This window comes from Urocitellus parryii, chromosome 7 (assembly GCF_045843805.1).
Source record: "Urocitellus parryii isolate mUroPar1 chromosome 7, mUroPar1.hap1, whole genome shotgun sequence".
In the NCBI taxonomy this organism is placed as follows: domain Eukaryota; kingdom Metazoa; phylum Chordata; class Mammalia; order Rodentia; family Sciuridae; genus Urocitellus; species Urocitellus parryii.
In genome coordinates, this window is record NC_135537.1 from 159,397,467 (window position 1) to 159,469,151 (window position 71,685).

Consider the following 71,685-nt stretch of genomic DNA (forward strand, 5'->3'; position numbering starts at 1 on the left):
AGGGCCTTGTGCATGTGAGGCAAGCACTCTACCAACTGAGCTATATCCCCAGCCCCCATCTGTCTTCTTTCTACCTATATTTTTAATTTTCTCTATCCTATATCAGATATCTGAGCTTCTGACCAACACAGAAACAAATTCTGGCATTCCTGTGCCCTCTCAGGCTCAATAATTTGCTACCATGTCTCACATGGATAGAACTCAGGATACTCTATTATTAAAACACTTAGGATTGCCGGGTGCAATGATACCTGCAATCCCAGCATCTCAGGAGGCTGAGGCAGGAGGATCACAAGTTCAAAGTCAGCCTCAGCAATTTAGCCAGACCCTAAGAACTCAGGGAGACCCTGTCTCAAAATAAAAAGTAAAATACATCTCAGTGGTTAAACACCCCTGGGTTCAATGCCCAGAATTTAAAAAAAAAAAAAAAAAAGAAAATCCTAGTTTTATTATAAAAGATACAAATCAGGATGAAGCAAATGAAGTGATATATAGGGTAAGACCTTGTCTTAAATGCAAAGCTTCTGGATCCTCTCCCCATGGAATCAGGACACGTCACCCTTTCAGCACCTTGAAAGTGTGCACCAGCTGAGCTGAAGATAGAGCTTGCTGCTAGAGCATTTGCTCTGTATACAGAGGTCCAGCTCTCAGCTTCCACTAACCAGGAAGTTCATCAAAGTGTCCAGAGTTTTTATTAGGTTTTTATGACATGGGCAAGGTTAATTGAATCATTAATTATATGATCAAAATAAATCTCTGCCCAACTTCTCCCTAGAGGTCAGCCCTTGTCTCAAAATCCAGCTCTACTCACAAGGTTGTCCCATTCACCACCCGACCCCCAGCATGGTCAGCATAAACTCAGGTGTGGTCCCAATACTCATAATAAGTACATCCCTTATAAAATTCTAAGGATTTAGATGTTGCCTCCACAAACCAAGGACAGAGTGGCCAATTCTTTCATTATACCAGGCTTGCCTGCTTAATACAATTGACTGCTTGACATACCTTTTCGTGTGAGGATTGAGACAGAGGAAATTTCACACGTCAGTTGAAACTGATTTGCTTGGGGATTATGGCCATTGATTTCTTAGAAGTTCAGATAAACAGCTCAGTTTAATCATAACCCTGTACTAACCTGGGTTTGTAATCACATTGCCAGGTCCACATTATCCTATCCTCTGAACCTTCAATTGCTTTATTCTTTTCCCTTTTAGCCTAAAGATATCGTCTCCTGGATTTCATTTTCCCTGACAGTCTGGTGGTGCCAATCAACAGCCCACCCAATCTGACCCTAGGTGACTCTCTCAACATCTGGGCATTAATGTGTTCCATTAGAAATTCAAACCAGGGGCTGGGGTTGTAGCTCAGTGGTAGAGGATTTGCTAAGCATGCTTGAGGCACTGGGTTTGATCCTGAGCGTTGCATAAAAAGAAAATAATTAAATAAAGGTATTGTGTCCATCTACAACTAAAATAAAACAAAACAAAAAAGAAATCCAAGCCAGGATTACAGTTTCCCTAAGGGAAGGGAGCACTTCCCCCACTGTGGCCCCTGGATATCATCAGACAACGGAACCTCTTCTAGGGAAGGCTGCTCTTCTATTTTGTACATGTACAGACCTGTTGACTGCAATAAGCCCTGAGCAGTTGTTATGTTCTTCTCTCTGATCATGTCATCAGCAAAGAAGATGTGGCCAGGCTGGCTCAGAACAGGGGTCAGTCATTCAGGCAGATGAGCAATTTCCACTCCTTCTCATATTACATAGCTGGTGTACTGAGGAGCCGATCTCCCTGGACCCATTGGGTTTTTGCTCTAGTTTCCCTCCTTTCCCACTTGTTGCATGAGTGGAACTCAATACGTCTCTGAGTAACTAACTGCCCTTGATGACTAGGAAATATCTCATTTGTGGTCATGGCTACAGGCTACTGCTTTCCCATGAGAGTGAATGACCACCATAGGATGCTTTTTTTATAGTGGTCATTTTCCTTTGTCTCTAATTCTATCCACTAACACAAACCATTAGGGGAAAAATGTATATACATATATATATTTTAGAAATGGTGTTCAAACCCAGTGCCTCCAGCATACTAGGCAAGTGCTCTACCACTAAGCTATAAGCTACATACACCCCTTTTATAGCAAGAGGAATAGGCCAGCCGGCCCTATGGTGCAGGCCTGTAATCCCAGTGACTTGGGAGGTGAGTCATGAGAATCATGAATTCAAACTCAGCCTCAGCAACTTAGCAAGGCGCTAAGAAACTCTATAACATCCTGCCTCTATTAAAATATAAAAAGGGGCTGGAGATGTAGCTCAGTGGCTAAGTGCCCCTGAGTTTAATCCCTGGTGCAAAAAAAAAGAGGGGCTGGGGATGTGGCTCAAGTGGTAATGCGCTCCCTGGTATGCGCGGGGCGCTGGGTTCGATCCTCAGCACCACATAAAAATAAAATAAAGATGTTGGGTCCACCAAAAACTGAAAAATAAATATTAAAAAAAAGAGGAATAGGTCAGCTTTGGCCAACTTTTTAAATTTTTTTAATATTTATTTTTTAGTTGTAGTTGGACACTATACCTTTATTTTATTTATTTATGTTTTTATGTGGTGCTGAGGATTGAACCAAGGGCTTCACAAGTGCTAGGCAAGTGCTCTACCACTGAGCCACAACCCAGCCCTCAAGGAAAATCTTTTAAAAGAAATAAACTCTGTGTTCCTGATACAAAAGTTGCCAAAGTTGGGAAGATATATATATATACAATAGTTGGACACAATACCTTTATTTTTAGAAGGTCAGATAAACAGCTCAGTTTCATCATAACCCATATATATATATATATATATATATATATATATATATATATATTTATCTGAAAATATATATATATATATTTATATTTAAATAAGATAGATAACAAAGATTTTTTTTTAAAGAGAGAGTGAGAGAGGGAGAGAGAGAGAATTTTAATATTTATTTTTTAGTTATCGGCGAACACAACATCTTTGTTTTGTATGTGGTGCTGGGGATCGAACCCGGGCCGCATGCATGCCAGGCGAGCACTCTACCGCTTGAGCCACATCCCCAGCCGGATAACAAAGATTTTCCTTGACTGCCAGAGAAATTCAATGTTGAGGATCCACCTACATTGTTTCAAGACACTCTACCTGGCAAGCAGGCTCTGAGTTTTGTTGGAGCCTGTATGTGGCCATTGTTCTGGCTGGCAGGCAAAGCCACTTCTTGTCAATCAACAAGACATCATTATAGAGTGGAAATGTTGGACATCTGAGGAATTTTTTGACACATTATGTAGATTCACAATGCAAACGTAACACATTTAACATTAATTGCACATTTTTACATGTTTATACAATGGTTGAGTTGGAGTCCTACTTACAAAGTTACTTATTCCTTCCCCAGGCCCCTTCACTGCAAGGTTTTTCCCTAAATAATCAGGTGCCTTGTTCTGTTTGTTGGGGTGACGGAACCCAGGGCCTCTCGCATGCAAGGCACTGTTCCACCACAAAGCTACAATCCCATCCCCAGACCAAAGAATTTTAACCCAAGTAGGTACTTCAGGAGTTATTTACGTAGGAGTGAGCGGGAAGCAGGGGGAACAACAAGTAAGCACAGCTCTGTACAGACTTTTTGGTCTTAAGTGGCCATCAACTCAGCCTTAAACTCACTTCTAACCCATAAGTTTCTGTAACAGTCCATTTTCTGTTGCTATCACAAAATGCCTAAAGCTGAGTACTTAAAAAGAACAGAAGTTTATTCTACTCACAGATGGGTAGCCCCATTTCTGGTGAAGGCCCCAGGGCATTACATCATGGTGATGGCATCATGGCAGGAATGAGTGAGAGAGGGAGAGGTCACATAGCAAGACAGAAAGACAAAGAATGAGGAGGAGACCGTCTTACTCTTTTTATTTTATTTGTAATATTTTTGGTACCGGGATTGAACTCAGGGGCACTCAACCACTGAGCCACATGGCCAGCCCTATTCTGTATTTTATTTAGAGACAGGGAGGATCTCACTGAGTTGCTTAGCACCTCGACATTGCTGAGGCTGGCTTTGAACTCCCTGTCTGAGCCGCTGGGATTACAGGCATGCACCACGATGCCCAGCCCCTCTTTCTTGATCTAGATGTCAGCTGTAAAACATTTTCTTTTGGGGATCATTCATTAATGCACCTAGGATTTGTGCATTTTTCTAGACCTGTGCTCTATTTAATTTTTTAAAAAGTAAAATATATAACTAAGTATATATTCAGTAAGGAGAGTATATAGTATGCCATACTACAGTGGAAAGTGCTGTAGAGAAAATTAGAGCTGGGAAAGTGGAGAGAAAGCATGCTGGGTTTGGAAAAGGGCTTCCAAGACACTTTGTAGTCATGGATGGTGTCCCTGAGATGGTGCCATGCTCATTTTGTTCCCCTCACCTCCCCAGGCTTCATCTCAGGCTCTCTTTACCCTCTCCCTTGCTTTTCCACTAATATTTTAATTTTCTTTTAAAACCCCACCCACCCCACTTTTTTTCCTTTTCTTTTTCTTTTTTTTCTGTAGCAAGGATTGAACCCAAGGGTGCTTAACCACCGAGCCACATCCTCAGCCCTTTTTTATATTTTATTTAAGACAAGGCCTCACTAAGTTGCTTAGGGCCTTGCTAAGTTACTGAGGCTGGCTTTGAACTCTCGATCCTCCTGCCTTGGCCTCCTGAGCTGCTAAAATTACAAACATGTGCCACAGTACCTGGCTTAAAGTCCTTTTTTTTTTTTTTTTGGTGGGGGATGGTGGAGGGTACCAGGGATTGAACTCAGGACCACTCAACCACTAAGCCACATTCCTAGCCTTATTTTGTATTTTATGTAGAGACAGAGTCTCACTGATTTGCCTAGTGCCTCACTTTTGCTGAGGCTGGCTTTGAATTCATGATCCTCCCATCTTGGCCTCCTGTGCCACTGGGATAAAATCCCTTTTTTTAAAAAACAAAAACAGTATCGGTGAATTCCCATCATAAGCATGTTCACACATCCTATGGTTGATATTTCTAGATTTATTGGGGGATTATTGTGGATAGAATTTATTTTTTTCTCTGATCTTATGTAATTTTGTTACAATGACAAACTCTCATCTCTTACAGTATTTCCTAAATTTATCTCACTTCAATTTTTGTTTGTTTTGTTTGCAAAGCTGAAGACTAAGCTCAGGTCATTACACATACTAGGCAAGTGCTCTGCCACTGAATTACACATCTAGCCGCAAAATATATTTTTTAAAAAACATGAATCTTAAGGCTGGGGTTGTGGCTCAGTAGTAGAGTGCTTGCCTATCATGCTTGAGGCACTGGGTTCAATCCCCAGAACCACATAAAAATAAATATTTTATCTTTGAATGAGGATTTATACTTTACTGTCATACAAATTTCTAAGACTATTCCTGAGTTATCTAGTAAGTAATTTTTATTAGTACCATTAATGAAGAGGCTTTATATAATTTTATCAGTATGTTTCTTTTTTTGCTGCTTTTCTTTAGGATGCTTTATTTAAATGACCCCTTAATTATGGTGGTTAATTAACTTTTTTAATTTCTTGAAAATGCAATCATATTAATCGCAAATAATAATACTTCCTTCTTATATATTTTTTTTTTTCCGCTCAGTATCTCGCTGTGTTGCTCTGACTATAAAATTTAAAATGTGGTGAAGTGGGCTGGGGATATGGCTCAAGTGGTAGCGCGCTCGCCTGGCATGCGTGCGGCCCGAGTTCGATCCTCAGCACCACATACAAACAAAGATGTTGTGTCTGCCGAAAACTAAAAAATAAATAGTAAAAAATTTAAAAAAAAAAATGTGGTGAAGTGATATCTTTGGATTTTGTTCTTAAGCTTACTGTATCTATCCAGTAGCCGGCATGAAGTATATTTAGACTGATGATTTGAATTAGAGTAGCTTAATCATGTTATTAAACTACTTGTGTATTTAGTGTTTTTATCAAAAGCAGATGTTAAGTATTTTATTTGGGGAACATATTGGAATAATTTTTCTTTCTTTTTTTAATTTATTTTTTTGGTATTGGGGACGGGACCCAGGGCATTTTACCATTAAGCCACATTGCCAGCCTTTTTAAAATTTTTAAACAGGGTCTAAGTTGTTTAAGGCCTCAATAATTTGCTGAGGCTTAACTTAAACTTGCAATCCTCCTGCTTCAGCCTCCCAAACTGGGGGGATAACAGGCATGTACCACCCCACCTGACTGGAATTTTTCTTATTTTTAAACTTTAACCTTTAGATTTTCTAACTTTAACCTTTCCTGAAAATCTTTATATAACTTTTATTTTATTTGAGTAGATTTTCTCATTAAAACTCATTTATTGTTATGTTTTAAAAATGCTGTCTTTTAGGCCGGGCATGGTGGCACATACCTGTAATCCCAGAGGCTCAAGAGGCTGAGGCAGGAGGATCATGAGTTCAAAGCCACTCAGTGAGACCCTGTCTCTAAATATAATACAAAATAGGGCTGGGGATGTGGCTCAGTGGTCAAGTGCCCCTGAGTTCAATTCCTGGTACCAGACGCCCCCCCCCCCAAAAAAAATGTTGTCTTTTGTCAGGCTTTAGAATTAGGATGCTTGTTTCATTGACTGAATTAATTAGCTAGCTTTCCTTCCTCGCCTGTGTTCTCTAACAGCTGGTTATAAATGTGAGATTTCCTGATACTTTCAAGTATCAGCTTGAATTTTTCTTCATAAGAAAATCTTCTAAAACTTTGACGAGGGACATGGAATGACTCCTGGATTCCTTACTGGACTGCTCAGATTGTATATTTTCGTGATACTGGAGATTGAATCCAGGGGCACTCTATCACTGAGCCACATTTCATACCCATTTTAAGTTTCTGAGGCTGATCCTCCTACTCTGCCTCCAGAGTCATTGTTGTAACAGGCATATGCCCCCACTCCCAGCCCTCCTGTCTTTTGTCTTTAATTCTGTTTCCCTAGAGAGCTATAAATTCACTAGATGTTTATAATACTTTATTGTTCATTTTAATATCACATTTTTAGCTCCTCAATAATTATTAGGATGCTTTTCTTGGTTAAATTTTCCAGAATTCACCAATTTGCTGCAATTTTCTTCTTCAAAGCATTAATTCTTGGATTTATTTGTTAATACTATTGTCCTTCAGTTTCCTTTTTTGTTGTTGTTTTTGGTGGTGCTGGGGATTGAACCTTTGTGCGTGCAAAGCAAGCACTCTACCAACTGAGCTATATCCCCAGCCCTCAGTTCCCTTCTTTTGCAAGGAGTGGAGTTAAAGGTGGAGCTAGGGGAGTTGGACAATAGGCCTCGTGCTTGCCAGACAAACCCTCAACCACTGAGCAGCTTTCTCAAGCCCCCTATGGTTTCAAATTTAACATTATTTTACCTTATTTCCATAGACCAAATTCATCAAGTCAAATGACCAAAGCTGAATGCTTGTACCTTATTTTTCTTTAATAAAAGCATTTTAAAGTTACAAAGCTAGGACGGAAGTCTTATATAGAATGTTTTAAATATGTGTCTTCAGTTATTGATTTGTTGGGGGTTTGGGGATGTTGTTGTTGTTGTTTTGGTACTGGAGATTGAACCCAGGGGTGCTTTATCACTCAGCTACATCCCCAACACTTTTTTTTTATTTTGCCAAGTTAGTGAGGCTGGCCTTGAACTTGTGATTCTCCTGTCTCCAGCTCTAAGATTACAGGTGTAGGTCACTGCATCTGGCTTGGTTTGCATATTAAAGATAAAACTCAATGCTGCAAGAAAGGAAATAAGAAGCATGCTTCAGGGATGGGGGTGGTATTGAGGCCATTTGTAAAATGGGTTTGTTCTGGAGATGAAATGAGTTAATGCATGAAAACTTCTAGAACAATTTTCGGCACTTAGTAAAATACATTTGGGAATTCAGTTCCCATTGTTTCATGAGCCTCTTCATCTGTGTGTTCAAAATTGAACCCATTAGAGCTGGGCTTGTGTTCAGAGCGCTTGCCTAGCCTATGGGAGGCACTGGGCTCAACCCTGAGGTCCTAAGCCATGCTCTTCCGCCAGACTCTCTCCTCTGGTCACCCACAGCACACTGCTCCCTGGTCCCTAGGTACCTTCCTTTCAATGCATGCACCTCCTCCACCTTCAGACTCTGTGCTAAATTCTGCCATTACAGAGACAAATCCCTGCCTTCTACTTCCAAAACGCTGCCCACTTCCAGCTCTCACAGCCCACCGGCCCACGTGGTGAGCCACTCCCCCCTTTCTGTGCAGCTTGGCACAGGCAAAGGTTTCCTTGGCTGCCTTTCCCTGAGACTCCCAGCTCCTCGTTGCCACATCTCTGGGATGGCATCAACTGCTTGGCGCATTAGGTCTTCAAGCCATATCAGAGGAATTCCGGAAGGAAAGAGAACAGAGCAAAAGGAACTTAGGAAGGCTGTTCCCTGGTGCCGATGTTCACAAGGTAGGAGACAGTCAGGCCAAGCTGCTGCTGTGGCAGGGTAAGGACAGATGCCAGCAGCAACAAATGGGCTTCTTCCCGTCCCTGGAGGGCTTTCCCCACTGCACGGCAGCCAGTGACATCGTTGACTGCTTCCTGGCCCACACCAAGTGGCTGATTCCAGTAAGGAAATTAGGACACAGTGGGATCCTTTTTTTTTTATTCATTATTGCTGGTTCTTTTTTTTTTTGTTTTAGAAACAATACCTTTATTTTATTTATTTATTTTTATGTAGTGCTGAGGATCCAACCCCGGGCCTCAGGACCTCGAATGTGCTAGACAAGCGCTCTACTGCCCAGCCCCTCATTATTGCTGTTTTTTTATAATAGAGGGACCACTCAGGAAATCCTCTCCCTCTTTCTCTTCCAAAAGGTGGAGAACCATTGATGTCTGTTGTGACAAAGCAACACCAAGAGCCAGCTTCATGCTCTGGAGGGAACACTTCACTTGCTCCGGAGGGTTTCCAGAACTCTACGTGACCAAAGAAACCTCTCTAGTAACAAACTATAGAAATGATCCCTGTATAATCAGCTGGGTCACTTTATCAGCCACTGCTTGGGGCTGCCTCTATTTCCAGAGCACACTCATGCATCACTTATCTTGATAGAAGAAGTGTACTGGTCTGGTGACTGACCTTCCCTATAATACTCTCCACGTTAGTCATTCTCCAATTTCTTTGGAACAGGGGAGGATGTTTCCCTCTAGTTGAGATCCTCTCTCGTCCACCCTCAAGGTAAAATTGTCTGCCAAGAGTTAGGAGCACATCTTGCCCTTGTCTAGCTTAGGACCCACTCAAATGACTCAAGGACAGACAACGACCTATACTCCCTCCTATGACCTTTAGAGGGCAATCACAAGTCCCCTTCTCATTTCTCTTCCCTTTGCAGACTATTTCACAGGACGACAAAACCTACCAGTGGGGTCAAGCTCCAATGGGAAACTAGGTCATCAGACTGAATCTAGCCGCAGGTCCTGACCTGGACGAAGCATTCCACAGCTTCCAGAACAGACTGCACCATTTTCAGATCAGGTTTAAGCTGACTCTCCTTGTTCAACACCTGAAGCCTCAGTCTCACTGTTAAAGGATTGAAAAACCATAGAAACGAGCGATAGGTAATGAACCCCAGGAAGTAGCCCAGGCAGTAGAAACAAAACCAAACAACAAAAAGTAATAAAATAAAAAAATTAAAGGATGTTTCAAGTGGTACTGCGTATAATGACAAAGTGCTAGAGGGAACAACCTGTGGGAAGAACAAATGAAACAGGACAGCAACCCATGGGTGGACTGGAACTTGGCTGTTGGAAGCTGGGACCTGGAAACACTGGAAGTTCCCCTTGTTGGTCAAAGGAGGATTCCAGATCCTGCGAGAACGTCCTTGCCAGATTTAAATATAAACAGTGAAGGATGAACATTCTAAGTGGGACGAGCTGAATTAGGATCACAGCCTCAGCCACCCAGGGGAGAATATAGGAAGAGGGCACCTGGGGAGCCAAAAAGTAGTCCCTCAGGATCAAGTTGGCAGAAGCCAGAGCCATCGCACACGTAGCAAGTCCCCAGTTCAGCCCAAGTCCCATAAAGTAGGGCTTAGGTCCACTTCCTCCTCCCTGTTGACTACATTCTGTCATCTTCATGGTGACTATTGAATTGAGGCTGGAAGACAGGTTGATCTCATTCACCAAGGATGGTTCTGGGATCCCCAATAGAAGTACACATACCTGGGGTGTTATGTCTGAACTTCATTTCCTGAATAATAAACCTACAGCAGAACCTGGGAGTTTGAAATCCTGTCTCACATAACACCAATGAAGCTTTCTCTTGCAGAGACACTGGCTACATGAACTGTTACAGGTATTAGTTCCAGAATCTAAGCATGTGACTTTAGTAACATAATCTCTCTAACCATCAACTCCTGTCTACAAAAAGGGGATAGTTGTGTGGGACTGATAATTTTATGGCACAGTAAGTGCCTGGCGTGTGTGAGGCCTGGGTTTGGTCCCCAGCACCACAGGGAGAGAATATTTAAGACTGTTGAGGATTAAATAAATAACCCATCCTGAAAGCTCTTACACATGGGTGTGGGGATCAGTACTGGCTGACATCAGGGAAGCAATGCAAGGTTCTATTCTCAAGTTTTAAGACATCATAATTATTTTCTTTTTGTTTGGAGGCAGGGTACCAGGGTTTGAACTCTGGGGCACTCGGCCATTGAACCATATCCCCAGTCCTATTTTGTATTTTATTTAGAGACAGGGTCTCACTGAGTTGCTTAGCACCTCATTGTTGCTGAGGCTGGCTTTGACCTGCGATCCTCCTGTCTCAGCCTTCCAAGCCACTGGGATTACAGGTGTGCACCACTGTGCCTGGCCCACCTTAAATTACTTCTTAAACAAAGCAGGAAATAAGTGTTACAAAGAGATCAAGAAATGTAAATCACTCAGATGCCTCTGGGCACACCTGTAATCCTAGTGACTCTGGAGGCTGAGGCAGGAGGATCATGAGTTCAAAGCCAGCCTCAGCAACTTAGTGAGGCCCTATCTCAAAATAAGATATAGAAAAGGGGGAGAAGGGATATGGCTCAGTGGTTAAATCCCCAGTACAAACAACAACAACAACAAGAGGTGGTATTCTATGACCCAGCTATACCATTTCTTGGTATTTACCCTGAAGAATTAAAGTTATCCTGTTACAGTGACCCATGCATCCCATGCTTACAGCAGCACAATCCACAATAGCCAAACGATGGAACTGGCCTAGGTGACCATCGATGGAAAATGTGTTATATATACACATGGAGTTTTATTCAGCCATAAAGAAAAATGAAATTATGGCATTTGCAGGAAAATGGAATAAAATAAGTCCAACTCAGAGGGTTAAGGGTGGTATGTTTTCTCTCATTTGTGGAAGCTGGAGAGGAAAATGAAAAAACAAAGGTGGAGGTAAGTCTCCTAAAAATAAAAAGGGAGATCAGTAGAGAGGGACGAAGAGTTGGGAGACAGGGAGGGAGGGGGAAGTGCGGGGGAGTGACATTGGTCAAATTCTATTGCTATACTATGTGCGTGTAACAAACCCCATCAATCTGTACACCTATAATGCACCCATAAAAATGTGGAGGAAAAAAAATGTAAGTCATTTGCAACTCCAAGTCTAATCCATGATCTTAATACATGCACATTCACATTAAAACTTCTCAAACAAGCTCAGTGGCAGAGCACATGCTTACCACACAAGGTCATGGGTTTGATCCCCAGGACCAGAGGATAATTTTTTTTTTAAAAACAAAACTAGGTTAAGGAGTAGGGGAGAAAAGAAGAAAGAAACAAGAAAAAGACAAACGGTATATTGCCATCTCGGCAAATATTTTCCACTGTTCCCTGTGGAAAGATTTTCACGGGTCTGCCAAATATCCAGGGCTGCCACAAAAACCTACACGAGAGACACAGTTCTTAAACTGTCCTTCTACATCAACCTCCATGAAGCTGTAATTGGTGCAAGGCATGCTTAGTCCTCCAACCTGGAACGTCTCTTTAAGCATGTCATTGCCTAGCATTATCTGGTCATCTATTAAAAGACAGATGTCCTATAAAGACTTAATGGGGGGCTGGGGATGTGGCTCAAGAGGTAGCGCGCTCGCCTGGCATGCGTGCGGCCCGGGTTCGATCCTCAGCACCACATACCAACAAAGATGTTGTGTCCACCGAGAACTAAAAAATAAATATTAAAATTCTCTAAAAAAAAAAGACTGAATCAGGTGAGCCAAGTGGGAATCTAGGTTATCACACGACTCTCTTTTTCCACCAACCTGACCTTCAAAGAGTTGGCATGGTCAGAATACATCATTCCCTTTCCTGGGTTATAAGGAAAACAAGAAAGTTTGCACAGTTCTTATTAGTGGAAGTCCAGATAGTGGTCTCTTCACTTCCAGAGAGGTGACTGATCTGCACAGCGGCTTCCCAACATCTTTTCCTCGTGGAGTCCTTATTTTGAACATCTGACCTTCCAATATGCAGAGCGAGATTAAAGCCAGGGAACCATTTACAACCCATTCGCTCCTTGCTGGACACAGTAGTGCACATCCATAACTCCAGTGATCAGGAGGCTGAAAAAGGAGGATCACAAGTCCACACCAGCCTCAACAATTGAGAGATGGTTTCAAAAACTTAAAAAGGATCGAAGAAAGGCTGGTCTTGGTGGTGCACACCTCTAATCCCAGTGGCTCAGGAGGCTGAGACAGGAAGATCAAGTTCAAAGCCAGTCTTAGTGATTCAGCAAGGCCCTAATGAACTCAGTGAGACCCTGTCTCTAAATAAAATTGTGTGAATCACTGGGTTTGATCCTCAACACATAAATAAAGTCATTGTGTCCATCCACATCTAAAAATGTTAGCTGGAAGATATAGCTCAGTAGAGAGTGCCCCCCCCTGTTCAATCCCCAGTACTGCAGAAATAAAGACACTTGTCTCTCTTGTCCTGCAAATATAAGAAAAAACACCTGCCTTTCATCTGGGAATCTCAGACACCTGTGAGGTTGACCCTTGAAGTCTGAGCATCTCAGATCCCGGACCCAAGAAACCCTCCCTGAGACACAGACACACTTGGCTTTCAATATAAGTTTCCTTTTATTTTGAAATTGAAACAGCGGAATAAATTGGTTTGTGGCTAAAACAACCTTCACGGGGGAAGAAAACTGGAGCGCTTATCCATCAAAAGAACAAACTCCAGAAGTCTGAAGCCAGCTGCCTCCCCCCACCCCCCACAGAGTGAGGAACAGATTATGGGGTGGGAGGAAGGGTACAATCAAATTCAAGGTGGTGATGGCTGGCAGAGTTCCAGTAAAGTACAATTTTCAAAGTCGCCGCAATTACAGAATAAGGTAGCACTCATTTACAAAAAAAAAAAAAGTCACAAGCAGTAGCCCTCCAGCACCTCCCCTGATTTGCATTCATTCAATACAGTTTTCTACATAAAGTCTCAGGACTGCGCACCAATCCACTGTCTCAGCACAGGGGATGCGATGTTTTCTGATTTGGGGGACCAGGATAAAGATTCTGGAGAAAGGGGAGAACCCAAAGGGTAGTAGAGGATGTTTGTTATGCTAACTCATAATCTAGTGAAATTCATTTCAAATATCATTAGGTAGCAGTAGCTTACATAAAATTAGAGAAATATTACAAGTAGTACCCAAGCCCTAGTAAGGGAAAATAATGAGTCAAGACTTGAGTACCCCAACACATGGGCTTTTGATTGGGGGCGGGGGGGGGGGGTAAAGTCAACTGGCCGGGAGGGTAGTAAGAACACAGGTAAGTGTCACTGGCAGGAACAGATGAGGGATGCGGCAAGCCCAGGGGTAGGCTGGAAAGCTGTACCTGTGAATAGCTAAATCAGCGAAGAAGATTGCCGAAGAGTGAAATTTATGAGGGAAAAAGGAGAAAAAAAGCTTGGGAAATTAAAACAATCCAGAAGTCACTGGAAATGTCCCCTCTTAAATTTTTTTTTTAATTTTTAATTTTTTGGAAAGTATTTTTAAGGTAATATTTTTTTTTCCTTTGGAAAAAGAAATCTTCCCCCCCCTAACCTAAGCAAGTGGAGTTGCCACTACCTACTTTATCTCTATTGTTTTGCTAAGAGGTAGATAAAACAAAAGTGAAACGGGGCTTCTATGAGGAGGTCCATTAGAGGGAGGGGAGGGGCTGGGTCGCCCAGAGGAGCGACTACGAAACGGGAGTCCAGTGGACCAGGCCTTCAGACTCTCCCGGGGGTGAAGGGTCCTGCTCCACCTCAACTCCTTCCAGAGCCAAGTATCCCCTTGAAGATGGAGAAGGGAGGTCTACGGAGGTGGGAAAGTCTCAAAGAGACCCTGTGGAAGGGGTCTCGGCTCTGGCTTCCCCAGGCGTCGTGACTGACAGGTCGCCAGGCCAAGCCTGCGCTCACCTCCAGCCAGCCCCGTGTGGAGGAGTCCCTCACCATCTGGTCCAACAAAGCGAATGCAGGTGAGAGGAACGAGCTGGAGGAAAGGGGTGAAGCACCAGCAAGGAAGGCAGAAAGGGGGGACCTAATGGCCAGCCCTGCCAACCCGACCAATGAGTGGGGATGCTGGCAGGCCTGCCTGACCCCCAAGACCAACTTTGTGGCACAAGCCTCAACTCACTTGGGCTGGGACTCATAGCCTCATGCACGAGTCCCTGCCCTTAGTTCCAATCTGACTGTAAAGGATTGAGGTAGTTAATCCATTTATACTCTAGCATTCATCACCTGTGATCACTCAGAACTGGCTCACAAAGAGCTTCCTGCTATTTCACTTAAGGAAAAAAAAAAATTCTTTCTTTTGTCTTGTCCATACTAAGACACCAGTACTGGTGCCATCACACTGTGACCCAAGGAGGACCACAGGGCGAGATTCAGGGCTGGGGCTGTTGCCCACCCCTCAACCCATCCCCGGCCTTGAGGCCTTTTCTCTGCCCTGTACCCCCACGGAGTCAGTGTCCAAAGGAAAGAAACGGAAGTTTCAGCTGGTGTCAACTCTACGTCTGAATATAAGGAACATTCTGCATCTAAACCATCGAGTATTTGGAAGAGAAATGGCTTTTTACGTCCCCTGGCATCAATGAGGATTTTTTTTAATTTTCTTTTTTCTTCAATCTTCCTGCAATCGTGTGTCAGGCTGTGCGGTTTTTCCTTCTATTGGTTTTCAACAGGCAAAACAGTCGCATGGTTTGAATGGCAGAGCCAGGAGGATCTCCCCGCGGAACACTTCAGGGGAAAGAAAGGGGGAGACCCCGCCCCAGGAGGTGGCAGGAAGGGTGGCCTAGAGGTGCTGGCTTCCTCAGCTCCCTCTGGGCTCGGGTGAGGTAGTTTGTAGCACTGCTGGTTCCCAGATTGGCAGGTTATTTTATGTCTGGGGTGGGAGGAGGGGAAGGCACCCTGGAGAGCTAACTGAGGCCCCTCCTCACTGCCAGTCTGCCAGGCCTGACGGGAACTCCACGGTGCTATCTCTGCAGTGGGGACAGGGGACGCCAGAGTAGTCCCACCAACAGGAGCCCTAAACATCCCTTTTCCCCAAAGTGCAACCAGGAGCCAAAGAACCCCCTTTCTCAGCTCCCTACCCCTTGGCAAGCACCACTCCCAAGTCCCCTCAGAAGGGAGGGGACTCTGTCTTTAGCTCACACAGTTTCCAGGCCCCTCCCCCTCAGACAGCATGGGGAGATGTTGAAAGATGGCTACTGCTTTGAATCAGAAATGGCCTCTCTCAGCCTGTCTGTCTGTCTTTGGCACAGAGGAAAATGGACATAGAACCAACTGGAGCCCCCGCGCTCCAGCGTCCTCTGGGTTTCACCTGTGTGGTCTTTTCTGCCAACAGCGAGGCATAAATAAGAGAATGGCTCCCAACTTCCCCCAGAAGCGTGGAGCTCAGGAAAAAAAGGGGAAAAAAAGAAAAAACATGGAGAAGGACTGGGAGGAGGGGAGCAAATAGTACATGGTGGGGGGGGCTATAAATCCCTGTCCCAAAGAATGGCTCTCTCCTACCCAGACCCCTCCTAGGAGCCAAGTTCACAACCCAAACTACAAAAGGCAACAAGGACCCTAGAGGGGATTAAAGCCATCAGCATGTAACTGGCAGATGCAGCTTCAAAAGTTAAGTCAGTGAATCAAACCATTTTGGTTTTCTATATGTTTCAAAGAATTTAAAAAATATATATCCTAAAGAGATGGTCCTTTCATAAAAAATATACATGTTGTGCACACACAAGTTAGAGCACAGAAGCGTCTTTTTAAAAAGTCGCTTTTTCTCAAAACCATCCAGATATCCCGAGTGCTTCTCAGGATAGCTTGTTGTCTTCCCAAGGATTGGGGGAAAGGAGGTGCCCTAAGACCTGATCTTCAGGTCACAGAAGGGCACGCCAAGACAGATCTGCCTCCAGCTAAACCTTAACCCCCTAGCCAAATTCCTTTTGCTTTCTGGTAGCCTAACTTCCACAATTTTCCTGCTGGGCAAACATCAGCGATGAGTGGAGCCTTGCCTAATCCAAGTAAGTTTTCTGGTCCCCTGCCACACTTCCTGGTCTCTTCTGGGAGCTCAACCAGCCAAGCCAAAGGAAAAGGACTCGAACTTCCAAGGTATGAAGGGAGCAGGCCCCCCAAGGAACTGAACACTGCAACAATCACATTTCAGGTACTGTGGGATTTTTCTTTTTCCTGATGATCATTTGAACCAGATATCAAAGCATGCTTGCTGCTAGAAATCAGCTTTAAATCACTAAATGGCCGAAGTCTGAATCTTATCTGCTTCATTTGGGGACAAAGAATACAGAGCCAGAGATGGAAAGCTGGGAGACCCTTTTTGTGGTTGGGACAGGTGGGAGGCTTAATTCTGTAATCCTGATCTCATCCCTAAATGCTTTCTTGCTTCTCTTCTTTTGGGCCTAGAGTTCTGGGGGCTATGAAGGGATTTCATGTTGACAAAAGTGATCAGACCTTAAGCAAGGCAGGAAATTGTCCCAATCACCTGTCTCCATTTCCCTTGTCTCTCTTGGCCACCCACCACCCTAAATCAAGTATTCCCTAAGTATATGGGTCCACTTTTTGAATCAATCTAAAGATAGGGAGTGGGGGTGGGACAGCCATCTGAGGATCTGTTTGCCCCTTGGTCTATGAACATACTCTAAGAAGAATAGCAAGTTGGGATGGAAATGAATCAACAATTAACAACAACAACAACAACAAAAATTGTATATGACAAACCAGATGGACCTCTCTGAGGGTGAGAGGGTGGCCTTGTCTTTCTCCCATGAACGGAATCTTGGCTCCCATATTTTTAGACAGAGAAATATAGATTTTTTTAAAGGGCTGGTTTTTTTTTTTTCGTTTTTTTATCTTTTTCTTTTTTTTTCTTTTTTTTTTTAAGTTATTTTTCTCTCCTCGATAAAACGGAGGCAATATTTTAAAATATCACAACAGTACCACAGGTGGGAAAACCGGCTGGGAGGCCGTCTAACCGAAGGCAGGAAGAGAGGAGCCCAAAGGCTTGCAGGTAGGTGGACACTGCTGTTTTGCCCCAAGGGACCCAGGGCTCCGGGAGGCCTTTGAATCCTGTCAGGCAGGATGTTTCAGCAGGGGATCCCAAGTCCAGAGCTGGGCAAGGCTCTGGACTCTGCTCCTTGGGGCTGTCCAACCAGGGCCCTTCCCTCTCCACTCCCAGCCTCCTACCAAGGGTCCAGTCCCTGCCGCCTTTCCCACAGGGCCTGTTCTCCATAGGGAGTTGCTAAAGGTTACTGGCTCATGTTGTAAGAAATTATGAAACATAACTTTCTCATTTTTCTCTTTCATTAAAAAAATAAAATATTCAAGACTATCAGCTTCTCTTTTGCTTTGCTCTTCTTTTTTATATAAAATATCAGCAAGCCGCAAAGAAAAAAAAAATCAAAAAAAAATAATTAAAAAATGGGGTTCAGGGGAACAAAAAGGAAAATAATTGCTGAGGTAACTTCATACCTTGAGGTAGTTTACTTCGCACACGGCATTGCCTGACTCCACCCACGCGTCATGGTTGTCCTGTTGTCACTGTTGTTGCAATGTCGGAAGGAGGGAAACTCCGTGTGCATGGGATTCTCCACATGCAGAGAGGCCTTCCTTCCTTCCCAGCACACTTGATAGTATTGTCCAGGGTAGCTAAAGTGCATCACCTGGCTAATCTGAACTGACAATCAATATAGTATTACGAGGGGAGGCCTAACCTCATTCAACTGATGGCTGCTGTTCTCCACAAGGGCTGAACTTCCAACGGGATCTTTTTGAGCCTGGTAAATTAATAAATTATGCTTATTTATCCCTTTTGTAAATTATGCTGCTGGTATTCTGAATTTTGTTTTTAGGCACACCATTCATCATAATAATTCATGGAGTCAGAAGCCGTCAGTTAAATACTCCTCTAGAATAAAACAGAAGCAAATAATCTCCAATTTCCTGATTTTACCAGATGATGGACTTTAGCTTTTATCCGGAGCTCAAGGTTGGGTTCCAAGTCCCACCACCACCACTAAGGAAACAGTGCTGTGGTGGGCAATGTCCCACAACCCTTGCCTCTGGGAACCAGCCCTATGGGAGCACATAGGCTGGGGTGAGGGCACCTTTGGGCCACTCAAGTCCTCCATGAAACTGAGACTTTATCAAGGGGAGTCCCCTTCCCAGTGCTCATATCCAATCATTAAAATAGACTTTAAAAAAAAATATATAAAAATCCGCCTGAGAGTGATGGGAATCAGGGACAGTGGTAAGGCCCTCCCTGCTGAGTGTTCAGTGCCACCCATGTGCACCTGGACATGATGGGGGACCCATAGGGTTTGGGGGATGTAAATGTGGGGGAGGCCCAACAGCCTGAGGGGGGAATTTCAATTGTGCCAAATTTTTAAGATGATGATCTGGAATAGACCAGTCACAAGAGAATTTTTCTCTTTTTTTCCTTTCATTATGGTACTGGGGATGGAACTACACAGGCTAGGCAACTGCTCTACCATTGAGCTGCATCCCCAGCCCAAGGGTACTTCCTTTTAAACGTGGATTACTATGTATTTAATCATCTCTTTCCCTGCCCCTACCCCTTCTTTAATTCTTTGCTGTTCCCTATTGGTTGGTTAGGGAGGGTTTGGAATCAAGCTACAGATGAAGATGTGTCTTCTCTACACGGTCAATAAAGTAATGCATTAGTTCCCATTTTCCTGGTAGTAGTTAAAGCAGTGTAACTATAGGAAAAGGTAGTGTCAGGGCATGAGAATGGAAGTATGGAAGAAAGAAAGATTTTTGGGTCAAGAAACAAACCATCCTTTGAGGTTTTTATAAACCTGCAGGAAACTTTATTTCTCTTCCCCACTGGAGACTGAACCATCCTCTTGGTGGGATTTGGAGAACTTCCTTAAACAATCCACGTTTAAAAGCACCCTGAGCTAGAATTTGAATGGTGACACCCCAAGGTGTGGTGGGCCTGGCTGGGCTGGTCAGTCAGGGGTTTGGGACGGAGAGATCAGGATTCCTCACCAGAACATCCTTTTCAAGCAAGTGGGCAAACCTGATCTCCAGCCCAGCCCCGAGGTCCCTGATTCCCATTCATTCTCAGGCCTGCCGGGAGAGCGCACTCCCCAGTTCTGCCCGGCATCCTGAAGCAAACGGGACTGGAAGGCGCTGGTCACTTCCTCCGTGCTTGGGCTTGGTTGCTCTGTCCCTTCTGGTGCTGTTGCTTAACTTGGGCCAGGATGTCTCGGATCTTCCGCTGAGCCATCTGCAGCAAGAAGAGGAGAGCGAGTGGGATGAGGACCAACGAGGGGACAGATTCTAGGACTTATTAGAATATGTAGAAGACTGAGGATCTAGGTAACCTCAAGTTTCTCTGCATCCAAGTGAGCCTCCTCTGGGCAAAATAGAAAGTAAGCGGGGACAGAGAGGTGGGCACAGAAGGGAGCAGAGACACAGCGGAAATCTATTAATTAATTAATTAATTACACTGGGGAAAAAATGTGGAATTCACTAGTAACGAGTTCAGATTCCATCAGGCTTGGCCTGATGTTTTAAGTATTTCATTTAATCCTCAAGCAGATCAACTGAAACTGCTGCAATATTTAATACACCCCGGTGGTATACATCCTTAGATCTACCCTCATTTCCTTGTTGGTAAAATCAAACTGTTATAGGGATTAAATCAGTTAATATATAAAAACCATGATACAATGCTGGGTGTGTATCCTAAGTACCCACAAATTTTAGCAAATTATTCCTGTGGATCTTACCAATACTTCTCCCAGGATTATAACAGAGTAGGCTGCTAATCCAGGTAACAGAGCAGAGAGGCTATGTGGGGCCTGAACTCAGTTTTCAATGCTGCACCAACTATGCTCAGAGGTAAGGGGACAGTTTTGCCTTGGATTGTGACAACCTGCTGGAACTGTGTTCAGTGGTCTCAGAGTCCTTATTCTTAGGTCTAACACGCAGAGCATTTCAGATTTTTTGAACTACGCTGTCAGTCACCCTATCCTTGCCTTGTTGAGGCCCCAGTAAAGTTTGAAGCTGAGATTGGCCTTGTTTCTAGGCTCTGATGTCAACCCCAGACCAGGGAAGGGCAGGGATGAGGAGCTCCAAGAAAAGGATGGGAGGGTGGAAGATCAGGAACCAGGGAGGAAGGGGTCATGGCCATCATTTCTCTGGTTCCGGCCCCTGCAGCCCTTCTGAGATTGGGGAGCACCGGATGTACCTGGCTGGCATAGAAATGCCCGATGATCTTAACGATAACTTGATCATTTTCATCAGGCGTCTGGTCCCTCGGCACTACCACCTCAGCGGCTGTCAGATTCTGCAACTCATTCACCTGGGGGTGGCCAGAAAAGAGCTCAGGATGCTATCAAGAAAGCATGAGTGGGGAGCTGGGGTGTAGTTCAGAGGTAGAGGACTTGCCTAGCATGCACAAGACCCTGGGTTCCATCACCAGCACCATATACACATAAAAGTATGGGTGGGACTGGAGCAAGACTACCACCAGGGAAATAGAACTGGGGAAATAGAACTGGAGCAAGAGATATGGGCTGAGGTTGTGGCTCAGCCACAGAGCGCTCGCCTAGTGCTTGAGAGACCCTGGGTTCAATCCTCAGCACCACATAAAAAAAAAGGTAATGAGAACTACAACTAAGAAATAAATATTCAAAAAAGAGAGATAAGAGGTACTAACAGGGAGTCAGGCATAGAACTTCAAGCAGAAGGGCAAATGGGCGTCCTGAATTGAGCAAAACAGGGGAACAGGAGGCCAGAGAGGCCCTGTTGGATTTGGACTCCAAAGCCCAAAGCCTTCAACTTGGCCCTTAGGGCTCACCGTTTTGCCGCCTTTGCCAATGACACGACCAGCAGCCGAGGCTGGCACCCGGATATGTGTCTCCAGCTTTACTTCTTCCTTAGGACCAAAGAAGTTTTCTTCCTTGAGTTTTCCATATATTCTCCCCTGAGCCTGGGGAGAGGAGGTCATTGTTAATCAGCAGGTCATATATCTGTTGACTAAAGTGAAGAGTGGTAAACACCGAATTTAACCCCACACTCCAGTCCGTCCTTTTCCGCTCTTTGGCAGGTGGTGTGAAAGGCCCCATTTGGAAACCAGTCAAGGTCCCCTCCGCCTAGCTCCAACACTGCAGGTCCTGGAGCATTATTACGAATTGTGAGTAACTGAAAATACGTCTAGGAGGATTGTAACTCACCAGCTCCAAAGCAGACCTATAAGACCTGGGAGGACTGCATTTATTTGGATGTGGCAAGACTAGCACATCAAGGCCTTTAAAGGCAAATCATCAAGTCAAGCAGAGGGCAGCCCTGCCTGGCCCTAGAAAGCTGGCCCAGTTCTCCATGCTCATGTAGGTCAGGTTAAGCTATCTGGCCTTCTGATCACAAGCTCAACAACCTACAGATATGGTGGACACTAGGGAATTGGCATCGAATGCCAAGACCTCAGATTTCATTCTCTCTAATTCCTGTATGAACCTGCAGGAACTGGAGGGGGAAGTAGAAGTCGACATGAAAAAGAAGTTCAATGTCACTTTGAAAGCAGCATCCTGCTGCAGAGAGTGAAAGATGTGACAAGAATGTGACAGCTATCAGAAGCTGCTCCAGGCTTTCTCTTGCACACATCAGGTTCCCGACCTCAATTCCCCCTGTAAATCAGTTTGGAAAAACAATGTAAATCCAAACCTTGAATTGGGCCTCTGGGGGTCCGGTGATGATAACCATTCGAACTTTGGAGTCAGGTGTTTCTGGTGGAGCAATCTAAAAAAACCAAACAGCAAAGAGAGACCCTCTAGAGGGAGACTCCTACCATCTCTACATCCTCCGGATCCCTTCCCTACCACACTCGCTTCCACTGTCCATGCCGAGAACTGGGAAAGGGAAGAACCTGAAGCCCAAGTCACTGCCCAGGTGCACCCAGGTGCACCCAAACTGTGACAAGGACACAGGTGGTCAGTTACAAGGTCCTGCTGGGTGACATTTTCTCACTAAGTTTTCCTGGCCCTCCCCACTTAGCCTGTAGTGGAGTTTCACTGTAAACTGCTGAGGCAGAGACACAAGGTGAGATGACCAATGGCAGAAGGACAGTGACGCACCTCCACAGGGAACAATCACAGCTTCTCCCCAAAGATTCAAAGACCTCTCATCACTTGGAATTTGGGTTTGTGAAATTAATAGCACCTTTGCTTCATGAGGACACATTCTCCTTCTCTCCCCTCTACTCCAGATCCAGGGAAGGTCAAAGACAAATAAAATTCACTTAGTGTTACTGTAGCAGAGAGTGAGCCGGGGTTCTAACTGTATGGTTTCCTTGTGTACTGATGAGGAAAGGCAGGCTCCCTGTGGGGCTACTTTCACACTGAAGTCCTGCTCTCATCCAGTCTGAAAACCCAGAAGCACTGAATGCAGGCCACAAAGGACACAGCAAGGTCAGAAGTAATGAAAATTGGGGGAGGTTGTGGCTCAGTGGAAGAGCGCTCGCCTGGCATGCATGAGGCACTGGGTTCGATCCTCAGCACCACATAAAAATAAACAAACAAAATAAAGACATGTTGTCCATATACAACTACAAAAAATAAAATAAAATAAGGTTATTGTGTCCATCTACAACTAAAAAAAAAGATGTAAAGAAGATTGCAGTCGGGGGAGGGGGGCTGGCAGCACAGGTCCCTAACTAGAGATGCAGATTTCTCCAAAGCATATGGGAATCTGGAACAAACATCCCAGGAACTGGAGGAACACAGAGCAAATCACCTTGATGGAGGCACTGGCAAATCTGGAAAGTTGCTTGATGTGCTGTCCCTTCTTGCCGATGATGGCACCCACCGCCTGGGCGGGAATGAACACCTGCACCATCTCCTGCTCTGGAGCCTGCTGTAGGACAAGGACTTCTTACCAAGGGCCTGAGGGAAGGACCCAGGGGGTTCCTCCATTCCCCTGCCTTGCAGCCTCAAGAAAGAGGAAGTGCAGGTACCCAGCAGTACCCCTGTGCTGCTGATGCATGCATGAGCCTTTAGCTCATCCTAAGCCCAGCAGGGCCAAAGGTGAGAGGCTGAGTAAGAGTGAGGAAAAGTGTTGAGCATCCAGGTAGCAAGCTCTGCTGGGCTCAACACAGTTAGCATTCTGGAGTCAGAGCCCAAGGCTGGGAGCAATGCACAGGAGGGCCATCTCAGAGACCTCCCATCCTTCTCCCGAGTACAGGGAGTTGGGCCTCTTAAGGTAGACCACCCACAAGACTGGAGTCCCTGAGATAAGACCTTCCACTTACCATAAAGGAGCTGTAGGGAGCAGCACCAGTAACACTGCTGGGAGGTGGCGGGACTGCACTGGACGAGGCTGGGAAAAGCCCGACGGCGGCCAAGTTAAGGCCAGGGATGAGGTGAGACTGCAGCTGGGGAAAGAAGGTAGGGAGCAGGTCAGCTGAGAGCCCAGTAGTCCCTTGCCTGTGACCCTGGCTGGTAAAGGTCAAACAACCCCAGAGGAAGTGGGCCAAAACCTTGAGAACTACATGCTTTTGCATAAAAACCTGCCTGACCTAGTGGTTTTCCTGTATTCTCACACTACACATCTGTGGAATTGTTAGTGAGGTCATGTCCTCACTGGACTAAGAGCCAGCACCTCCAACCTGAGGAGCCAACCAGCCCTGGATGTCAGTGGCCTTTCCTCTATGGTGGGTTCATCCACTCTAGTGGAGACCGACCAGACTCATAATGCAGTAATCTAATGTTCAGCAGGGCAACAGAGCTCCCTCTGACTTCTAGAACTCAGTGGTTCTGTCATATACCACTTCCACCCACATTTTCTTTTCTCTGTACTGGGGATTTAACCCAGGGGCAATGAACCACAAAGCTACATTCTCCGCCTCTTTTTAAAATTTTGACAAGTAGAGCATCCCTAAATTGCTGAGGCTACTCTTGAGCTTGTGATCCTCCTGACTCAGCATCCCAAGTCACTGGGATTATAGGTCACTGCACCTGCCTGCACTCTTCTTTTAAAAATCAGATGAAAAATATGAAACCCTCTCTCCACTAAAGTGCACATGACCACAAAGTTTACAGGAGGTTCATTCACAGCCACCTAGCCCAAGACTGAATCTCAACTATAGGAATCTATGACACTCAAGACTGGATTCTCCACGCCAACCTAGGAAACAGATGAAAAGTCCCTGTTAATTAAATGTGGTGAAGTTATTTCTGAGGCTGAAAATGTTGCTCAGTGGCAGAGTACTTGCTTCAGGTTCTGCCCTTCCTTGCCTGGATTTCATTCCCAGCATTGCGGGGGGGGGGGGGGGGGCATTTCTGATGAGTTCATGTCCAAAAAACAGAAAGTGATGCTCCAAGGCCTTACAGCACAGGATGCATGTGACTGTCACCTTCCTGTCCATGGCCAGGAAAGAGAATACAAAGGAGCAACACCTAATACTCACGCTCATGGCGGCCACGTCATTCTCATAAGCCTCCCGAACTTTCTTCATGATTTCCTGCTCAGCCCTGCAGCAGTTCTCAATGGCCCCCTTCACAGTGATGGTTCTCTCCGGGTTGTAGAGGGTGAGGTCCTGCAGCCTGGAGAAAAAAACAGAGTGGTCTCAGGCTTTCACTAGCAGCCCAGGACCTGGCAGGGGATGAGACCCAGAGACCACCCAAGTCCCAAGTCTCCCACTTCTGTCATCTGTGTGACTTATGGCAAGTAAATCTCCATTTCCAGCCTTCAGGGCCCTGATTTTGTAACAGAGACAGAGGTTCAGGGAGATGAGATTGCTCCACTGATACCCTTCTGCCAGAAGGGAGCCCATCCTGGGCAGGTTCCAGTCACCAGCCAACCCCAGCCAAGACTAGAACCTGGCCCCAACCTGTTAAGTCTCCAAGATGGCTGGAGGCAATGTTTTTTTGGAAGATAGCAATTACACTGCCCACAGGCTAGTAACTGAAGGAATGAGGAGACTTGGTACTTGCATAAAGGTAATCCACCCCTTAACTGGTTCTTCCAGGGAAGCTGCCCACAACTTCTTATGGGGATAGGAGGCCTCCCCATAAACAGGAAAGTGGGGGCTGCCTTACGAGGAGATGGTGATTTTCGTCTCTGTGTCCTGCTCCACTTTCTTCAGGTTCCGCCCTTCCTTGCCAATGAGACGTCCCACAAAGTTATTATGGGCCAGGATCTTTAGTGGGACTTCATCAGCCCTGGGGAAGAAGCAGAGGTCAAGAGTTCTTTTGGTGGTGGTCATCATGCCACCCCCAATATGGGGCTTCTAGGACAAGCCACAAGACAAAAAGTGTTGGAAGGTTATAAAAATCAGCAGGTCAGTGGTTACTTAGGAATAGAGAATTGGAAGAGGAGGACAGCGCAAAGGAACTCGGGGGCAAAGGCTTTATGTTAACTGTGATGATGGTTTTAATTGGTATAATACATATAAATAATAAAACTCAAACTGTATCTATTTTTTTAAAAAAATAGATATCATTAAGTGCTAGGGTTGGCTCAGTGGTAGAGCGCTTGCCTAGCACGTACGCAACACTAGGTTCCATCCTCAGCACGGCATAAAAATAGATAAATAAAATTTATAAAGCAGGGCTGGCACGGTGGCACACACCTGTAATCCCAGGGACGCTGGAGGCTGAGAGGCAGGAGGATCAAAGCCAGCCTCAGCAATTCAGCAAGGCACTTAGCAATTCAGTGAGACCCTGTCTCTAAAATACAAAATAGGGCTGGGGATGTGGTTCAGTGGTAGAGTGCCCCTGATTCAATACAAGGTACCAGAAAAAAAAAAAGTGTTGCTAGAAACTGAAGATTTGGACTCAGTGACAGAGCACTTGTCTGACATGTGTGAGGAGGCCCCCCTTGGGTTCTAACCATAGTACCACCAAAAAAAAAAAAAAAAAAGTCATGGGGACAAGAAAGTGTGTGTGAGCAGGAGTAAGTTAGCATTCTCTGAAGGCAAGAAAAGCTGGAGCCTTACGTTTTGGTGTCCTTTGCCTCCTTATGCATGATCTCCAAAATCATCTTACAGGCTGAGGAGCAGCCCTCGGGGGTCGAGTGGACGCTGATGGCCTTTTCTGCTGCACCTGCATTCTCCTTCCTATGCACATCAATCCTGAGGACCACAAGGACAAAGCCAGTTAGTTTCCCCCAGTGACAGTGGTCCTTAGGCTCCCCCAGCTCAATCCATCAAAAGCAAAGAACATGCTCTTCTTCCAACAAGGCCAGTCAGGTATAGAACTGAGAAGGGCCAGGAAATGTGGTCAGGCTGTTATTCTGACTCTCTCAGCAGGTGCCGAGGGACAAGTATGTCATCTACAACACTGATGCCAGGGTGGGGTTACCAGGACAGGCTTGTAAAGCTGCATTTCCCCTTGAAATCTGTATATCCCCCTTGAAGCAATGATAAGATACATTGTACCAACAAAAAGTAAGGAAAAACAGGATTTATTATGAATAATGGAATAATGTGACCTTTTCTTTCCCACAGAGCACACTGATCAGCTATAAAAACTAGAGAAAGGTGGTAATTTATGGGAATGTGAGATGGGGGATAATTATAGCCCATATCGCATGGCTCTATCTTTAGCCAGGTCTGACCAGGCCTGTGGCCACCAAGTGGTCATGAAGGCATAAGCAAAGAGCGACTGACTCATCACACTGGCATTTGCTTGAGACTTTCTGTGATACTGTATAGAACCCTTCTTACTAAGAGTGCAGGACCCAGTCACTACCACCAGTGGTATACCCCAGATCCCTTGTCCCCTGCCATCTGCCCACGCTAACCCAGGAGGCAGGACTGGAAGCAAGTGACCCAAGTATCCCAAGCAACTTTAAGAGGAAAATGTTGATGCCCCAGGTTGCTTCCAGGAGGCCTCCTGAGGAAAGAGGGAGTTCCCGCACCTAGCCTCTGTCCCCAGCAAACAGACTCACTTAGACTGCGTTTGTTTTGTGATGTTACGGATAGTGGCACCCTCCTTGCCGATGATGGCACCCACATATTGGGTGGGCACCAGGAGCCGAAGGGGGATGTCCACCTGCTGCTGCTTGGCTGGGGTCCCTGTTGCCACAGGGGAGCCCTGGCGGGGCTGACCACGGGAGCCAAAGCCTCCTCGGCGCCCATTCTCAGGACCCTGAGCTATCTGCTCATCAGGAATGTAGGAGACCTTCAGGGCATGATTCTCCAATTGGTGGCCGTTCAGCTTCATGATGGCTCTGGGAACAGAGGGGAAATCCACTGGTCACTCCAACCTATTGCCAATCACACCAGGAGCCTTCCTTGTTCAGTAGCATTCTACCCAGTTACAGCATGGAACACAGCGAGGAAAGGGAGGTAACCACCTCCCAATACCTCCATCTACTGTTTAAGAAAGCCTTCCAGCTTACATGGTAGAAGACATCAAAAGAATAAATATAGAGATGCCTAATGACATTTTGATGGGATGGCCTTCCACTTACACTATCAGAAGTGGCTTCCAGTACAAGGGAACATACAGTGTTACCAGTCTTAGGAGGAAAACCAAATCATAGGTCTATAAAAGAACCACATATGTGAAGTGGCTTGACAAAGCTGACACCCGCACTTTCTGGATGGAACTCCTACCAGAGAAATGAGGAAACCAAGTACTAACTACTATAAAACCTTGAGATTATAGATGATGAAGCCAAGGCTTAAAAAATGTGTTAATCCTGTCCTGGCTTATCCCAATGATAAGTGAAGATACTCAAATGAGTTAAGACACTACTGGTTTGTGCACTAGGTAATTTCTAACCTAGTCCACACCCTACCTAGTCTAGACCTAAGTCTCATCAGCTGCAAAGTGGAGGTTGTTGCCTGCCCTGTCTATCTTATAACTGTGACCCATTCAGAGTTAATTTGAATATAAGTGCAATCGATGGTCCAAATTCGTCTTTTTGTCTAGGCATATCAAATTACTCTGGTACCATTCTTTATAAAGACTACTTTCCCAATTAATTTTTATAGCATGTCTTTTTAAAAAAGATACTGGTTGGGCTGGGGATGTGGCTCAAGCGGTAGCGCGCTCGCCTGGCATGCGTGCGGCCCGGGTTCGACCCTCAGCACCACATACCAAAGATATTGTGTCTGCGGAGAACTAAAAAAAAAATAAATATTAAAAAAATTTCTCTCTCTCTCTCTCTCTCTCTCCTCTCTCACTCTCTCTTTAAAAAAAAAAGGGGGGGGGCTGGGGATGTGGTTTAAGCGGTAGCGCGCTCGCCTGGCATGCGTGCGGCCTGGGTTCGATCCTCAGCACCACATACCAACAAAGATGTTGTATCCGCCAAATACTAAAAACTAATATTAAAAATTAAAAAAAAAAAAGATACTGGTTGATTCTCAACCTAAATGTTTATTTCTAGATTCCATTGATCTATGTCTATTCTCCTACACATAACTCATTGATTTGATTATCGCAGCTTTGAAGTAAGTTTTTAAATGTGTAAGTTCAAGCTCAAGACTGTCATGGTTATTTTGGGTCTCTTGCTCAATTTAATATCAGCTTTTCAATTTCAGTCAAAATGATATGTCTTACAGGATGCATGTGAGAATCACATGTGAAAGCACATGATAAAATAAGACGCTTTTTTTTACACCAAGTCTGCCACCTTCCGTAGTTAAGAAAATTTGGTGTAAAACCCATTAGTAGAAATCACATTTTGATGTCAATCTATGACGAAGATGCTTTTCTTAAGTATATTAACAGTATAGAATATTTGTGATTTTCTGGTAAAAGGTAACCCAAGACACAGGTCTCACTGAGTTGCTTAGAACCTTGCTATGTTGCTGAAGCTGACTTTGAACCCACGATTCTCCTGCTTCAGCCTCCCAAGTTCCTGGGATTATATAGAAGTGTGCCACCACACCCAGATGTGATACCACCATTCTGACACACAAAACCTCAGCTTGTTAGCAGTTAAAAAAAAAATGCGATCTGGTTACAATGGTTACAGAGAAGCATAACTGCTCAACCATGCTAAGGAGTTAGAAATTGTGGTTGTGATGGGACTGAAAAAAATCCTACAAAAAAGCTTTAAGGAGGCAGCCTCCTGACCATCAGGACAATCAAATGTGAGGTAGGATATCACTGTCACAATCTTTTGAGTCCAGCATTTCCCCTATTCACCACTTGGTGACGCCTTCAACACAAAGAATCCCACATTTCCCTGGGAACCAGTAATCAACCTAATCAGAGCCAAGGGCTTCTCCCAGACTGCCCACCTTTCCTGGAGGGCTTTAGGTTCCTTCCTTCTATGTATTTTTGAGATCAATCCTAAAGACTGCCTGAACCTTTGAGATCCCTGAGGGAATCTGAAGTTGATCAAGTCAATATTGAGAAACACAACTAAGACCCTAGCCTGCCTGGGATTTCCCACATAGCTAGCTCAACACTTTACCCAGACGCGTTGAACTGCCTAGTCAGAGAGATCAGATAACCACTGTCCCACAAAGACACCCCAGTCCCACTGCTAGGGCACTTACTGCCTGGTCTGCTCCCGGTTGGAATAGGTTACGTTCACCACTGCTGTCTCACTCTCGGTGTTCACTGCAAAGACAACCGGACAGCGTTATCAAGGTGATATCTGCAATCCCTACAGATAAACCCCCCCCCCAGCCCAGTTTACCAGGTTTTGAGGTCAAGAAAATATCCAGCTAGCTACTGGAGGTTATGAAAGACTCCACTAAATGGTCGAATTTCTGCCTGAGGCCCCTTCCACCAGAAATACTGGAAAGTTCAAAATAACTTTCTTGCATTCCTCCTCTCCAGAAAAGCAGGAATACACATCAGCAGCTATGCAGAATGGCAAATCCCCACCCCCAACATACACTCACATCTGGATCTGGGAGACAGATTTACCCGTGGAAAGTTAAACTAGTTAAAAATCAAGCACAGAGTGAGATTAGCAATTCAAAGAAGTAAACATCCCAAGGTCTGTTAAGATATGGTTGGGGAACACCCAAATCCATTCTAGAATCCTACAAATCCCCTAGGACACACTCAAAGTGTGTGTCTATACAGCTACATGGATGAACAGGAGTGGATGTTGTAGAGTTTAGAAGAAAATCTGTCTGCACCTTTTCCAGGAGAAGATCTCCTGCCTGGAGTATTCCAACATCTTAGCAGTGAACTAGACACAGTGGGTCATCATAGCCTCCGAACACTGGCCATGAATCCCAGCAAAGTCAATCTTTTGGCTTTCCTTTCCCCCCATGCTTTTTTAACCTTCTGTCTTTTAACCAGTGCCTGCAAATTTGGTTCTTCTAAGGCCAGCTCATCCCTGTGTGGGGTACTGACTAGATAAATGAAGCCTCTGCCCTCTGGACCCTGATAAGGTCACAAAAGATCAGTGCAAATCCCTCTAAACCCCGCTGGCCTTCAGCAATGCTTTCCCAACTCAATGGTGAGGGACATTCTGACTTGACAAACAGAAAGGAACCTCTGCGTTCATGGAGTATACATTCCAGAGAGGCAAAAAACAGTTATAATATAAGCTAAGTGATTATAACCAGTTATAATCACTTTTAGCTTGCCCCTTTCCACAAAGAATACGGAAATCAATATTTAAATCTCAAAGTGACCAACCAGTATTTCTCTATCTAAACACCTCAAGATGCTGAGTACGGTGGCACAAGCCTGCAATCCCAGTGACTTGGCATTTAAAAATCTACTTGGAGGGCTGGGACTGTGGCTCAGTGGTAGTGCACTTGCCTTGCATGTGTGAGGCTCTGGGTTCGATTCTCAGCACCACGTATAAATCAATAAAATAAAGATTTTTCAACAACTAAGGGAAAAATATTTTTAAGGGGCTGGGATTGTGGCTCAGTGGTAGAGTGCTCGCCTAGCACGAGACCCAGGTTCAATCCTCAGCACCACATAAAAATAAAGGCATTGTGCTGTGTCCATCCACACCTAAAAAATAAATATATATATATATATATATATATATATATATATATATATATATATATATATATATATATAATTTTTTTTTTAAATCTATTTGGAGCCAAGCACATGCTTGAACAGATATATGAGATGGGTCTGATCCCTGGTACCAGAAAAATAAATAAAAATAAAGAAAAATTGACCAAAGACATGTAGCTATAAGAGCTTCTGAAGAGAAAAGACCAATTAACAATTTTTTTTTTAAAGAGAGAGGGGGGGGACAGAGAGAGAGAGAGAGAGAGAGAGAGAGAGAGGAGAGAGAGAGAATTTTAACATTTATTTATTTATTCTTATTTTTTCGGCGGACACAACATCTTCGTTTGTATGTGGTGCTGAGGATCGAACCCAGGCTGCACGCATGCTAGGCGATTGCGCTACCGCTTGAGCCACATCCCCAGCCCAACCAATTAACAATTTCAGCCATTACCAAAAAATGGAGCAAACTACAAAATAAACGTGGGGGGGTAGTGGTGAGGGGTAGGGAGGTACTGGGCATTGATCCCAAGGACACTTTACCACTAAGCCTCATCCCCAGCCCTTTCAAAATTTTTTATTTTGAGACAGGGTCTCACTAAGGTGCTTAGAGCCTCACTAAACTGCAGAGAATGCCCTGAAACTTGTGATCCTCCTGCTTCAGCCTCCCAATAAGAGGCTGGAATTACAGGCAAGGGCCTCCTGTGAAAGTTAAAAAAACTTTTAAAATAAAAAGGCTGCAAGCCAGGCAAGGTGGTACACTTTTATAACCCCAGAAACTCAGGAGGCTAGGCAGAGGATCACAAGTTTGAGACAAGCCTCAGAAACTTAGCAAGACCCAATCTCAAAATAAAAATTAAACAAGACCCAGTCTCAAAAATTAAAAAGAGGTATAGCTGGGTAGTAAAATGCCCTTGGGTTCAATCCCCAAAAACCCCAGCAGAAAATAAATTAGATAAATAGATAGAAGACAGAAGAGACAGAAGAAAAAACCTGGGTCCAGGAATAAGTGGTAGAGCTAAAAGGGGGCTTGGTTTCCTAGTCCCCATGCCAGCCAATCTCCCTCTACATCCCATTCTACCTGGATCTTCCTGATGTACTTATTTTTATCACGGAATGGCAATCAGAGCAGGTCCCCAACTCCTCAGACACCCACCTCTCACCCTGACCCATCTTACCTTGCTCACAGTTCTCTACTGTTCCATACTGAGCCAACAGACTATCCAGTACCTAGGAACATGGAGAAGGTGAGAGAAGGGTGAGAATCCAAGCCAGGATCCCACTCACCCCAAAAGGCCAGAGCACAGGCAGAGCCATACACAAGGACTGGGTATTACTGCCTTGTAGACTAACAATGATGGTGGCAGAGAGTATCTTTGAAGAGATGTACTGAAGCTCTGCCGTGAAAGCTTTTTTGGAAGCATATCCAACTACCTGGGGCCCTAACGACTCCTACCATCACCAAGTTTAGAGAACACCCTTCCCACCTTCTTAATGTCTCTAGCCTTAGAAATAGCCCAAACGTTGGAATCCAAGATGAAGGAGACCCAACCAACCCCAGACCCAGGAGACTCCTCCTTTCAATTCAAGCCAACCCAGACATGCCGCCATCAGACCCCACCTCATTCCACCAACAGCTTTCCCCAACCACTTACTTCCCATCGGAGCTGAGGTGGAATATTTCGTATCTGGATTTTTCGACTCCTGAAATAAAACAGAAATGAGTCAGAGAAAGCTCTGGGAGTTTTAACTAAGACCCTGTGAACTAGTAGTAGTTTCTAATCTTTGTCCTAGTTTTTACCTCGCTCCTTCTGGTCACCAAAATGAAGTCTTACAGTAACTTTTCAGTAATGCAGCTTTGGAGATGGGGTTGTCTCAAATTAGACCAAATTATACCACAGACATCTTGGGAACAGTGGTGCATTCCGGTACTCCCAGGGGCTCAGGAGGCTGAGGCAGAAGGATCACAGGTTCAAGTCTAACCTCAACAATTTAGTGAGACCCTCAGCAACTTAGCAAGTCCCTTTCTCAAACTAAAAAATAAGAAGGTTGAGGATGTGGCTCACTGGTTAAGCGGCCCTGATGCAGAATCAAATGCTAGGAGCAGTTAGGTAACAAAATTCCCTAAAAAGTCACAACTGTTTTGTTACTACTTAGTGTTCTCACTCCATTCTTGTCACCACAACCAGCCACTACAATGCCATGCTAAATAAGAGAAATTTAATTAATCTAACAACTCTCTAAATGGTACCTACTTCATGCTCTATTTTATTCAAGAGGCTTGGGGCACAGAAATGAACTAATACAAAATGCTTGGCCTGAGGTGCTCACCAGGTTCTAGGGGAGACAATATATGCAAACAAATTACAGCAGATAATAACCAGGTTAAGCCCTTGGCAAGGATATGGATTTAAACCACTTATTAGCACTGATGTTGAAAAGATTATTTAACTTCTTTGAGGCCCAGTTTCCTCCCCTGTAAAGCAGGGATAATACCTATTCACAGGTGGTAGGTGGTGTTAGATATTTGTAAAGAGCTTAGCAAAAGGTTTGAAGTAAGTACTTATGCTGTAACAATAGATGCATCTGTGAATACTAAGGTGGCTGGGCTGCTAGGCCTTAGTACCACCTTCCCCCTCTCCCAGTTCCCTCTCCTAAACAATGATTCCCCCTCCATCACATCTTTCAAATTCCTCTTAAAAATGTCCATTTTCCCTGAGGAAAGCTTTCAGGTTCAGGGTTGAGTCCCAGGGCAATTGCTCACCACTCAAATCAATACCCTAATCTCTGAGTTTGAGACATTTAAATTGGCTTGATGTGTTAGTCAATTGTCATTTAGGTCTTTGGATATCATCGATCATAAAGTCTTAGTTCAAGAACAAGGTCCAACAAAATTGTCGCAGTGTGGAGGAAAGCTGGACTAGAAAGCCAGAGTCCAGTTCAAGCCCCTAAACTGCCTCCATTGGAATGTTGGTTGATCGAATCTCTTAGCCTCAAGCCCCAGTACCCTGCAGGATGTGCAATGGGGACCATATGCAAAAGGCAACTGGGCCAGCTCTTGTTCAGCTGAGAAAGGGATGCTGAAATTCTAATTGTAAATTGTGTCCACTCTGGCTATCCTGATCCTGCTTACACCATTCACCAGTCTCCCCAGATACAAAGTGCAAACAGAAGGCTCTCTTCTCTAAGATCCCTTCTAGCTCTGCAATTCTAAGATAGGAAATTTTTATCCACAAAATATACTAATGAACATCCCTTTCTGAAATGAAATAACTTGTGGAAAGGAGAATAGGAGAAGAGATTCTTTGTGGCATTCTACTTTGGTTAGTTCAGGAACTTGACTTAATTACAGCAAGACAAAACAGTGAAGATCAGAAACAAATGCAGTTCCATGTTCTCAGATTCCATCAGGCCAACCTGTGATTCAACCCATTGGCCAAGAGGAAGCCCCACATCTGCCCAAGTGAGCAATTTCCAGTAAGTCTTTGGATGACCGGACGGACAGACTATTTTCAAGCTGTCAAGAGAACTGGAGAAATAAAATGACTTATACCATTTTATGATGGAGAGAACTGATTTAGCTTAACAAGATAACAGGGGCATCCCAGACCCATGATGCCTCCCTTAACAGTATAGACTTCGGGATGAAGGGCAAGGAGTTGGGGACTGCCTGCCTGGATGTTCAAGTCAATAAGGACCTAATGTAACCCAACTGCAGGAGCCTAATTTGAAGTAAGCTCTTTCAAGACTGTCCCTTGCTATAAGCTAAGGCCAAAGGTCAATACTTCCCTCTTCAAACTGTTTTAGAAACTTTTTTTTTCAGGGCAGGGAGGGGGAACAGGAGGGGTGGTAGTAGTGAAATCAAATCTCTGCTGGGATGTTAATCCATATCCTGAAAGCAATGGCAGGCAGTTTGTCTGGAATGTCTGGAATGTTCCAGGAGAGGGAGGGGGGAGGGCAGGGCCACCCAGCCAATGAAAGAAAAGATATCCTGGCGGCCCTCCCCCACCCCTCTAGGGCACATACCCCACCCACCCTGGGAACCCACTCCAGGCCCCTCCCAGGCCTCCTTTCAGCAAAGCCCCCAGCCCCTTACAACACAGCTAGGAGGGCCTGGAAGAGCTGAGGCCATGAAGAACCTTTGTCTTCTGGGCCCTTGGCCTGGTTTCTATTAAGTTTGATGCTACCTAATATATTTCAGCCCCAAAGCTCATGGGGCAATGCTGAAAGTTGTAACCTGCATTCCCTTGCCCTGGACCTTTTAGGTGACTCATTCATTCCAGAAACAAGTACAGAAGGCCCAGGATAGACTGGGCCAAAGCAGGGTCCTGAGGGCCTGGGGGATCCTCATGGTGGAAAAGAGGCACCTAAGTCACTTTTTCACTCCACCTGCGTTTTCTCCTGTAGAAACACTGGCAAGGCCTTTGTAAGGACTCAATAGAGAAAAGTGAAGGAAGCAGGGTGCCGGCCATGTAGTAAGTCTCCATCCATGTTCCAGTCCCCAGATGGCTACAGGTATCCAGACCAGAATGGAAAAGGGTCAGCAAGTAGTGCTGACAAAGAGTTAATGGTTGAGAGGGATGACAACCATTGGTTAAAAAAAAAAAAAAAAAAAAACAACTTCTGAGATGATGGGAAAATAGTGGAAAACACTACTACTGCCTAAAGCCCCACTCCTGCTCCTCCACCTCCCAGGCCCATGGACCCCTCCCTCTCCAGGAACCAGTATCTGCCAGGGCAAGATGAGCTCCTTCTATACCAGAGAGATAACAGACCCCCGACCCTGAGAACCATCTCTGTACCTGGAGTGCCATTATTCAACAAAAGAAAACTCCCCACGGTTTTCTGCACCAACCACCAGGAGCTGAAAATCTGTTGAATGAAAGAATGAAGCTTCCTGTCCCAAGAAGGCAGAAGACTGCACCAGCGCAAAGGCTGAACTGCATGCCCACAGCCTGCCACTTGCAGTGCCCTCTGCCTGCCCTGCCCATCAGAACACTTAAAAGGCCCTAGAGGGCTATTCACCAAATACACAGCCATTAGAGAACCCACTTCTCAAATGCTGCTGGGTCACCATGACACAGTGGTCCTTCTTTTTGGAAAAGAGACAATAGAGAATGTCACTGCAACATATGGCTACATAGGAAAGCAAGGGATCTGGGAAGCTCAGGAGCTGGTGCCCAGGAAGGGGAACTCATCTAGTATCTAGTATACTCTAGTATCACTCACCTGGACTTCAGGGAAAGGGTCACAATTAGGGAAGAGCCTGATTAAATTTTATAACAAAGAGATCTAACATTTGAGAAGCACTTACCACCTGCCAGACCCTAAGATTATATAATCCCCCCATTACCCATGAAGGTAGTACCAGTGCTTCTGTTTGAGAGACCAGGGCCAAGATTAAGAGGCTGAATATTTCAACCAAGTCGCACAGCCACTAAAAAAGAGAGCCAGGATTTGAACCCCACATCTGTCTGTTCCAGGCTCTTTGCACTGACCCTGTGCTACATTTTTGATGGCATAAAAGAAACAAAAAGCCTTTTGCTATAGTTCCATCACGTTAGGCTTGAAGACCAATTATTAATACTAAGAGTTCACACATTGAAAAGTAGGGCAGCCCTGAGGGTGCTGTTTTCCAATAAACCAAAATATCCCACCGAAGACTCATTAAGCTGTTAACTTCTTTTCCCAGCTGCGTATTTCCACACTTTATTGAAAAGTGATTTAATGGCATATCCTAAGCTTATTAGTTCGGTGACATGTTATTCTCTAAAATCACATTGTGATTTGGGAAGTTCTTTGTCTCTGCCAACCTGCTCCTATCTCACAGGGTAAGGTGCCACCTACTGTGTTGATGGCCTGCCCTTCCTAGACTGAGGAGCTCCTTGAAACCAGGGTGGCAAAAGCAGGTTTTAGAATCCTATCAAGTTTGGGCCCCAATTCCCAGAAGCCCTTGTTCGGAGTCAAGCCTGGACTTTCATCTCCCGTGGAAGTAGGATGAAACTGGGATATTCAGATTAGATCCTTCACCTCCACCTTCCACAAGGCCATGCTTCTGCCTCAACATATGGTCTTGGGCAAGTCAAGCCTTCAACTCCCTGAACCTCAGTTTCTTACATCTGGGGAACAAGGAATAGAATTATTCTATCTCCCGAGATCTTCTGTCCCTAGGCAGGTATCAACCCTGTCTATCAACAGGAGAACTTTCCTGGGGCTGGGGTTGTGGCTGAGTGGTAGAGCACTGCCTAGCACCGATGAGGCACTGGGTCCGATCCTCAGCACCACATAAAGATAAATAAAGGTATTGTGTCCACCTACAACTAAAAATATATTTTAAAAAAAAAAAAAAACAGGAGAACTTTCTCAATTTGAGATTATCTGTGCCTTAATGGTCTGAATAATTAATTGACTGTTCACTTTCTTTTGTCACCAGGGATTGAACCCAGGGTTGCATAGCCACTGAGCCACATGCCCAGCCCATTTTTAAAAAATAAACAATTTATTTATTGCTTTGGTTACTTGGATTGAACTCAGGGGTACTCGACCACTAAGCAATATCCCCAGCCCTTTTTTAATATATTTTATTTAGAGGCAGGGTCTCATTGAGTTGCTTAGTGCCTCGCTGTTGCTGAGGCTGGCTTTGAACTCATGATCCTCCTGCCTCAGCCTCTAGCCCCTAGGATTGCAAGCATGTGCCACCACCTCCACTCTTTTCACTCCCACCAGAAAAATTAAAACCATTTTCACATAATTTCAAGACTTTAAGGGTTAATGAGAACCTTGGGATCCATCCAAGGTAGGGCTTCGTGTAAATGATGTCCAAGTCTCAGACAAGCCTTATAATGAGGGAGGATGTAAGAGGTAATTAGAAAATAATAAAGGTGAGGAGGCTTTGGGTATGGCTCAGTGGCAGAGCTCTTGCCTAGCACGCAACAGAGTACCACAAAAATAATAGTAGTAGTAGTAGTAATAATAATAATAATAATAAAAGCTACACTGTGAGTTTGCAGCACTAGGATGCTGCAAGAGTGAGGAAAAAAAAAAGATGTTCCAAAACAGCAGGAACACACCACTCACTTACCTAACCGGTACCAATTTCTATTGAGTCAAGAAGCTGACTACCATGGCTTCTCTCCCAGTCTCTGGAACAAGTCCAGCTGCTGGCGCTATCCATTCCACAGAGGTTATCTTGGTATCTACCACACTCCAGGCCTATGCTATCCATCATGGTAGCCACTAACCACATGTGGCCTTGGAGCACTTACAATGTGGCTAGTTTAACTGAAGAACAATTTTAAATTTTATGTCAAGAGTTTATACAATTTTTTTCAATTATGAATTTTATGTAATCTAAATATGGAATGAGTATCTCCAATGAAATACTTTGACTTTGTGATGGGCTAAGTGTAAAAAAAATACACACTGGACTCCTAAAACTTGAATACTCCCCTCCCAAGATAAAGAAAAAAAAAATCTCGTTAACCACTATTTATATTGGTTATATTTTGGGGGTACTAGGGTTTTACCACCTGGGTACATCCCCAGGCTTTTTTGAGATGACAGTACCTCATCAAGTTAGTGAGGGTCTGAGTGTCTGCTAATTTGCAGACATGGGCCTCTAACTTATGACCCTCTTCATCACCCTGGATTACAGGTTTGAGCCACAGTGGCCAGCAGAAATGATTTTTCGATATGTTGTCTTTAAAATTTCTTCAAGAGTAATTTCAGCCACGTGTGGTGGCCACATGTCTGTAATGCCAGTGGCTCATGAGTTTGAGGCAGGAGGATCAAGAGTTCAAAGCCAGGTCTGGGGAAATAGCTCAGTTGGTAGAGTGCTTGACTCATATGCACAAGGACCTGGGTTCAATCCACACTACCACAAAAAAAAAAAAAAAAAAAAACAAGAATTCAAAACCAGCCCTCAGTAAGTTAGCTAGGCTCTCAGCAAGACACAGTCTCAAAATAAAAAATAAAAAAGTCTGGGGATGTGGCTTAGTGGTTAAGTTTTCCCGAGTTCAATCCCTGGTACCAAAGAAGTATTTTCACCTGTTTCATTTTCAGTATTACTGGAAATTAAAACTCACGTGTGAGGGCTAGGGTACAAATCAGTTGGTAGAATGCTTGCTGCACATCCACAAGGCCCTGGGTTCAATCCCTAGCAACACGTTACACACACACACACACACACACACACACACAAAAAACACCTCTGCGTGGCTCATCTGTACTGCACAGTGCTGGGCACTGTCTGCATGCTGAGCACAGAGCGACTCACAAGGCTCCTGCTTCCCTGCAGTTTCAGTCCCATAGGAACCCCAGTGTGAACAGGGAGGGATAAAGCTGACAGGGAGAGGGCTGTCCACTGGGTGCCTGCCTTCCAAAAGCGGTGATTCTGCAGGCTCTTCCAACAAAAGGGTCCCAGTGAGGTTGATGTGGGCGTGGAAGGGTCCTCACAAAGCTGGAGCCCTTCAGGCTGCATCTCCAAGCTGGAAGTTGCCCTAAAGGACCCAGCTCTGCTTTTTCTAAAGATCACCACTGCACTGACTCAGTCCTTCCTCCCCACCCTTCCCATCCCTATATACAGGATGGAGAAGTGGCACACACAAACAACAAAAATAACTTGCCCAGGAAAACTTCTGAAGGGGGTGAGCCTGGCACGCTCCAGGCAGGGCTCTAGTTGAGAAAGGGGGCGGGGCTGCGGAGGGAGGAGAAGCTGGCTCCATGCCCAGGGCTCTGTGCCAGGCTGATCCAGAGGCAGGGCAGCCAGACAGGCGGGGACGCTGGGTGGCTGGCGCGTAAGGGCTAGAAGCTGGAAAACCAGGGACCTACTAGGTGATGTGGGACCAACAGAGTAGGTTCTGTTACTAGGAAGAACATCAGTATGGAGGGACTGGAAGGCAGGGACACCACTGGACTGTAACTGTGGCACTGATGATGTGATCCTTTTAAATGAAGGGTGGCATATCCAGAGTCTCACGTGTCCCCTGATTCCTGTACTAACTCTGAGAAAAAGAAAATAGGAAAAGCACATCTCCAGGACCTCCTCTGGCTCTCTTTCGGAGGAGTCTTCTAACAGTGTGTAATAAATAACAAGTCAAAGGAGAAAGGGAGATTGCCCAACTTCTTACATGACCACAGACACACCACACACCACCCCTTCACCTATCACCAAGAATTTCCAGTTGAAAAGAATCAGATTCATAGTTTGAGGCTGGAAAGCAGGAAGCTCACACGCCTGATCTAAAGTCATCCTTATTTCATGGGAGAAAATGAGCTTGAGAAAAGGAAAAAAGCTTTGCCAATTTGGAAGTAGAACTAGAACTCACTCTCCAAGCTCGTCTGTGTTCATTTTACCAAACTACACTGCTTTCCATCGGAAAGAGGAGGAGTGTTGATACAGCAGAAGCTCATAGAGCCTGACGTCAGGAGCAGGAAAAATGCCCATATTCTGTATGGCTAAATGCGTGCCAACTGGCATTTACTGCATGCGGCTCTAATTTGGGCAAAAGATTTAATTTGCAGAAGAGCTAACTACCCTATAATACGGCTGGATGGCTGTCAGAGATCTGTTAAGAGGGGAAAAGGGTAGTCACCAGAAGTTCTTATCTTGCACACAATGCCAGCTAGGTCTAAGGTAGACAAGGAAGCCAAGGAGTAAGCTGAGGGAGAGGTGCTAAGGTGTTGACTAGGGTAGAGAGCAAGCGGCAGCCATGAATACTTAGCTTAATTCACTCATCTCAGGAATAAATGGGTTGACAAGAAAGCCTGAAGATTTTTTTTTTCCTTGCCCATCTGGGCAGCGCCAGAGGAAGCCAAAACAGAAGCTCTGGGACAACCGATCTGTTTCCAGACAAATTCTGAGTCTGCCTGGGCCAACTGGTGTCCCCTCCCCCCATCTTCCTCTCTGCCTAGAATCTTACTCTTTAACCTCAGAGTTGCTCCTGTAGGGGACTGGCCGTGTGTAGTTACACAGTGGGAAGAGGGAACCAAGAAAAGGAAAAATCTGAGGTGTGATAAATGTGCAGGAGAAGCCATGGGGGGGAGGGGGGGAGAAACTTAAGTATGTGGACATGGTGACCAGTGTAGCCAGGCCTTTCTGGTGGAAGCAGAAATGGTGCCCTGGAGGATGCTGCTCCCCATCCTTCTCAGATTGGCAGTGGGAAGTATCCGGGATTCTCCCTGGGGGTAGGGAAGCTTACTAAACTCTGAGAAAGGGAAAGACCACATCACCAGAGATGCTGGGTGAGCTCTCATCCCAGTGCAGATGTCAGCATCTCTCCAGGAAGCCGAAAAGGGGCCCAGAGACCTGTCTAAGGATGGAGCTGTCTCAGTGGATGGTGACATGGGAGAAGCCTTGGAAATGGAGAGGAGGAATCTCTCCTCAGGAGGAGCAGTACGTGTGGAGAGCACAGCTCATGGTGAGGATTTTGAGGGGGAAATCACAGAAGAAAGGAAAAGGAAACCAGCTCATTTTTTGCAACTGGTGACTTGGTCCTGCCCAAAAGACCCTCTTAAGAATGAACTTCGTGTTTGGAAGAAGTGTTCCCTGTATAAGGTTGGGAGTTGTGTCCTGGTGTACATTAAATAGTAACAATTTAATTCATCCTATTAGTGGCAAGGAGCTCTGGTTGCCTCCCCTCCAGGTGCCAACAGAGACCTGTAGCTGGTGGGACACTGCAGGAAGCCAGGTGTCTGTTTCTTCCTGGTGGAGCAGTTCTGGCAGGGATGTCCATCTGATTTCCGCCTGGCTTGGGGTAGGAGGAAATTTTTTTTTTTTTTTTTTTTTTTTTTTTTTTTGCTTTTCTTCCTGGTTCAGGGTTCTGAGCGGCAGGTTTGACAACGCCTTCCAAGATGGTTCTCCACGCCCTCGGCCAGGAGAAGGCCCAGGGCTCCGGCAGCCTGAAGGACCTGGGCCCGACCCAGCCTTCCCCCTGAGGGTTGGAAAGCCCAGCAGTCTGGGCCACGAAGAGAAAGAGGTGCCTGGGAAGGGCGGCAGCAGCTGAGGGTGGGGGAGGGCTGGCAGCAGCTGGGGGGGAGGAGGGGAGTCCTGTAAGCCCGCAATTGAGAAGGTCTGAGCAGCTGAGAGGCCAGGCCTGTGCCCCATGGGGGCGGACCCTCCCCCAGCCCCTCTCACCTAACCGGGGAAAGCTGAGCGCTCGCTCTCCCACCCCAGCCTCTGGGTGGGCTTCAGCTGCGGAGCGCCAGGAGGAGGCAAAGGATGTACCCCCAAAGGCCCCGCCCCCCGTTAATCTAGAATGTTCTCCTGCCAAATCACCCTCGGTGTCCGAGAAGCTCCAAGCTGGTCCGGCGGGCCCTAGGCTACCAGCGCAGGGCCCAGAGGGGGAGGGGACCTGCGCCAGGGGCTGCTGGGTGGGGGTGGGGACCAGGACTTTGCCCTTTGTGTGTGTCAGTCTCTCTCTCCCTTTCTCTCCCCACCGGCAGAAATCCGACCCCATCGGTGAGCCAGGCAGCCAGCGCGGGGCAGCCTCCCCCTCCGGGGTCCTTTAGTAAATCCAGACCCGACCTCCCTGTGGTCAGGGCTGTGACTGAGGTGGTCCTGTGGGGGGAGGGGGCTTTCCGCCTGCAAACAGGCCTGCAAGCATTTAAGTGGGAACCGGTTGGGGGTAGGGAGCCGGGAAGAGGCTGGAAGTGGGGCCGCAGAGGCTGGAGGGGAGAAAATGGCCCGGGAGGCGGCATTCCTTAGAGACCTCGGCTGGGCTGCGGGAGGAGGCAAGACCCGGCTGGGGAGGCCTCCCACTGAGAAGGCAGGAACCGGGGCCTGGGAGTGGGATAGGGAGGAGCGCTGAACTCAGGGGCCTTCCCAGAAGAGGCCAGGTCCCCAAGGCCAACTGGGAAGGCTCCCAAGCAGAGTAGATAAAATAACCTTATCTGCCAGCCCTTTTGGAGTGTCATCAATTCATAATGTTATTTAATAACGCACCTAGACATGGTACTTCAAAGTTAACAAAGTGCCTCTTTACCGGCTCTTTCTTTCTATGAACCTGGATCAACAAAAAGATGCTGGTCTGAGGCCCTCAAGCACCAAGGACGGCAGAATATTTATTTATTATTTCAATTCTGCAGGTCCAAAAGAGGTCAAGTGACTAGCCCGAGGTGACACTAGCCAGCAAGTGTCACTACATTGTGCAGCCTACTCCTGCTTGCCACACAATATTTTAAGTGAGTTATTGCTCAACGTGTATCTCCAAGCCGCTCTGGAGGCTGAGGCAGGAGCCTGGTGAGTTCAATGCCAGCCTCAGCAACTCAGTGAGGCCCTAAGAAACTTAGGGAGATCCTGTCTCAAAAATATACAAAAAGGGTGGGCATGTGGCTCAGTCCTTAAGTGCCCTTGTGTTAAATCTAGGTACAAAAAAAAAAAAAAAAAAAAGATGATACAGTATCTACTATGACTTGTGATTCTGCAATCCCTGTAACAAATGTCACCTCTTTGTCCCTGCAGGGGAGCAGGGGAGAAGAGAGGGAAACCATCTCCATCCTGGCCCTCTTCTCCAAGCTCCTATTTCCCCCTGAGTTGAAACCAAACAAAACAGGAGAGGCAGGAATTAGCCAAAAGTTCCAGCCTTGGTGCCTTGGTGCCTTGTGAAGTGTGAAAGTTCTTTCTTAGAACCCAAAATACTCATTCAGCCTATTTCGTGAGGTTTCTGGAGATGGCAGGGATCCAGGTGAAGAAACAGAAACCTGGGAAAAAACAATGACAATAGATACCACAACTGACACAGCTGGGGGGAGACAGGGCTGGGCTGAGACTGAAATGTGCCCGTGCAACCCACTCAGGTCTTTCCTCCACTTGCTTCAGCTCCCTCTCTGTGGCTCTCACACTCCAATAGCAGAATCCCCTTTCCAATTTTAGGGGCCCAGACAAGGGGAGAGAATTCTTGGATCCATTATCTCACTTGAGATGCCCTAAAAATCCCAACAGGGAAAGGAAAATGCAATGCAAAGCCAGTGTCCCACGACTGAGAAGGGAAGGAGGCACAGAGCAAGCAGTTGTGTGATTTCTTGTGGGTTTGTATTTATATTTGCAAAGCTTATGGCCCCCCCAACAATGTTAAAGAAAACTCGCATTGTGAGAGGACCACCTGGCCCCACCCCTAAGAGAGCTCAGCCTTAAAGACAGAAATGCCAGAGTTGAATTTAGCCCTACTCATTCTTGTACCAACAGGCTTCATATTATTCTATATTATGAAAATAATGCCTTTGGGGTTCTTATATGGCTTCAATGAAATAACAATTCTTAGAGTAAATAATATAAGTTTCCTTTAATTATAGAAAGACCATCTTTTGACCTTCCTTGCTTCTCATAGTGCTTAGGAGCAAAGAAGATGTTGAATGAAGTAAATAAACAGGACAATTACCCTACCTACCTATAACTTATCCCTGAGATAAGTTACTGAATACTGCCCCACCCTCATAAATTATTTTGCCACAAATTCCACCCTGTCCATTTCTCCACCAGGCTCTCCTTAATGCAATCCCAGGCTCTCCTTAATGCAATCCTCTTTTCTGCCTATGCTCCAAAACCTAGTTTAGCTACCACCTCCCTCTTCTCTTTGTACTGAGATGGCATACGCCTATTATTATAATCCCCCAGGCTTCCATGCTGGATCTAAACTGGTAACACTGGAGGGCAGGAAGGCTCCCTCTTAACCCCCATGCCTGCCTTCTCCATCCAAAACAGGAGATGTAATACTACTAAATATAAATTAAATAATTGAAATATTCAATTCAGGGGAGGGGGTCAGGTAAATATTCCCACATTGCATGGGCATGGTGGCACACATTTATAATCCCAGCAGCTCTGGAGGCTGAGGCAGGAGGATCATGAATTCAAAGCCAGCCTCAGGAATTTAGTAAGGCCCTAAGCAACTCAGTGAGACCCTCCCTGTCTCTACATAAAATACAAAATAGGGCTGGGGATGTGGCTCAGTGGTTGAGTGCCCCTGAGTGCAATCCCTAGTACCAAAAAAAAAAAAAAAGGCTGAGGATGTGGCTCAGGGGTTAAGTGCCCTGGGTTCAAGCCTTGGTACCAAAAACACTGTCTAGGATGAAGTGTCGCTTCCATGTGGGTAAAAGCAAAACCAGCAATGGTTTTGAAATAGTGATTTGTTTGTGAGGTGCAATGATGCAAGCCTGTTGTCCCAGCTACTAGAGACTGAGGCTGAAGGATCACCTGAGCCCAAGAGTTCAAGACCAATGTGGGCGAGTAACATTGCAAGATTCCCATTTCAAAAGAAAAAAAAGTACTTGATAAATTATAGTTCTTTTCACATCCAGACCAAGGTCACTTATTCCCCGTGTATTTCTAGTATGTAGCAAAGGGAATGTCATACATAGTAGATTCCAAACAGATAAGCAAAAGTGGATAAATGCATATGCTTGTGGATGATTAGAGGTATCAATATTTGCAGCAATATGCAAGTCATCACAAAGTACCATCTTCGAGGATGCCTATAGGTTTGTTTTCTGTGGGGTTTTGTTTTTGTTGTTTGGTATAGGGATTGAACCCAAGGGCATTTAACCACTCAGCCACATCCCCCCAGCCCTTTTAAAAAATATATTTTACTTAGAGACAGGGTCTTACTATGCCTTGTCTTTTTTTTTCTTTTATTAAATACAAGGTATCAGACAAGTGCATTGAATAGTATTAGTAATCATTTTTTTTCTGTTGAATAACTATGCCATGTCTTGCTGAGCTTGGCTTTGAACTCATGATCCTCCTTACTCAGCTACCTTAGAATTGACTTCTGAGTTTGCCCCACTGCGCCTCACAAGTCACTACCAACTTGCTAAATAAATTTCCTCACATGCATTTTTAAATTATTAGTTATAGATGGCTTATCTATTTTTTATGTGGGGCTGAGCATTGAACCCAGTGCCTGACATGTGCCAGGCAAGTGCTCTACCACTGAGCTACAACCCCAGCCCTCACGTGGATTTTGGTTGTAATTTTTTTAATATTATTTAATAGCCAATGGTTGAGTAGAAAATGCACTCCGCAGACCCTGACCAGGCAAAAGATGCTGACTTTTTTTTTTTTCTTTGAAGAGGAGAGGAGCTTGAACTAGATAGGTGGCATTCCTCTTCTAGTCAGAAGTTGAAAGGAAAACTACTCATTTAAGATGGCCAGAGAAAAAGGCAAGGGTAGAAAGTGAAACAAAGATCATCTCTCCGAGATACGGGTTTGTGAAGATCATTCTCCCTGGCCTCCAGAGCCCAGGACTCCCTCCACTCTATTTCCAAAAAGCCAGCAGCAGCAAAATGGTAATAAACAGAGGAAAAGCCTCTAGATAAGTTAGCTTCTGACAGCTAGATCTTCCTTTTTTCCATGTGAAATAAAAAGTTCCCAAATGGACACTTAAGAGTGAATACTGGCTGGGTGCTGTGGCCCAGACCTGCAATACCACTCGGGAAGCTGAGACTGGAGATCACAAGTTCAAGGCCAACTGGGACAACCTAGCAAGACCCTCTCTCAAAATAAGAAATGAAAAGAGCCAGGGATGTAGCTGAGTGGTAGAGTGCTTGCCTAGCACATGCAAGATGCTAGGATAACAAGTGTGCACGAACACAGGGCACAGGGCACCCCTTCCTGCTGCCTCCAGTTACCATCCTAGTACAGCCAGTCCTTGCTCAGAATACACTGGCTGCAGACACCAGCAGCCACAGCTCTGTGAAGAACGTCTTTGCCCTTTAATTTAGGGCTCCATCTCCAAATCCTGCCCAAACAACTGGTGTCTATTACATTTGGACTTCTCCTCCCAACCAACTTAGAGACCTTGAAAAGTAAGTAGAATAAATATTCTAACGTTGAATACACAGCCTCAAAAAGTTTTTTACCCAGCAACCCCCATTTCAGTTCCTGTCTCCCCTCATTTTCTCTCTCAAGAGAAACTAATGGGAAGTTGACGAGCCCCAAGCAATCCCAAATGCAACATACATCACTCTGAATAAACTAATTGTAAAACCCTTTATAGTAACTGATTAAAGTCACAAGCCTGTTAAAGGGCCAGAAACCACATCCGGATTGGAGGCCATTCCCCCTCTCCATCCCAAATAACAGAAGATTCGAGTAATCCCTGGCTGGGTCCTGGGCATGGGTATGAACACATGCATATTCCCACAATGTCCAGGGTATGATGTGTGTTTTGAGGAGGGCCGACTGTAAAGAGGAAGTGGTCACAAAGTTGGGTTCTGAATCGTCTTTGGGAGCTGTTTCCAGACTAGCAATAGCAGACCAGGGGAAAAGGAAAAGCCTCTACAAAGGCAAAGGAAGGAAGCAACTCACCTCCTGGGCCTCCAAGAATCCAATATACTCATCTCCCACCTGGTATCCTCTCAAACCCCAAAAGGACTCAGTTCTTAATACACTTTCCACATTTGCAGATCCAGGTTGGACCCCCACAGTGTCCCTTTTCTAATGCATCTTTGATAGTGGTCGAAAATGTGAAATTTCAGCTAGGAACCTGGCCCAGGTTCAGAGAATCAACAATCAAAAAAGCTCACTTCTCCTAATGAAGAACCTAGGATTCCTACCATGCTTGCCCCATCTCCCCAAGCCTGTCTCAGATTGATGGGCAACAGTACTGACAGGCTCATGATCCAGGTTTCTCTAGTGAGCTTCCTCTCTCTCCCCAAAGATAGCTTTTGCTTTTCCTTTCAGCACAGGTTCATAGTTTCAAAGGAACCCTACACAGATCCCCTTCAACATGTTACATAAAATACACTCCAAATGCACATAAATATACTTAAACACCCCAACACAATGCCTGGTATGTACCACACACTGCCACACTCTCATGAACCATTTTCAAATGTCGATATACTTGACCATTTCTGATTCTCTTGGAATTACCCTCAGCTCTACAGGGCAGAGCAGAGAACTGCAAAGCTTGAGGACAAAGACTGGACAAAACAGGAGGCAATGAAGTCAATATCCAAAGCAAAAGAATATGATCATTATAATAGCTACTGCTTATTACCGTTAGGGTCACTTTACAGTTATAGCAGTAGAGCTCTTGCTTTTAAAAAACTATCTCCTGGGACTAAGAACAGAGCTCAGTGGTAGAGCACTGGTTTCTGAGCACGCACAAGGGCTAAGTAACCCCAAATAAACAACAAAAACAACTTTATATACAGTTATCCTGGGAGAAAAAACCTGTACAGGTATGGAGGATGAGAGATCTAAGATGATCCTAAGTCTCTGGTATTGTAGAGCTTCCGCCCTCCTTGAGCCTTAAGAATTTAATGGTGGCACACGCCTGTAATCCCAGTGGCTTGGGAGGCTGAGGCAGGAGGAGCATCAAAGCCAGCCTCAAAATCTTGGGGAGACCCTGTCTCAAAAATGAATTTTAAAAAATGGGTTTGAAATGTGGCTCAGTGGTTAAACATCCCTGGGTTCAATCCCTAATATTCCCTCCAAAAAAAAAACAAGAATTACTATCCAATCCAATTTCACTCATTCATTTTCCACTGAAAGTAGCCAAAATAAGCCCGGTGAAAAGCCAGCCTACTGAGGGGAGCTTGCTCTGGGCTGGAGGCAGTGACCTTGGAGCTCCCACTGGTTGAGCCAGGTGTGCCCTGGAGGTCTCCCTCTCTCCTCTAGCCCTCATGGGTGTGGTGTTGGCCATTGATATCTGTTTCTGAACCCTGCCCGTGCTGATTAACACACACTGGCCCACTCATGTAGAGGTGGCGTCATTCATGCAGGAAATAAGCAAATTAAAGCTCACAGGTTCTTTATATTTTAAAAAATTTTTTTAAAAATAATTAAGTGGCCAAAATATCTTGATAGTTTGTAACTTAATTTGCAATGAAAAAAATTGAATATTCCCCTTAACCCTCGTAAGACAATTTGGAAGTTTAACTACAATGCATAGAATCAACATGGTAGAAGAAAAGAACACTGAACTATTCACCCACTTCTTGTGCCTCTGCTGTTATTTTCTTCTCCCACAACCCTAGTCCAAACTGAGCAAAATTCCCAGCCATCTCTTATCAGACCGTCCCTTATATGCCTTCCAGTTACCAAAATGCCCCTTGTCTAACAAGATTTGTCCCAAGGAGTCTTGATATCTGGACAGTCCAGCCAAAAATTCGTTTAATCATCCTGCTGTTTGCTCTGTATTTCATTCAAAAGCAGTTTACTAATGGCTAGCACACTGCTGCTGGGAGCTAGACCTCTGCAACAGGACTGCACTTTTCATGGTGTTTGTCTGCACAGTTAGATCTCAGGGTAGAGCAATGAGGTTTTTTTACTATATTAAAATCATATAGTCCAGGGCACACTCCTGTAATCCCAGCAACTTGTGAAGCTGGGGCAGGAGGATTTCAAATTCAAGGTCAGCTCAGCAATTTAGTGAGATCCTGTCTCAAAATCAGAATTTCTTTTTTATATTTATTTTAATTTTCAGCGGACACAACATCTTTTTTTTTTTTAAATTGGGAAATATGGTTTTATTTATTTATTGGCATTGGGAATTGAACCCAGGGACATTTTTTTTTTAAAGTAAGAGTGAGAGAGAGTGAGAAAGAGGGAGAGAGAGAGAGAACTTTAATATTTATTTTTCAGTATTTGGCAGACACAGCATCTTTGTCTGTATGTGGTGCTGAGGATCGAACCCAGGCCGCACGCATGCCAGGCGAGCGCGCTACCGCTTGAGCCACATCCCCAGCCCAACATCTTTATTTGTATGTGGTGCTGAGGATCGAACCCGGGGCCGTACGCATGCCAGGCGAGCGCGCTACCGCTTGAGCCACATCCCCAGCCCCCAAATCAGAAATATTTTTTAAAAAGGGGGGGGGGGGCTGTAACGAGCTGGGCATGGTGGCGCATGCATGTAATCCCAGCAGCTAAGGATGCTGAGGCAGGAGGATCCTGAGTTCAAAGCCAGCCTCAGCAACAGCAAGGTGCTAAGCAACTCAGTGAGACCCTGTCTCTAAAAAAATATATAAAATAGGGCTGGGGGTCCAATCTAAGTTCCCTAAGTGGTCCTGGTTCCCTAAGTGGAGACTGAACCCCTAAGTTCAATCTCCGGTACCAAAAAAAAAAAAAAAAAAAAAAGAAAGAAAGAAAGAAAAATAACCTCCTACTTTTCATCATGGTTTAACCATAACCAACATTTTTATAGAATTTTTTTTAGTTGTAGATGGACATAATATCTTTACCTTGTTTATTTTTTGTAGTGCTGAGGATCCCAGCACCTCACAGGTGTGAGGCAAGCACTCTGCTGCTGAGCCCCTACCTCAGCCCCATTACCAACATTTTATTATTAGCAGTTTGTGTTTAGAGTAATAGCTCGTTCTAGGCTGTTCTATTTACTGCAAATCTACTGTAGGTCTGTAAAGGTAGAAAACAAGTCTTACAAAGCTGGCTATACAACACTTCAAAACCAGAATCACCCTTTCTAACCTATTAACAAGTAAATATTCCCCCTTGATCAAAGCCTCAAAAATCATTTTTTTTTACTAGAAAGAACTGTTACTGAACATCTTCCTGATGGCAGTCCATACTTGCAACCATGTTCACTTCTAAGATCATTTCTAACCAAATCAAGCTTTATCAATAACCAATCAGGTGTGCATTTTCTTGGGTGTATGTTTTTTTGAAATTCCTTTCTTTGGGGAGGAAAAGTGGAAGTGGGTAGGAGCAAGTTTTTTTTCTAATAACATTAAGTCCAACATGAGTTTGAGAATGGGGCTGAGACACCGAGTAAAATCCTCAAAGCCTCACCGGTGTCCAACTGGAGGACAGGCATTGCAATCATGTTTTCTCCAATTTCTAGATGATGAGGTCCAGGATAACTTTTCCCCCTGATTTGTTCAAAATCCACCCTCATTTTATATAAGCAGTGCTTACGGTTAAAACTCACTCTAAGCTTTGTGCAGTGGCAGTATCGTAGCTGATGAGGTTTATCCCAGGTATGATTATTACTAATCGAAAACTCTTCCCAATACCCAGCCATGACAGCTTGAAATACAGTCAGTACTGGCCCCCAAAAAAAAAAAAAACAAACCTTGCTCTACCCTGACATGTTAACCACACTTTGAACTGTTACACGAAAACTTTCATTACTATTACTCTGTGTATTATTGCTTCAGTCAGTGTTCAGGACAGATTATCTGCCTGCAGACTTGGGAGGCTGAGGCAAGGGAATCACAAGTTCAAAGCCAGCCTCAGCAACTTATGGAAACCCTGTCTTGAAAAAGTAAGAAAGGGCTGGGAATATAGTTCAGCAGTAAAGCACTCTTGGGTTCAATCCCCAGTACCAGAAATAATTTTTTTTAAATTAAATTATTTGAATTGACAACTGTTAACTCTTAAAAGTTTGATTCCCCATGTCTAGAGACCTCTCTGGTACCCAGACACAACAGCAACTACCTTCATCTCCATTTTCTTCCACTTTTGTGCTCCTTTACCCACTCAATTCCTCTGTCCTCTGCCTCTTTTTCACTTCACAATGAACTCCTGGCCTCTTGCCTTAGAATGAAAGAAAAGTCTCCGAAGGGGTCTATACCCCTGCAGCAGGACTTGGGGAAGTCACGGCAAGGTTTGGGCTCGGAGGGTGCCAAAGGCTAAGGCACACTGGAGCCTGGCGGGCCGTGGGAAGCAAGTCCTCAAAGATGCACGCTGCGGATGTCCTCTGCCCGGGAGGAAGGCAAGGCGGGAGGCCCCTCAGCCAAGCCGACCGCGATTGCTGCGGGGCTGGGGCAGTTGCTGGGACGGGCGGAGAAGGGTTAGGGCACGGAGCGCGGGCGGAGGGAGATCTCCAGGAAGCCCTCCAGTGCCGCTGCCACTATCCTTTCCCTCTGTTTTTTATTTTAAAGGGGAAGGGAAAGCAGTCAAACCCAAAAGCAAAAAGCCTTTCCCTGCGCTAAATCAATCAACCAGGGTCTCCTGAACCTGGTGTCTGGGAGCCTCCAGCAGCTCCTCTGGAGGCGAGGGGGTAATGCACCCCATCCTCAGTGTCTGCCGGGCAGTAGATCTGTCTATTTCTTTCTTCAGCTCCCACCCCTACAACACCCCATCACAAAATTTAATTTTGAATTTTGAAGACATTAGCCACATTTTAAAAATTTTTTAAAAGGATGGGGAGTAAAAAAGACTGAATTTTAATTTAATTTTAAATTCTAACAGTTGGAAAAATGAGTTCCTCAAACTTTTCCTTTGGTTCATTTTTTTATTCTAAGACACCACCACTAACACAGAGATGATCAATAATTCCTTCAACTCAAAAATCTCTAAAATTTCTAAAAATATCATTTGCTTTGTCTCCCCCTTTGCACTCGATAAAACGAAATCTAAGATTAAAAAAAATTTAAAGCCTATACTCACTAGTCTACCTCAATACTATCTTTATCAACTAGCTCTTACCCATTAAAATATAGAATAACCTTTTAAGTCTTAAAAGAACCCACACACATAGAACAGATTAAAATGATATATATTAAAGTAATTTTAGAAGATTAGAAAGCTCAGAAACTTTGAATCAAGATTCTTCCCATTGCTAATGTTATATTTAATCTCTGAAACATGATTATAAGAAAGGATGTTTTACTTTTTCCACCAAGAGCTATGTCATACCTACACATTTGGAGTAGTTAACTCTGAATAAGTTAATAATGGGAATTGCAATTCTTTCCCTTCATTACTACAGTCCTCCATCTGAGAAACCATCAGAGTAAAATATCATCTTTCTAATTTGGGTCAGAAAATCAAGGGTTATGGAAACTTCCAAGAGACAATCAAATACCACTGTTCTTAGGAATGTCTCATCTTGAAATACTGAGCAACTAACACACTAAGGATTTTTCTAGCAAAAGAAAAACTACACATTCATAAACTGAGTTAATTTCTAGGAGGAAATTAAAAATGAGGGAGAACCCAATTTCCACCTTTACTCCAGTAGTGCAGAAAAATTTTAAGACTCATTTCTCATTTATTTAAAGAAAGAAAACCAGAACCCAATCGGAAACCTTTTTACTAAAAGAATCAAATTGTTTCAGTTTTAAACTTGTTGAATATTAGCCACGTGTATTTTTCCCCTATAAGTTGTTAACTTTCTTTTTGATTTGAAGGCTAACTCACATTACAATCATTAAAGTAAAAGTGCATGGAATAAAAATTTAATCCTGCTCTTGTATCTTGCAAACTCCTTTCATTTTAGCTCCTAACTACAAGTTGTCATGTTGTTATTGTTGTTTTAATTTTATTAAATGTGAAACTATTCCTAAAGGTAAAAATTTTAGTTTGAGACCATTCAGCGATCCAAGTATTTCTTCAGAGCCTCTAAAATTCATTAAATAAATTGAATTTTTTTTTCAATTTACATGACAACCCTTCAGATTTTTAAACCTGTAACATCAGAAAATTCAGCTGTAAAATAGGAAACAAGTTACAACACATTGAGGGTTACCATGCTTTTATGAATGGGTATGAGACTAATATTCATTTTAATAGTTAAAAATTAGGAAAGAAACATTACCTGATTAAAGAAACCAAATTAGGACTATTTAATTTCAATATATTTCACCTTGAAAAACACTGTGCATCTTTTTTTTTCAACAGTAACACCTTTCATTTTTATGACACCAGTTGACAGTAAATATGCCATCCTTAGGTCACAGTCCTATAGGAAAAGGCATATAAATTGTGGCAAGAACAAAAGTTGAATTCCCTCAAAAAATAATTTCCTGAAGTAAACAAGTCTCATTTAGATTGTAGCCCTTCACCTCAACTTCTTTCATGTCTCTCAAAAGAAAACACATACACAAACTCTCCAAAACTATTTTTTAAGTGTCTTGGGTTTTTCTATTTTTGTACCAACATTTGACAGCAAATATATATCAAAATTCAACAAAAAGCCAAAATTGTTAACCAAATCCCAATACAGGCAAAACAAGGGTTTGAGAAGAGGGCAGAGAAACTTAATGTCATTTTTTATAAAATTCAAATTAATTGCTCTTTTCAGTTTAAGATAGTGTTTAAATTACATGAAAAAGATTCAACGTAAATACAAAATTATCAACACAAAAATCAAAACTGCTCAGTTATAACTTCTTTAGCACATCTTTTGTTTGACTTCCTCTTCTTTAAAACCTGTACATAGAGGTACATTTAAGTTGTTGGGGTTTTATGAGCCTCAGAAATTTAAATCATAATTCATTTAGTACTGAGTGTTATCTGAGAAAACACTTTATCTTAGATAATAAAAACAAGTGTATGTACACATATGTATACATATGTATCCATAGTATATATGTGCAGTTGTTCATTTTGCTTAGAATGTCATAATTAGTTTCTCTTCTGTACTGAGATTGAAAGTCAGTAACCAACCCAAATGAAGGAATAGTTTCAGACTAAAGACACATACCACAACATGCTTCCTCAAAGAACAGAAAATGACAAAGCACACTGACTTCATGAAAACAAACTTTTTTAAAATCTGGGACTTCAAAAATTGATTCATGCTAAAAAAAATGAAGTCTCTCTCACCACCACCTTCCCCCCCCAACCCCCCAAAAAGACAATTGTCTCAATGTTTGGACTCAAAAATTATTTCAGAAAGGGGGAGAACACACAAAAGATCTAATTGAATATGGGTATGGAAAGGCAGATTTTTACCCAGTCTTCTCACAAACCCCCTCCCCATTCCAACTCAAAGAGCCCTTAGCAATGCATTTTGGAGGGAACAAGAAGGAGCCTAGAAATAAAAGCAAGCAGATGGCTTGAGAAAAAAGATCCATAAATATAGGGCACCATGAAAATTAAAATATAAATGTTTTGGGTTCCATTTCATCACATTTTGCTATTTCAAGCTTTTCACTTCATTCTCTTAAAATGTAAAGCATCCTCTAGCAAAAAAAAAAAACAAAAAAGGTCCATATATTTCAAATCCCAGTCATTAGAGATATTTCTCAGCAATATTCAGCTTTCAATTCAAATATCCATAATCAATAAATCTGCTAGTGTCTATGTGTTTGCATCTTATTCTCATATTCAGAAAGTTTCAAAATATTGAGACTTCAATATTGCCTCTTTACTCCTAGCTGTAATTGCCCTCCCAATAACAGTATTTCAAGCATTTGAGGATAAATCACAAGCTGTACAAACACAGTAACAAGCCATATTGATCATCTATAGATATAATAGTTGTAAGTAAAATATCTTAAGCTAAACCAATGCACAGATTCTCCCATTAAACTTTCCAGATCCTTGAACTACCCCCCCCCCAAAAAAAAAAAAAAAAAACCAAACCAGCCACCCTCTTGTCTTCTCTTATCCAGAAAAGTCCAGAGACTATGCAAACTTCCAGTTTTGAAATGGAGGTTGGGGGGAATAAAGATTTACTGGGGGTTGCTTCCAACCAACCACACAAGAGAAAACTCTGTACTGTCAATATGTTTAAAGTCTGATGTGAGAAAAGTAGAAAGACTGCCCTACACTCCCAGCCAGAGTGCAACATACAATTTCAGAATTGGAAATGTCTGAAATTCACCATGAATTTTTATAAAGCACTTTAAGAGATACCCCATTTTGCTGGCGAGAGGGGATAGTGGGTACTGGAACACACCACAACACACACAACCATTCATCCACGGAGTTCTAGACCCTCCAAAGAGCCCCAGCTCACAGCCTGAACACAAAGCTCTCACCCCAGATGGTCCCCTTGTAACAATGGGCTGAAGGAGTGGGGGTGGGGGGGCTCGAAAAGGATAGTACAGCCAAAGCATATTCTGTGAAAAATCCAGTTGGGGAGAAAGGCGATCTAAGATCTGAGGGACTGTGGGAGGGGGTCTATGGGGGAAAAAAAATGTTTTTGCCGCTTACAGAAATATAAATAAAGCACAAGCATAAGAGGATTCTTGGGGGGAGAGTAGGAGAGGCTCATTCCACATCCCCTAAGGAGTAGAAAAGACGTACCCCCCAATCCACTTAAGAATTATGGTGTGGGAAGGTGAGAAAAAACAGAAAATGAGGCCTGCTAGGAAGTTGTAGAAATCGCCTTCGCCATGAATCTAAACTCTTCACAGATTTCAAGCTTCCCAACAAACATGGCCCCACACTTTGAACAAACTCCACAAGGTTTTTCCCCCCTATTGATTTTTCCGCCTTTATTTCTACAAGTAACATCTTTAGCTCACCCCCAGTCCCAACTTTTTTTTAAAAACAAGCTGTAAACCACCCATTACAAGATCTTGGCCTATCTTCCCTCCCAGCCCCCAACATCCGGAGTTGGGGGTGGGAAGGCTAGTAATGGTTTTCCACTGGAGACATTTATGAACCCCTGAACTGTCTCTCGGCCCCCCATTAGAATTCTTCCCTACCTTTGTTTTTTGGGAACGGAGTGTTCAATCTCCAGGCGTTTTCCTTGCAATTCGACTTTGCCTAAAGATTAAAAAAAGAGAGACCTGAACATTAGCGTGAAGTGGGGGTGCGGGTGGAGGACACACACTTAGGTATTTCAAGAGTTACTGGGATTTGGGATCTACATAGCAATCTAGGCAGTGGCTTCCGCAATCCAATGGGAAAAGATTGGACTTGGAATGGTGGAATCTATAAATTCGTTGTTATGTTTTCTTAATTTTTAATCTGTTTTGCTTAATCACAAAAGCTACTTGAGAGGGTCGTTCGGAGAGCCTGATTCCGGAAATGTGCGAGGGCATTTGTGTGAAGAGTGCTGCCTCCATGGCTCCCAGATGTGGGGAGTAGGTGCCAGAGAAAAGGGCTCCCCGTTTCCCGTAATGGGGGGGGGAGCAGAATGAAACTTTAATTTTCTTTTGAGGCATGGGAGAAGGGCTTCAGGCGGTGGGTCGTCACCTGTCGGGGCTGGTCCGCAAGCAGAGAACCTGAAGGAGACCAGCGGGGCCCCGCGGGGAGGGTCCCTGGCGGCCACAGCGCGCGCCTCTTGGCCCAGCCTCGGCGTCTCGGGAAGCAGCATGGCGACCCGGCGCCGCCGCCGCCGCCGCGCCACCCCGCTCACGCCCCACTTTCAAATCAAAATGGCTCAAGCCCCAAGCCCTGCGCGGGAGACGGGAGCCCCTTCCTCCCATGCCCTGCCCGAGGGCTGCAGTTCCCACCCAAAGAGGGGGAAACCCGAGACGGTGTGGGGACCCCCCTCACGACTGGAAAGGCCCAGGATTGAGGAATGGGAGCTGGGGGTGTTCAAGTTGGGGGGCCATCCAGCGACGGATAGGGAGGGGCTGGCCGTGGAAATAACGCCCAGACTGGGTCGTTTGAGCCCCTAAAGCCACCACCCCACTACCGCGAACAGGGGCTCCCGCCCCGTCGGTGGGGAGTAAAGGGAACCCCCTCCCCATCTTCGCATCTCCGGCTGGAAGAGGGGCAAGGAGATCCCTAAGGATTCTGCTCCGGGGTGTGGTTGGGTGAAGGGATGGGGGCGTCGGAGGTCGGTAGAGTGCGGGTACTTAAGTCGAGCCCCACAGGCCCAGGGAAGAGTAGAGTTAGCAGGCAAGGAAAGAGGAGGTGAGGGTCCCCGTTGTTCCTGATTTCGATGTGTTTTTTCCGGGGAGGTGGCTACGCTCTTACCCGAGAAAGTTTCGATGGCCTTCATCGCCCAGTGCTCGTCGGGGCAGTCCACGAAAGCGTAGCCGGATTTGACCAAGAACTGGCCGCTGTAGGAGATCTTGTGCTCCGCAAATACTTTCTCCAAGTCCGCGGGGGTCACGCTCTCGTTGAGGTTACCGATGTAAAGCTTGTTCATGGTTGCGGTGTCTGGGCAGGACGCGGTCCGGGTAAGGCCGTACGGGCAGGCGCTGGCGGTAAACCTCCTAGGCCCAGAGGCGGGGAGGCTGGCGGCAGGAGCCGCAAAGTTTCTTTGCACCCCACTCCAGAAGTTGTCCGGAGCCCAGGGCAGGAAGGGCGGCCTGAGGGCGTGCGGAGATCGCCGGGGAGTTCGGGGAAAGCTGGAGAGAAGTGCCCGTGGTGCGCTAGGAGACGGACGACGCAGCGCGGATCCTTCCCTTCGGTCCGAAACCCCTCCGAGCGGGCTGGTGTGTCACGTTTCTCCACGGCCGCCCTGGCGCCGCCTCTAAATAAAATCGACTTGAAAAAAAAATGGAGCGGAAAAAAAAAAGGCTAAGCCACGTGGTGACAGCCCCCACCCACCCTGCAGGGGAAGACCCCCGACGCCGCAGGGCTTCTGGGACCTCCAAATCCGCCAAACCCAACCACCTTTCTTCTTGGAGGGAGGGGTCATTCAACTCACCCCCAGGGTAAAGTAGGACGTTGGGTGCCGAGTCCTCTAAGGTCTCTTCGCCCCCTCCCCTTTTGCAAAACCCTGGCCCCTGGAGAAGCGCCCCGCCCCCACCCCTCCCCCGACCCCGGGCAGAACTGTGGTAGGGGGTCGAGCTCCAAATCTCTTCTAAGAGTAAACGTACGGTAATTTTTTATTCGTTTTGGGTGGCTGGGTTGCCCACCCCACCCGGGTTAACTGCTAGCGACTGACAGGCGGGGGACTGCCGAGATAGACAAAGAGAAGCCAAGGACTCTGGGGTCTTCAGGAGGGGGTCGCACGAGCCAGCGATTTAAAAAGGCGCCTTTTCCCTTGATATTTAAGTAGGGATCTCCACGTTTCCCGACCAACCCACTGTCTCCGGGGGTCTAGGACTGGGGGATTTTGCAAGCGCGGCACTGGGAACCTGGAAACATTGGGGATCGTGGTTGGGAACGACAGATCGCAGGAAATCGTGTTTCAGGATCCCCACGAAAGAATGAGTGGCCTACACCCCAATCCAGCTGTTACATTAACATTCTGGGGTTCTGGGGAAAACCGCAGCCCGAGATAACCCCAGGAGCGAGGCAGGGTGAGAGAAGGTAGAGGGGTGGTCGCTTGGGCTAACACGAGCCATCCAAAGGGGGAGGTCTTAGAGGAGGACCGGGTGAAGATTCAAATGGTCCCCTTTTCCCTCCCTAATGCAGGGGCAGACAGGTGGAGTACCCGGCGCCCGCTCCATCCCGGACAACAAGAACAGCTCTCTTAGCGCAGGGTTTGGGTCTCCGAACTTTGTTTGGGGTGCAGAATTCTTGAAGGCGGGAGAGGGGCGGAGGGCGGGGGCCGAGCTCGAAGCCCCGCCTACGTCCCCAGGTCGGACCCGCGGGGGGAGGGCGTAATTTCCGCTCCGCGCTCGGGGAAGCTAGGGGTGGGAGCTTAGGGGAGGGGGCGGCGGCCCCTCCCCCGTCTGTTCTAGGGGAGGGTAAAGCGGATCCGCCCTGATCCCCTCCCTCGGCTTTGACCAACTCGTTCCGGATCCTTAGTCTCCTGGAGCCCGAGGGAAAGACCCGACTGGGCAAGGGGCGACACGTGGGCGGTCGCACCCGGTCTGGGTGGTGGGGGAGGGGGTAGCTCGCGGCGCGCTTCGGAGTCCCGGATACTCAGAGGAGCGCGGGACGCGCGCTGCACGCGCAAACCGGGGATCCCCGGCCGAGCGGCAAGGGAGGCCGAGGAGTTTCTAGCATCGGGAATAGGGATGGCCCCAGGGGGTGACGGAGAGCCCTGCCGGGGGATCCCCAGTATCCCCTCATCCAGCCAATCTGTAGAAGAGGGGCGTCGACCCCCAGGAATGCCAGAGTCCCCCTGAACTGGGCGGGTGCTGGGTCTTACTCAGATTTGCAGGAGGGAGAATAATTCTGTTTGGGGCAGGCATGCTGTGAGGACAGGTGAGGAAGGGGGTCACTCTGGTTTCCCCGTCCCGACCCCATTGTCTCAGTCGCCTGCAGCCCGGGCCGACTGTGTAACACGTGTTGACTACACAGATATGAATGCCTTGAATTTTTTTATTGTTATTATTTTTCGTTTGCAGGGTCAGTGAGCCAACTCCCACTTCGGTCCCCCGCCCTTCTGCCGGATGATTTTCTGAGGCTCAAAAGTCGGGAGTTGAAAGACAACATCCAGCACCTTTGTCCCCCTCCCATTTTTCCCTGCGCGCTGAAAAGAAATGGGGGTGGGACGTGGGCGGAGGACTGCTTCCAACTCGGTTTCTCTATCTCCTTCACCACCTTCAGAACCCACCCTCCCAAATGAGCGTTTTGTTCTAACCAGACACGTGTTTGTCGAAATTTTATTTTTGTGGAATTTTTCTTCCCATGAAGCAATTAGGACAAAAATACTATAAGCTGTTGATTGCTGTGTAGAAAAGAATGTTTTCTGTCCAAGAAGGTGAGAGACTTCTGTGTCTCAGCTCCTACACCTCCTCGGACCCTCCCCGTTGGATCCCGATTCTTAATGTTTAGTCAGCTCTTGATCACAAACATAATTTCAAAACAAACAAAACCAATTGGCTGAAAATGGTGCCTACCGCATAGTAGGCACTCAATAAACACTTTCTGAATGAAAAGCAAAGAGTATTCAGAAAAATAATCCGGGGGTGGGGGTAGGCAGAGATGGGAGCTCTCTTGGCCAGAAAATATGGGTCTGTTTGCCTGGGGACTTTTCTTGGTGATGTGTGTGAATTTTTGAAAGAGCTACAGACATCTCCTTGGCCTTTTCCTAAATAGTTGCTCCAATCTACTTAACTCTTCCCCCCCCCCCCACTGTTGCCTTGGGAAACAAAGAAGATGCCCTAAGGAGAGCATCCTAGTTCCCAGGAACTTTAAGTGCTGTTTCATTCATTTTGTTTAAATCTTTAGGTATTGATAAAAACACCTCTCAGATTTTCTCCCCCAGGGAAAACACATCTCCTACTATATCTCTTTCTTCCTAAAACAAAGGCAAGTTACACCCCACCAAAAAAAAAAAAAAAAAAAAAAACCCACTCCATCTAGACCTGCAAATAGCAGCCCACCAATTACTGTCCTAGAGTTAAAAAGAAACAATTAAAAAATAATAATAATTGAGTTCAGTTCACTTTTAGATTGACTCTTCCATTTAAAACAGTATAATAAAAATATAGCCCAAATTTTAGCTGAAACCACTTAGTTTTAGTTTTAGAAGAAAATATAAAGTGACTTAAACTGATTAAAAATCCTTATTTAATTAACAATGTAGCAATTATTAGTCTATTGAAACTGATTGATTCTTTTTTTTAATCAGCTGTTTCACTGAATTCTAATCCTCTCCAACCTCCCCCCACCCCACACCCAGGGGCTTCTGTTTGTGTAGTTGGAAGCTGTAAAAGCTGAAAGAACACAAGAGAGGAGGCTACCAGGGTGAGAGACAGGTCTTGGTCCCCACATCAGTTTTGCCTCAGTGACCTGGCTATTTCAGGCTGGGATGGGGGATACTAAATGGTGTTGATTGTTGCTTCATCTCTCCCTCTGCCTGAGCCCAGCATTAAAATTAACCTAAAGGAAAGGTTATTTCTTGTCAAGACTGCCATCCTAGATTGGGGTAGAAATGAGTAGGCTTGGAGTACCTTTCCCTTCCAGCTTCCTTTCTTGTTTTTTTTTTCTTATTGTTGTTGTTTGTTTTGTTTTTCTTTCTTTTGTTTATATTAAAGACAGCTAGCAAACATTGTATTTGTTTTCCATTTTTTTTTCTACCTTACCTTTCTGGATTGAGATGAAGGATTGAGATGAATCCTCAATGCAGAGTTTAATTTTAGTTTGTGTAAGAGTCAAAATACAGCTGCCAAAAAATTTTAAATAATAATTATTTAACAATAATTAATTATTATTTTTTACTGTACTCTCCCCTCTTTTTTTATTTATTTTTTGTTGTTTAGTTGTTGATAGACATTTATTTTTATTTATTTTTATGTGGTGCTGAGGATCAAACCCAGTGCCTCATACATGCTAGGCAAGCACTCTACCACTAAGCCACAACCCTAGCCCTCCCCCTCTCTTATTGCTGGGCTCCTCTTCCTCCTCCTCCTTCATCTTTCCTAGAGAAGGGTTTGGTCAACTCCCCTCTGAATTCAGAAACACTGAAACTTGACTCCATTCTAAAGATAGGATTCTGATCCATTCTCCTCCAATGTGAACATACAAATAAATGCAGATTTAAAAAAAAAAAAAAAAATATATATATATATATATATATATATATATATGCTTAGTGGTAGAGCATTCCCTTAGCATGTGTGAGGCACTGGGTTCAATCTTCAGGACCACATAAAAATAAATAAAGGTATTATGTTTATCTACAACTAAAAATCTTAATTAAAAAGAATAAAACAGCTTTTTAAAAATATTTTTTTAGTTGTAGATGGACACAATATCTTGGGGCTGGGGATGTGGCTCAAATGGTAGCACGCTTGCCTGGCATGCGCAGAGCGCTGGGTTCGATCCTCAGCACCAAATAAAAATAAAACAAAGATGTTGTGTCCACTGAAAACTGAAAGATAAATATTAAAAAATTCTCTCTCTTTCTCTCTCTCTCTCTCTCTTCTCTCTCTCTCTTAAAAAAACTTAATTAAAAAGAATAAAACAGCTTTTTAAAAATATTTTTTTAGTTGGACACAATATCTTTTATTTTGTTTATTTATTTAATTTTTTTTAATGTGGTGCTGAGGATGGAACTCAGTGCCTCACGCATGTGAGGCAAGCACTCAACCACTGAGCTACAACCCCAGTCTAAAACAGCTTTAAAAAAAAAAATGGGAATAGAAAATTTTAAAAATCAACAATTGTGTTCATAAATGTTTCCATCATTTGTTCACTTGTAATAGTTTTACATTTTGTCATCTTATTTTTCTATCTTAATTTTTTACTTGTTATTGTACCACAGCATTTTTCAATGCTGCCTCAGTTTTTTTTCATAAGTCATTTTCATTCAGTATAATAGCTGTAGTTCATTAATCATTGTTTTTAGATATGTACATTACATCCAATTTTTAACTTTTATAAATAGTGCAGAACAACTTTTTTCCTCCTTTGGATTAATTCCTTTGGTTGAATATCCAGAATATGTATTGCATTTTCAATTTAACATTTATCAGTGACTTTTTTGTTTAAAAATTTTAGCACATTTTATGACAGAACAAAAAAAATGGAAAGCAGAGGAAAATACATTAGAATAAAATTTTTATTTTATATTTCTAATTAATCATAATCAATTTTGAAATAAAAATGGTTGCTGTGAAATACAGAAAAGGAAAAAAAATCACATTACTGAACAACATTGACTTCAAAGGTTTGGGGGTTTTGTTTGTTTATTTGGGGGGTTATTTGATTTATTCTTGGTTGTTTGCTTGTTTTTTCATTGTTACTACCTTGGAATGTTTTGTTTCTTTCTGCAATTTGAAGTCTTAGTGTGGTTCTTTTAAATGCCTATAAACTTTGAGAATGTGTAAATTAGTCCCAGTTTAAAAGCACATGCAGCATTTTCTCCAGTCAAATCAATAAGGATAATTATGTGTTTAGGATGTCTCACAAAATGTAAGAGAATCATAACTAGAAAAAAAGATATTCCTTCAAGTTATCATTTATTCAGAAAGGATTCAACATGTTTCAAGCCTTAAAAATAAGTGTATTACTGAGATAAAAGACTCAAGGGGAAAAGGTAACTTTAAAAGATAATCATTTTGTTTTTCTGAGAGTCACACACCCTATGTGACAAAACCTCTCAATTTTTTGTTTTGGCTCAGGTTTACAATGTAGAAACTTTAAGGCTAGGAAGGACAAAATTTATTCTGTTAATTTTTTTAAATGGACATTTCCAAATTCATTTTGTGAGTAAATCAAACTACTCCACTCAGTCCCTATTGAAAAATGTAGAATAGTCAAGAACATTCTCCACATTACACTAACACTGCCTTTTCCATTTTATTTAACTCTAAAATCATTTGATTAAACGATAATGAACAATTTTATTTAGTTCTTACAGCACAAAGTGTCAAATAGATCACTAGTTCATTTGAGGGAAACTGTACAATTCAAAAAAAGACAAATGTTTTTCAGAAATAAAACAAAATATAAAAAGCAACAAAAAATTATTACCTAACTATTATTTAAGATGGAACTACAAATAAAATAATTTTGTACTTGAAATGAACATGTCTTCTTAGTATTTGAATTATTTTAATTCATAATGAATCATTTATAACATCAAACCACATTAATTTAATTCCAGTTTATCTACACAACACATGTGCCTAAGAATTTTTTCTGACTTTTTGAAAAGAAAATTATTTCTGTTTTCTCTTTAAATTTTTTACTCCTGTTAAAATTCATTGATTTTACTCTTGTTTCTAGTTAGAATTTTTTTTTTCCAGGATGCCAAAAATATTCAGAGTTCTTAAGAAAAAAAAAAAAGTTTTTTAAAAACTTTTTTTAAAAGCTAAGGCTTCTTACTTTCTAATTTTTAATAAATTAATACAAATATTGTTTCACAAGTATTTAGTACCATACTTGCATACACACACACACAAAAAAACAATCATTAAAAACTTCAGTCTCTCTTCATATACAAACCAGTTTTACAAACAAAAGAGACTCAACCTAATAATAGTATGTTATTTTTTTTTTAAACTGGTTGTTTGACTAACGGTGGATAGAATTCTTAAAGTGATTTCTGGTTTCACTAGTTAATCTAGAATTTGTTTCCATTCACCCACCTCTCCCATTAACACTTCAAAATTTTTAAGAACTTCTATTATAACAAATTAATTTCCACTCTTAAACATAACCTGAAAATAGTTGCTCAGCACTTACATGATAAATTACTGAGTACTTTTTTATGATTTTCTTTTCGTTTCTAAAGCATGTCTACAAGGTGTGTAGGAAACAAATATGAGAGTTATTTCTAAATTGCTTTCAAATGAGGTTCCTAATCCCACTCTTTCCCTTCCTCTTCCTCCCAGCCCCTCCCCTTGCCCCTCCTCTCTCTCTCCCCCCACCTCCTTTTGTTCCTCCATTTTTCTTCCTGCTCCCGACACTGTCAATTCCTCTCCTCCTCCCCCTTTACCTTTACCCTCTTTCCAATTTTTCTTTTTTCTTTGTTGCTTCTCTTCCCCCTTTATTATTCTCAGGCTCCTCTGTCCCTCAACTCTTTTCTCTTCTCTTTTTAATCCTTGTTTATCCTCATTTCTATCCTTTTCTTCTCTCCTTCTCTTTCCTTCTTCCTTTCCCACTATTACAAACTTGTTATCATTCAGCCTGTTATTTCTGGTGAAGGGAAGGATGCAAAGATGCTTGAATTATTTTATACACCAAAATAGGAAACTTGTTACATTTTTTAAGAGAACCCCAGGATGATTCAGACCCCAGAGCTCCTCCATGTCTGTACTTTTGGCATTTGTTGTCTAAACATTTATTAGACACTTTTACTTGTTTGTATCATTTTTTGTGTGTGTATCTTATGTTCTTTAAAACTAATTTTGTTACCAGTATTTTATGTATTAAATCCTTGGATGCAAAGACTATTGTATCTCCCAGTGAGTCTAACACAGTGCCAGACAGGTGTCAAATGAAAATACTTTGGATAAGTTTTGTTTGATACTATCTGAGAAAAAATGACTATTATAATTAGATAAAGTGCTGTTCAGCCTGTTGATGCCTTTTAAAAAATCTTAGTAAATAAGATACACCACAGTTGTCAGATGAAATATCATCAATGTAGTCACTTAAAAGGCTAACTGGTCTACATCAAGAATAGCAACCAAGGGACATCTCTTGAGCTTGCCACTCCCTAGTTCTGTGCCTATGACAGTCTTGTATGCAGTGTTAACTGATGAGCATCCTCTTCCCCCTGTGTCTGATCATATAGCCTCAGAATTCTCAACTCAAGATTTCAGATAGTCATTGGCAACCATCAGAGTTATGTGTTGCAACCCCTTTGCCTTTCTGGTCTCCCCTGATGCCATGCAGCCAAGATGACATTTCAAGGGGGCTATCCACATACACCTTTTGCTAAGATCTATCTAAGGGATTTCCTTCTGGGAGATCAAGTTGCACCCCATTAACCATATCAAGATTTGTTAATTGGTGTGTCACTCAAAGCCAAAATTTCACTCCGGATAGATCGTCTTTTTTCTTGATAATTCCCTGGCCCTCTGGTATGCCTACTTGCCCATATTAGATGTTTACTGAATGTTCTAACTATCAATACTAGCTGTGAACACTCAGAAGGCAAACCACTTTTTATAGATATAAATTAAAACAAAAGTGAAGGGGTCAGGAAAATAGAGTTGAGTTTTTTAAAATGTTTCTAATATTCATTACTAGCAAGAATAAACATTTTAAATAGCTGTGTGGGAGGAAAAAAATTGTATTAAATTTTTGATGCATGAGCCAGGAAGAAAGAATGATTTTAAAACAACAAGGATCTTGAAAACTTCATAGTTTAACTTAGAATTTGTACCTCTGAAGAACCTTTCTACCAAAAATTCTGTTTTGTTTTTTAATTCAACCTTTTAGAGCAATAAAATTATGCTATCTGCTACAACATGGATGAGTCTTGAAAATGTTATGCTAAATAAAATAGACTAGACCCAAAGGGAAAACATCATATAATTCTTCATACAGAATTTCAATTTCAGATGATGAAAAATGTTCATGAGATAAACAGTGTGATGTTTGCACTATTCTTAATGCTACTGAATTTTTACACGTAAATGATTAAAATTATAAAATTGTGCATATTATACAGTTATTTTTAAAAAAAGAATTAGCTTCTTAAAAAGAAGTGGAACAAAGATGTTATTTATTGTCAAGAAAAAACTATTAACGATATGATGCTCAAAAATAGGATAATGTTCAAGGAACTTCTATTACAGTCAGTTGATGAAATATTATGTTCAAAAAGACTTAGAAACCCTTAAAGAAAAGATTATCAAAAGAGTGTAGCACAGAATTGAGTATTGTGTTCACATATTTCTTTTTTTTAATTTGTTCTAATTAGTTATACATGACAGTAGGTGTTTATATATTTCTATTGATTGGAAAGTTTTTTTAACTACATGAGCATAAAAGACTAGAAAGAAATTATTCTACAGAAACTCCTGCACAGTGACCTAGAGAGACATACACACGAATACTCATAGCAGCATTGTTTATAACAAAACTAGAAATCACACAAATGTCCATCAACAGGAGAAGGTAGAAATAAAACCTGTTACTTCTGTTTATTTGTTTTGTTTTTTTGGAACCAGGCATTGAACTCAGGGGCACTTGACCATGGAGCCACATCCCCAGTCCTATTTTGTATTTTATTTAGAGACAGGGTCTCACTCTAAGTTGCTTAGCACCTCACTTTGGCTGAAGCTGGCTTTGAACTTGTGATCCTCCTGCCTCAGCCTCCAGAGCCTCTGGAATTACAGGCATGCACCACCCTGCTGGGCCACCTGGTATGGTCTTGCCATGGAATATTAATGAGCAGACACAATGACCTTCAGCAACATACACCAACATGGTGAATCTCACAATGCTGATCCAAAAAAAAAAAAAAAAAAACTAAAACTGAAGAATATACACATTAATGTTGTGTTTATATAAGTAATGTGTGCAAAACTAAACGACATATTATTTAGGGATACATCCAGAAGAGAGAAAATTTTAAAGAAAACAAAGGGAATGGTAAATGCAAAATTCCAGACTATGTTTAATTCTGAAAAAAAATAGAATACATCCAGGGCTGATTTCAGAGGGGCACACAGGGCACCTTAAAGACATTGAGGTTTTATCTGAGTGGTAGCTTTAAAGTATTGACTTTAATATTCTTGAAACCATACAAGTAAATTTTACATTAGCTTTGTTAAGCATCAATATTTCATGATAAAAACTGAAATAACGAAAATCTGAAAAGAAACTGTTATCAGTGATTCTTTTTAATTTTGAGAATATTAGTGCTTGCTCTCTTTCTCTGTGTGTCTCTCTCCCTACTCCTTTCCAGACTGAGTCCATTATATTTTTATTTTTTTTTGTTGTTGTTTTTAGTTGTAGATGGACACAATACCTTTATTTTGTTTATTTATTTATTTTTATGCAGTTCTGAGGATCGAACCCAGTGCCTCATATATGTGAGGAGAGCGATCTACCACTGAGCCACAACCCCAGCCCCCATTATATTTTTATGACAAACTATTAATAATAGCAAATGAAGTTGGGCACTGTGTTACACAACTGTAATCCCAGAGGCTCAGGAGGCTGAGACAAGAGATTCGGGAGTTCAAAGCCAGCCTCTGCAAAAGGAGGCGCTAAGCAACCCAGTGAGACCCTGTGTCTAAATAAAATACAAAAAAAGGGCTGGGGGATGGGATGTAGCTCAGTGGCAAAGCGCCTGCCTTGCATTCACAAAGCCCTGGGTTAGACCCACAGTTCAAAAAAAAAAAAAAAAAGGGCAGGGGTTGGGAATGTGGCTAGTGGCAAAGTGGTTGAGTACCCCTGATTCCATCCCAGGAACCCCCTCTCCCCGGAAACAATTTAATGGACAAAGGGTAGACTTTTTAACAAATTAGATATTTACATGAAAAAAAAAAAAACACTTTTGAAATAAATACAACATAACAGAGAAAAATCATAAAAGAAAAAAATAAGCCTCCATTCATACCTCACCCTGCTGTAATCTCAACAGCACAGGACACTGAGGCAGGTGATCATTTAGTGAGGCCCTAAGCAACTTATCGAGACCCCATCTCAGAATAAAACCTAAAAAGGGCTGGAGATGTGGCTTAATGGTTAAGCATCCCTGGATTCAATCCCTAGTACCAAAAAGGAAAAAAGTAATGAATAAAATAAAATTGCTATCATGACAGAAAAATACTGAAATACTGATTAAAGAAGAATTAAAGAGACATAAAAATTAAATGCAATACACCAGCCTAGAATGGATCAAATAATGAAGGGGAATTCCCTAATGACATTACCAGGATAATAGAAAAAAATAGATTATGGACTTCACATATCAATGTTACATTTCTTGAATTTGATGTCTGTATGTACCTTGGTTACATAAGTTAATACATAAGTGAATATCCTCCCTCGTTCTTTGGAGATATACATGAATGTATTAAGTAGTAAAGAAGCATGATTATATGATCTACTCAAAAATGTTTAGAGTGGTTTGTTATCTAGGCAGATAAATGACCTGATAAAACAAAAATGGCAAAATTTTAAAAGTTGGTCAATTTTGGTAGAAGATGTGTTGGAGTTCTCTGTATTATTTTTTTCAATTTCCCTGTGCATTTAAAAAAAATTAAAGAAAGAATTTAAGAATCCCTAGGAGCTAATTAGAACAAATTTTTTAAAAAAAAATAAAGTAAAAAAAAAAAAAAATCCCTAGGAAGGATAGGCACAAGGGCACATGCTTGTAACCTCAGTGGCTCTAAGGCAGGAGGATAGCAAACTTGAGGCCAGCCTCAGCAATTTAGTGAGGTCCTAAGCAACACCTTGCTCAAAATAAAAAATAAAGGGCTGGGGATGTGGCTCAAGCAGTAACATGCTTGTCTGGCATGTGTGGGGCACTGGGTTCGATCCTCAGCACCACATAAAAATAAAATAAAGATGTTGTGTCCACCAAAAACTAGAATGTTAAAAAATAAATAAATAAAATAAAAAATAAAAAGGGCTAGGGATGTGGCTCAGTACTTAAGCATCCCTGCATCCAATCCCTGGTACCAAACACACACACACATACACACACACACACACACACACACACACACACACACACACAAATAAAGGGGGTGGATCTTTGGGTAGCAGGATGAAGTGGTATGTACCTGTAGCCCCAAGTACTCAGGAGGCTGAGGAAGGAGGATTGCTTGAACCCAGGAGTTCAGAGTCAGCCTGGGCAACATAGCCAAAACCTAGTCTTTTACCAAAAAAAATTTTGAACCAGGCATGGTGGTAGGGACCTGTAAACCCAGTGACTGGGGAGGCTAAGATGGGAGGATCCCAAGTTTGCGGTCAGCCTGGGCAACTCAGCAAGATCCTATCTCAAATTTTTTTAAAAAAATAATAAAGAGGGGAAACTTGGGATATAGCAAAGCACCCTTGGGTTCAATTCCTAGTAATACTAAATCACCCTACTATTAAACAAAGTTAGGTTTGTCTCCAAAGCCCTTTCTTCCAAAATAAACTTCCATAGCCTTCTGTGCTGGGCTGAATCAGTGGCTTCCTAATTTCATTTTATTTATTTTCAACGAGGAAGCCCAGCACAGTGGTAGAATCCCAGCAACTTCAGAGGCTGTGGCAGGAGGATCACAAGTTCAAAGCCAACCTGGGCAATTTAGAGAGACCTTGTCTCAAAATAAAAGGAAAAATAGGGCTGGAGTTTAGCTCAGTGGTAAAGCACCCCTGGGTTTGATTCCCAGTTTGTCTTTAATGAGGAGGGGAGATGTTCTTGCCAATACTCTCAGGCTACCTTCAAGTAAAGTAGACATTAACTTGACACTTATGTATAAAGTAGGCAGGACAAGTTTTGTTTTCTTTTGTACTAGGGATTGAATTTTTGATGCTCAACCACTGAGCTACATCCCAAGCCTTTTCAATTTTTTTTTTATTTTGAGACAGGATCTTGCTAAACTGCCCAGGGTGGTGGCCTCAAACTGTGCAATCCTTTTGCTTTTTTTTTTTTTTTTTAACAATTTACAGGTTTGTCAGACTGTAATGTTTCACCCACAATCCTTTTGCTTAAAACCACCCCCACCCTACCCTGGCTTCAGTATGGGATTACAGCCATGCACCACCATGCTGGGGGAGGAAAGGTAAATTTTGGTGTCCCTTTCAACTTAGTGACAAACTAAGCCAAACCTAACTTTAAAACCTGGGGATCCACCTAATCTTCTTTCCCTGTCCCATCAAGATGTTCCCTAATCTAATTAATAAGGGGTTTGCTTTCTTAGAGTTGTAGATGTCCCTACACATTGCAGGACCGGGGAGTTTCAGTAGAGATTTTGGAAACTGATCCAAACCCCCAGGCTCCAAGCAAAGGAAAGGAAGAGAAAGACTTTCTTCTCTTTCCCTGGGATGTTTTCCCATCAGGGGACAGAAAGGCTCGGAATTCCATTTTCTCTGGGAGCCTCAGGCCTTTGGTCTTCCATCCCAAATGGATAAGGTGGCCCTCAATTATCTCTTGCCTCTTGGTATTCACACCTGTGTGAAACCCTTTCCCTCTAGCACGGTTCCCTGGAAGTGAGGATCTGGTGGCCACCCCTCCTAGTTCTAACTCTTTACTTCATTTCTCCTCCTAGGGATTAGGCAGCAAATGCTAAAGTTTTGGCTATTTCCCAGACAAACAAAAAGTCTTTGAAAACAGCAAGAGGGATTAGGATAAGATCTGAGAGAGAACTTCCAAACTGATTGCTTTAGCAAATGGCCAGGAAAGACTTAGAGACC

The 71,685-nt window shown here is 43.7% G+C and overlaps 1 protein-coding gene and 2 pseudogenes across 4 annotated transcripts; 1 reads left to right on the forward strand and 2 right to left on the reverse strand.

The window, feature by feature from the left end:
- Window positions 1-8,835: 8,835 nt before the first annotated feature.
- Window positions 8,836-9,036, reverse strand: LOC113181567 (small nucleolar RNA U3; annotated as a pseudogene).
- Window positions 9,037-19,675: 10,639 nt separating this feature from the next.
- Igf2bp1 (insulin like growth factor 2 mRNA binding protein 1) lies at window positions 19,676-58,174 on the reverse strand. Of its 4 annotated transcripts, none has more exons than XM_026387034.2 (15): window positions 58,000-58,174; window positions 56,778-56,838; window positions 33,092-33,140; window positions 32,615-32,666; window positions 29,999-30,062; window positions 27,433-27,714; window positions 26,480-26,614; window positions 25,581-25,703; window positions 24,950-25,085; window positions 23,792-23,914; window positions 23,278-23,394; window positions 22,210-22,284; window positions 21,347-21,478; window positions 20,735-20,848; window positions 19,676-19,768 (listed from the first exon to the last, which is right to left on the reverse strand). In XM_026387034.2, exons 1-15 carry the CDS (start codon window positions 58,172-58,174, stop codon window positions 19,676-19,678), a joined length of 1,731 nt encoding a protein of 576 aa, XP_026242819.1. The 4 variants fall into 4 exon arrangements, with proteins under 4 accessions (XP_026242819.1, XP_026242818.1, XP_077657024.1 ...); XM_026387033.2 differs by having other exon boundaries at window positions 23,278-23,397; XM_077800898.1 differs by lacking the exon at window positions 22,210-22,284.
- LOC113181569 (U4 spliceosomal RNA) lies at window positions 51,327-51,441 on the forward strand (annotated as a pseudogene).
- Window positions 58,175-71,685: the final 13,511 nt, after the last annotated feature.

What these genes read in the sequence shown, in the direction of transcription:
- Igf2bp1 (XM_026387033.2), bottom strand. Translation starts at nt 58,174, where the DNA reads ATGAACAAGCTTTACATCGGTAACCTCAACGAGAGCGTGACCCCCGCG. An exon ending in AACCGGGAGCAGACCAGGCA is followed by an intron (nt 27,715 to 29,998) that starts GTAAGTGCCCTA and finishes CTCTGTTCCCAG; the next exon opens with AGCCATCATGAAGCTGAACG. An exon ending in ACAAAACAAACGCAGTCTAA is followed by an intron (nt 26,615 to 27,432) that starts GTGAGTCTGTTT and finishes TGTGGTCCTCAG; the next exon opens with GATTGATGTGCATAGGAAGG.